Genomic DNA, 72,089 nt, shown 5'->3' on the forward strand with positions numbered 1-72,089 from the left:
ATGCGACCGCCACCTGGTTGTCTGATAGGATCTTGACATGATGACCCTGCAGATATGAGAGGAATTTTTTCACTGAAAGCTCTACTGCCATTAACTCCTTCTGGTTGGAGGAGGCTGATGTTAGGGAAGGGGGCCATAGACCCTGAACCATCATGTCATCCATGTGTGCTCCCCAACCCGAAGGGCTAGCATCTGTTGTTACCACCCGTGTTACCTGTGATACCCAGGGAACTCCCGCCGATAAGTTCTCACTAACTAGCCACCACTTAAGAGATGTGAGTGCTTTTGGACCTAAGGTAATCTGACTCTGCAGGGACCCCTGTAAGATTTTGTCATTAACCAGCACCTCAGATTGTAATGGTCTGGTGTGGAATTGGGCCCAACGGACGGCGGGAATGCAAGAGGTTAAGGAACCCAATAGTGACATAGCCTGTCTAAGGGTCATGGAAGGTTTGACAATTGCCTTAGACACCTGATGCTGGATATGTAAGGATTTGTCAGGTGGAAGACAACACTGTTGGGATTCTGAGTTTAATGACAGTCCTAAGAATCTTTGTATTTTTTGAGGCTGTAAACGAGATTTCTCATAGTTAATGATCCACCCTAGACACTCCAGTCTGGATGTGGCTGTTTCTAGCTGGGACAGACAATGGTCTGCTGAGTTCCCTACTATAAGAAAGTCATCCAGGTAGGGAATGATCAGGATGTCGGACTCTCGCAAGTGTGCCATGACCTCGGCTACTAGTTTAGTGAACACCCTAGGAGCCGCTGATAATCCAAAGGGGAGCGCTCTGAACTGGAAATGGCGAATGTTACCCCCTATTGACACAGCTACTCTCAGGAACCTCTGGAAATCTTCATGTATTGGAACATGATAGTATGCGTCTTTAAGATCTACAACTACCATGAAACAGTGATTAAACAACATCTTTATTGCTGAATTAATAGTTTCCATTTTGAAGGATTCATTAACCAGGAACTCATTAAGACATTTTAGATTAATGATCGTTCTAAAAGATCCATCTGGCTTTTTGATCAGAAAAAGAGGAGAATAAAATCCCCTTCCTCTTTCTGAATCTGGAATTTCCACCAATACTTTCTTGGCGCATAAGTTCATGACTTCAGCCTCTAGAGCAGCTTGCTCCAGGGGGGAGGAACGAAAAGGGGTTAATTTGAATTTATCTCGAGGCCAATGATTGAAGTCCAGCCTTAGGGTACCGTCACACTATACCATTTTGATCGCTACGACGGTACGATTCGTGACGTTCCAGCGATATCGTTACGATATCGCTGTGTCTGACACGCAGCAGCGATCAGGGATCCTGCTGAGAATCGTACGTCGTAGCAGATCGTTTAGAACTTTCTTTCATCGCTGGATCTCCCGCTGTCATCGCTAGATCGGTGTGTGTGACACCGATCTAGCGATGCGATCCAGCGATGCGTTCGCTTGTAACCAGGGTAAACATCGGGTAACTAAGCGCAGGACCGCGCTTATTAACCCGATGTTTACCCTGGTTACAAGCGTAAAACTAAAAAAAACAAACAGCACATACTTACATTCTGGTGTCCGTCAGGTCCCTTGCCGTCTGCTTCCCTCTGCTTCCCGCACTGTGACTGCCAGCCGTAAAGTGAAAGTGAAAGCAGAGCACAGCGGCTGTGCTTTCACTTTCACTTTACGGCCGGCAGTCAGTGAGTGCGGGAAGCAGAGGGAAGCAGACGGCAAGGGACCTGACGGACACCAGAATGTAAGTATGTGCTGTTTGTTTTTTTTTAGTTTTACGCTTGTAACCAGGGTAAACATCGGGTTACTAAGCGCGGTCCTGCGCTTAGTTACCCGATGTTTACCCTGGTTACCCAGGGACCTCGGCATCGTTGGTCGCTGGAGAGCTGTCTGTGTGACAGCTCCCCAGCGACCACACTACGATTTACCTACGATCACGGCCAGGTCATATCGCTGGTCGTGATCGTAGGTAAATCGTATAGTGTGACGGTACCCTTAGACCTTTAGTAACAATGCCTCTGACCCATCTACTGTTCGTTATGTCAAGCCACGCTGAGGAGAAGGCTGACAGTCTACCCCCCACAGTGATTGCTAGTCATTGGTCTGGTTTTTTCTGATCCTTTGAGGAACGGCGAAACATATATCCCGTACCTCTACCGCGCCTGTCTTCCCATCTGAAACTTTCTCTAGTGGGAGAGGATCCACGTTTCTTTCCGCGACCAAATCTTCTACGATTGAAGGGTCGGCGGTAGGATGCTGAGTACAGGCTTGGAAACTTCTTTTTGTCATCGCCTGCCTTTTCCAGCAACTCATCCAGTGTTGGGCCAAAGAGATACTGTCCCTCGCATGGAATGGCGCAGAGCTTAGTTCTGGATTGAATGTCCCCTGACCAGCATTTTAACCATAGGACCCTGCGAGCCGCGTTAGATAGTCCTGCCGCTCTAGCTGCCATTCTGACGGAGTCCACAGAAGCATCCGATAGGAAGGCTGCAGCATTCTGAATTGTTGGTAGCGCTTTCAGAATAGAATCTCTGGATGCTCCATCCTTCAGCTGAGACTCTAATTGATCTAGCCAGACCATTAAAGACCTGGCTGTGCATGTTGCGGCAACCGCTGGTCTGAGGGATCCTGCTGCCATCTCCCAGGTACCTTTTAGAAAGATATCCGCCTTCCTGTCTAAGGGATCTTTGAGGGATCCCATATCCTCAAAGGGTAATGAGGCTTTCTTTGACGCCTTTGCTACTGCCGCGTCTAACTTAGGAGCTTTATCCCATGTATCCACCACCGGATCATCAAAGGGATACCTGCGTTTTAAGGCTGGCGGTAAGGCCCCCTTTTTTTCTGGTTTCTTCCATTCTCGGAGGATCAATTCTTGGATCTTCTCATTTACCGGAAAAGATCTGTGTTTTTTACGATCTAAACCACTAAACATTAACTCCTGTTTTGAGGGCTGTGATTTGGGTTCCTCTATACCCATCGTGCCTCTAACTGATTTGACCACCCTGTCAATCTTATCCAAGGGTAGACAAAATCGTCCAGACTCCTCGTCTGATGAAGAGGAGAAAGGACTAGAGAGATAGGCATTTTCTTCTCCTTCTTCTTCTGACGAATTAGAGTCCAGAGGGGCTCTATGCTTCGAGCCTTCCGCTTGGGATAGGGATCGTAATGACTCCCTTACTTCCAGCCGGATCATATCTTTTATGTTTGCCGTACTCACGGACTCTTCCGCTACCTGGGGGAGGACAATATAGGTGATAACCACTATCTGACCTAAGGTCACTACCACCCAACCACTCCTGTAGACCTCACCGTCTGTTGTAGACAGGGGGCACATAACTTTTTAGTACAAGAGTCGGGCAAGGGGACTCCACAGAGGGCACATTCCTTATGTTTAGATTTGTCCGTACTCTTCTTCCCCTGGAAAGATAAAGTATAAGGGGCCTGCGTCACAGAGTGAACTTCCACGTAGATCACTTACCCGTGCGCCCAAGTCAAGTACCGGAATCCGAGGGGGTTCTTTCCTAGTCGAAGCTCTAGATCCCTGCTCGGATGAGCTTTTTCAACTGGTCTGGTCGCCTCTATCCTTTTTGGGCTTCTGACGCATCTCGTCTGACAGCTGCTGCTGCTGCTCACCACCACTCTCCATGACGAATTGCGACCAAAAGCAGGGTTCTGACATTGTAACCTGCTTATATCCCCCTTGGATCCGGTCAGCAGATGGGCCGGCGCTATCCCTATTGGTTCCGGACACCGCAGGAGGGCAGGAGGGCTGTCGGGAGAACCGGCGTCCAGATGCGATGGGCGCCATCTTGGATCGTCCGCGCATGCGCAGACGTCCGGCGACCCGGAAGCGGCTACCAAACTCCGCCCCCCCACGTCACCGCACCCGGAAACGCTCCAGCACACGCTGAGAGCCGTGCAGGACGCCGGGGACGGATCGGCAGCGCTCCGGAGCTCACTCCACGCACCTGAGCCCGGCACCCGCAGCCATGCCGCGCCGCTGCGCCACCAATGGGAATACTTACCTGCGCCGACGCTGTTGGATGCAGGAAATCCTCCGGACTCCGCTCCCTGCTGCGAACGCCACAGACGTGCAATCCAGCAAGGACCACCGTGGCGTCTCCAGGGATCTCCGCACCGGCCGAGGTAGGAGACCCCCCCGCTACCGTAATCGGCCGGCCTGGGCTTCTGTCTGTAGGCACCCGTCCCCTCAGGAACAGGAAACCAACTGAGGCAAGGGAGAGGTACCGCCCTTTTGTATCTGTAGGTTTCCTGTTCCTAATGGGCGGATCCCCTCTCTCGTCGTGCTGTCATGGGAGTCCGAGTAAATTTACTTTCATCTGAAAACAACACCTTGGATCACTGAGCAACAGTCCTGTTCTTTTTCTCCTTGGTCCAGGTAAGACGCTTCTGGCGTTGTCTATTGGTCATGAGTGGCTTGACACAAGGAATGTGACACTTGTAGCCCATGTTCTGGATATGTCTGTGTGTGGTGGCTCTTGAAGCAATGACTCCAGCAGCAGTCCACTCCTTGTGAACCTCCCCAAATTTTTGAATGGCCTTTTCTTAACAATCCTTTCAAGGCTGCAGTTATCCCGGTTCCTTGTGCACCTTTTTTTTTACGAAATGTAAAACTTTCCCTGCCCTGTCTTTGTGCCCAGCCGTGGATGTTTTTACCAGGGTGGTTACCAAAGACATTGAACTATTGGCCCAAAAACGAGATGGTAAATTCAATTTGTCCAGGGCAGAGAGATTAGCTTTGGAAGAAATGAGATCATGGAAGGATGTTATTTACAAACCGGCAGACAAAGGTGGGAATTTAGTCATATGGCCAGTACATCAATATGTCAAACAGGCCAATAAATTATTAAATGATTCAAGGAGCTATCGTAAACTTAGTTCTAATCCTTTGTCTGCCTTCCATGATCTCTTAGTGGATATCTTGGATAAGGCTTTCATGCAAGGTATCATTTCTAAAAAATTGAGAGACCAAATCCGTACTAGTCATCCCAAACTCCCTACTCTCTACCTGATCCCCAAAATACACAAGAACTCCCTAGATCCACCGGGTCGCCCTATTATATCGGGGAATGAGGGATTGTGCGAAATTGTTGGAGATGTTGTGGATCATTTTCTGAAACCATTGGTCATGGATCTGCCATCATATATCAGAGACACCACGTCGGCACTGCAGAGATTGGACCAACTGTGTTTGGATCATCATATGGTCATTGTCACTGCCGACGTGGAGTCTCTGTATACGTCTATTTGCCATGATGATGGCTTAAAAGCTGCTGAATTCTTTTTGAAAACTAGCGCATTAAGTAAGGAGATGGTGGATCTAATTATGACCCTGTTGGAATTTGTTTTGACCCACAATGTCTTTATTTTCAATAAGCAGATCTTTTTACAGACACAAGGTACAGCCATGGGGGCCTCTTGTGCCCCCTCGTACGCCAACCTTTTCATGGGCGCCTGGGAGAGGGAGGTGTTCCACGATGATCTCATCCAGGAGATGAAGTATGTACATAACTGGATGAGATACATCGATGATGTTTTATTTATATGGGATGGCCCTTTAGACGGATTGGACAGATTGATGCAAAGTCTAAATAACAATGAGAAGAACATCAGGCTTTCTTTCAAATATGGGAGAGAGATCGATTTTCTAGATATAAAATTGACAGTGGGGGTTGACGGGAGACTTAACACCGATGTTTTTAGAAAATCTACATCCACCAATTCCTTTTTATCAGCAGACTCTTGTCACCCAATCTCTACAATTCGAGGTATACCAATGGGACAGTTTCTTCGGGCAAAAAGAATATGTTCAAACGATGCTAATTTTGACAGACAAGCTGAGGATCTCACTAGAAGATTTATTGATAGAGGATACAGCAAAAGGATGATTAAACGTGGTTACTATGGATCTTTTAAGCAATCCCGTAATCAGTTACTATATGGATCTTCCAGTTCTAAAAAGAAGGATAATGACAAAACTCAGGTGCGTTTTATAAGTACGTATAGTAACAAATGGAATGATCTAAAGGATGTTGTACGAAAACATTGGGAAATCCTCTTGGCTGATCCTACATTGAAATACATACTACCTGAACAACCATCTTTCGTGGCGAAAAGATCAAAAAATTTGAGAGATACCTTAGTTCGAAGTCATTTTGAAATTGAAAACAAACCTGATCCTGGGATACCCGGTTTCTTCCCTTGCGGCCTATGTAAAGGCTGTTTAAATCACATTAAATCCACTACTTTTCCGAACCATGATGGATCTCGAATCTTTGATATACGGAAACATCTTAGGTGTAATTCCCAAGGAGTCATCTACCACGCACTTTGCCCTTGTGGTAAAGTGTATGTGGGCCTCACCACCAGGGAGCTGAAGGTAAGGACGAGGGAACACATCCGAGATATCATTAGGGCCAAAAGTGAAGAGGATGTTCTATCTCTTAAACCTATAGCAAGGCACTTCAAGAAATATCATGGTTGTGACTCCAGGGGTTTGGTAATCAGGGCTATAGATCAGGTGAATTTAGGTCCCCGGGGTGGAGATCTTGCTAAGGTTCTTTCACAGGTTGAGAGTAGGTGGATATACCGTCTGGGAACTTTGAGTCCAGATGGATTGAATGAAACATTGGGTTTCTCTTCATTTTTGTAATTCTCTTTTGTCTTGATTTTGCTATGAAGCCATTTATAACTTTTGAGGAGGTATTTTTTAGAGGTTAGGGTGGGCTTGTTTTATGGTTTTTAACTGTATTCAATTGTCTTTATGTGGTTTTAACATTTGTTTTTCTTTCATAGTTTCTTTTATAGTATATTATATTGGGCCTTTTTGAAAATTCATCTTTATGCTAGCTATGGTTGCCTGGCATGTGGTTTGAAGGACCTATTTGGGAGACAGAAAAAAGAAGGAATGTCGGATGAAGAAGAAAAGGATAGGGAGAGAAAGAAAGAAGAGGATGAAGGAAGGGGAAAGAGAAGAGAGAAGGAGAGAAAAAAGAAAAAAAGAAAATAAAGAAAAAAAGAAAAAAAGAATAAGGAACAAATATCACTAATTATTAATTATTTATTATCATATATAGTGTATGTACAATTTATGGTCACTTTTATGTCATTTTTATGGTTTATGACCTTTTTATAATATAATATGTATATATTTTTTGATGGTTTTCATGTATTATTAAGGGTAGGTAATCATACTGGTTATATGATTAATTAACATATATGATACGCACGATGGTCACTTTAATATTCAATATTTAACATTTAGCACTTTGGATCTCAGAGTCATTTTTGGATTTATGTTTATATGCTGAGATTGATTAATTATTAAGAACTATTCATTTTTACGTATATATGCACATCATATTACTTGTTTAGTTTCATTCATGCACATTTATTTATTTATTTTTTGGTTTTTCGTTATTATTCTTTTCACTTGCGGCACTTTATATCTATTAGTGGTATTTTGTATCTTTCCCTGATCCGTTCTTGTGTTTTTCTTTTTCTTTCCCCTTTTATATTTATACTTAATATCTATTATTAATTTTTATTGATCAATCTCGGCACGGTATATTCTTTTGGCACGTCTTCCTTTTGTCCTTTCTGGGGGCGGTACGCATGCGCGTAGTATCCATGTTCCGAGCCTTCCTGACTGTGCCAATAGTGAGACCGGTGTATCTAACACACGCGACTCACACGGCGCATGACAGGAAGGAATTGGTATGTATCCGGAGCATTTGGATTCGGCGCATGCGTCAAGGAGCTCCGCAAAAACGACCGGGCATGTAAGCAAATAATTCCTATCGGCTCTCTCATTGGTCCTTCGTGGACATAAAAAGACCTCCCTAATGTCATCTGGTACGCCCCCGGAAGAAGCTAGTGGGCGAAACGCGCGTCGGGGCACGGAGGGTCACACACCGGCACCGCTCTCTCTACTACGGTACTTTTTGGAGGTAAAGTATGTGGATATATGTTCTTGAACTCATTGTTTCTCTCATTGGATCTGAGACACGTACCCTTCTCCTTATTTAGGAATTGAGCACATATGTTTAGGGCATTTTTTTTTCTCTTGATAGCTATATAGCTATATAGGTTTATTAACTAGTGGGGAGGCTATATAGCACCTGAGATATGTTTAATACTATATAGGAGATATTTGCTCTGGGAAATGCTCTTTATGTTGGGTAGGAAATAATATAAGAGAATAATTAAAATATTTATTTGTTATTTACTTTTTTCCTCCATATAAATAGAGAGTGTGGTTCACCCTCCTTGGGGTCATATGGTGGGATATGTAATATGTGGCTGTTTTAAATTTTCTGTTATATCTTTAATAAAATAATTTGAATTGTTATTTTGATGGTTTTTTGCTTCTTGGGAAGTGACAGTTATTTTACTGTCTCTTGTGTGTGTTGACATTGGTAGGAAGTTATTCATCAATTATGATGGGACATTGATTGGTAATCATGTTCTGGATATGTCTGTGTGTGGTGGCTCTTGAAGCAATGACTCCAGCAGCAGTCCACTCCTTGTGAACCTCCCCAAATTTTTGAATGGCCTTTTCTTAACAATCCTTTCAAGGCTGCAGTTATCCCGGTTCCTTGTGCACCTTTTTCTACCACACTTTTTCCTTCCACTCCACTTTCCATTAATATTCTTGGATACAGCACTCTGAACAGCCAGCTTCTTTAGCAATGGCCTTTTGTGGCTTATCCTCCTTGTGGAGTGTGTCAGTGACTGCCTTCTGGACATCTGCCAAGTCAGAAGTCTTCCCCATGATTGTGGAGCTACTGAAACACACTAAGGGACCTTTATAAATGCTTAGGAAGCCTTTGCATGTGTTTTTTGTTAATTATTCTAATTTTCAGAGATAATGACTTTTGGGTTCTCATTGGTTGTAGGCCATAATCATCAACATTAACAGAAGTAAACATGTGAAATAGATCACTCTGTTTGTAATGACTCTATATAATATATGACATTCACTTTTTGTATTAAAGAACTGAAATAAATTCACTTTTTTTATATATTCTAGTTATGTGAGAAGCACCTGTAAATCTGTGGAGCGTCATAGACTTGAGACTTTTGGCTCACGCACAGGGCATAGAGTGAGCCGGACAGTCTGAAGTGTGGTGATACTACCGATAAGAAAAGATCGGCACTGGATCATGGAGAAAGCGGCGTTAGGTGAGTATATGAATACACTAACACTACATACAGTGGGGAAAATAAGTATCTGATACAAAAAATGGAGAGGTCTGTAATTTTTTTTATCGTAGGTACACTTCACCTGTGAGAGACAGAATCTAAAAATAAACACCAGAAAATAACATTGAATGATTTTTATATAATTAATTTCCATTTTACTACATTAAATAAGTATTTGATACAATAGAAAAACCGAACTTAATATTTGGTACAGAAACCTTTGCTTGCAATTACAGAGGTCAGACGTTTCCCAAAGTTCTTGACCAAGTTTGCAGACACTGCAGCAGGGATGTTGGCCCACTCCTCCATACAGATCTTCTCAACATCTTTCAGGTTTCGGGGCTGACACTGAACTTCCGCTCCCTCCAACGATTTTCTATTGGGTTCAGGTCTGGAGACTGGCTAGGCCACTCCGGGACCTTGAAATGTTTCTTACGGAGCCACTCTTTAGTTGCCCTGGCTGTGCTTCAGGTCATTGTCATGCTGGAAGACCCAGCCATGACCCATCTTCAATGCTCTTACTGAGGGAAAAAGGTTGTTGGCTAAAATCTCATTATACATGACCCCATCCATCCTCCCTTCAATATGGTGCAGACGTCCTGTCCCCTTTGAAAAGCACCCCCAGAGTATGATGTTTCCACCCACCATGCTTCACGGTTGGGATGCTGTTCTTGGGGTTGCACTATTCCTCCTCCTTCCTCTAAACACTGAGTGGAGTTGGTGCCAAAAAGTTATTTGTCTCATCTGACCACATGACCTTCTCCCATGTCTCCGCTGGATCATCCAGATTGGCATTGGCAAACTTCAAACGGGCCTGGACATGTGCTGTCGTGAGCAGGGGGACCTTGTGTGCCCTGCAGGATTTTAATCCATGACGGTGTAGTGTGTTACTAACAGTAATGTTTGAGACTGTGTCCCCAGATCTCTTCAGGGCATTGACCAGGTCCTCCCGTGTAGTTCTAGGCTGATTCCTGACCTTTCTCAGAATCATCCTTAGCCCCACTAAGCAAATTCTTGCTTGGAGCCCTATACTGAGGAAGATTGACAGTCATCTTGTGTTTCTTCCATTTTTTAATAATTGTGCAAACAGTTGTTGCCTTCTCACCAAGTTGTTTGCCTATTGTCCTGTAGTCCATCCAAACCTTGTGCAGGTATACTGTTTTGTCGCTGGAGTCCTTTGACAGCCGTTTGGTCTTGGCCATAGTGGAGAGGTTGAACTGTGATTAAACTCGTTACCTGTATAAATACCTGTACACACAGTCAAACAGGTTCAATTAATACAGGTAATGAGTGCAGAGTAGGCGGCTTCGTAAAGAAAAACTAATAGGTCTGTGAGAGCCAGAATTCTTACTGATTGGTCGATGATCACCTACTTAGTTGTTTCCTGACAAGCTAACATGTCCCAAGTGTAAGGGCTCATTCACTCATCAGTTTTTCTCGCACAAGTCCTATTCATGTTTTTCACATACAAAGCTTGTACCTATGATAGTGTATGGGGATGTGCACAAAAGCACAAAGGCTAGTCTGACATTGATTCAGGGGTTGGATCAAACTCACCATCCATGTTCTGTCCTATTTTTCTGGAAGAAGAATGTGTGATAGGCCTGTACCAACGGCCATTTGATAGGTGAGAATGCTGTACTAGCCTTGAAAATGGTGTTTATCATTAATACTTGTCCAATTTCTTCTTGAATACCCTTATCTTTTATTTGAAAGATCAAATAAAAAATGACAACAAAAAAAAACCCGCCATTACATCTTTCATTCACTGCACTTTTATAGCTGGCAGCCAACGTCCTTCCGGCATTCGGCAAACCCAGACCTCCAGATAGAGAAGCGTGATTTGTCAATTTACAGAACATGATTATACTGCCCCAAAAGGTGGCAGCTTTACACCACTCCATCCAACTCTTGTCATTGTGCTTGGTGATGTAACGCTGCTCAACAATGGAAAGCCATGCCATGATGCTGCCGATGGACAGTTGGTATCCCATTACAGCACCAAGCTTAAATTCAGTGAGCTTTTTAGAACGAGCCATTCTTTTACAAATGTTTGGAAAGGAAAACTGCCTGGCTAAGAAGCTGGATTTTATGCACCAGTGTCAATGGAGCTGAATGACAAACCAGAGTTCAACCTTAACTCTTGAAATTCAATGATAAGAGGTGTGTGATAATACTGCTGGAAAAAAAAATTCTACTATATACACTGCTCAAAAAAATAAAGGGAACACTTAAAGAACAGAGTATAACTCCAAGTAAGTCAAACTTCTGTGAAATCAAACTGTCCACTTAGGAAGCAACACTGATTGACAATCAATTTCACATGCTGCTGTGCAAATGGAATAGACAACAGATGGATATTATTGGTAATTATCAAGACACCCTAAATAAAGGAGTGGTTCTGCAGGTGGGGACCACGGAGCACATCTCAGTACCAATGCTTTCTGGCTGATGTTTTGGTCACTTTTGAATGTTGGTTGTGCTTTCACACTCGTGGTAGCATGAGACGGACTCTACATCCCACACAAGTGGCTCCGGTAGTGCAGCTCATCCAGGATGGCACATCAATGCAAGCTGTGGCAAGACGATTTGCTGTGTCTGTCTGCGTAGTGTCCAGAGGCTGGAGGCAATACCAGGAGACAGGCCAGTACACCAGAAGACGTGGAGGGGGCCGTAGTAGGGCAACAACCCAGCAGCAGGACCGCTACCTCAGCCTTTGTGCAAGGAGGAACAGGAGGAGCACTGCCAGAGCCCTGTAAAATGACCTCCAGCAGGCTACAAATGTGCATGTGTCTCCATAAATGGGTAAGAAACCAACTCCATGAGGATGGTCTGAGTGCCTGACGCCCACAGATGGGGGTTGTACTCACAGCCCAACACCGTGCAGGATGCTTGGCATTTGCCACAGAACACCAGGATTGGCAAACTCGCCACTGGCGCCCTGCGCTCTTCACAGATGAAAGCAGGTTCACACTGAGCACATGTGACAGATGTGACAGAGTGTGGAGACGCCGTGGAGAGCGATTTGCTGCCTGCAACATCCTTCAGCATGACCAGTTTGGCAGTGGGTCAATAATGGTGTGGGGTGGCATTTCTTTGGAGGGCCGTACAGCCCTCCATGTGCTCGCCAGAGGTAGCCTGACTGCCATTAGGTACTGAGATGAGATCCTCAGACCCCTTGTGAGACCAAATGCTGGTGCAGTTTGCCCTGGGTTCCACCTAATGCAGGGCAATGCCAGACCTTATTTGGCTGGAGTGTGTCAGCAGTTCCTGCAAGATGAAGGCATTGAAGATATAGACTGGCCTTCCCGTTCCCCAGACCTGAATCCGCTTGAGCACATCTGGGACATCATGTAACATAGTAACATAGTAACATAGTAACATAGTTAGTAAGGCCGAAAACAGACATTTGTCCATCCAGTTCAGCCTATAGTCCATCATAATAAATCCCCAGATCTACGTCCTTCTACAGAACCTAATAATTGTATGATACAATATTGTTCTGCTCCAGGAAGACATCCAGGCCTCTCTTGAACCCCTCGACTGAGTTCGCCATCACCACCTCCTCAGGCAAGCAATTCCAGATTCTCACTGCCCTAACAGTAAAGAATCCTCTTCTATGTTGGTGGAAAAACCTTCTCTCCTCCAGACGCAAAGAATGCCCCCTTGTGCCCGTCACCTTCCTTGGTATAAACAGATCCTCAGCGAGATATTTGTATTGTCCCCTTATATACTTATACATGGTTATTAGATCGCCCCTCAGTCGTCTTTTTTCTAGACTAAATAATCCTAATTTCGCTAATCTATCTGGGTATTGTACCAGATCATTAATGAATATGTTGAAGAGAACAGGTCCCAATACTGACCACTGCGGTACCCCACTGGTCACAGCGACCCAGTTAGAGACTATACCATTTATAACCACCCTCTGCTTTCTATCACTAAGCCAGTTACTAACCCTTTTACACACATTTCCCCCCAGACCAAGCATTCTCATTTTGTGTACCAACCTCTTGTGCGGCACGGTATCAAACGCTTTGGAAAAATCGAGATATACCACGTCCAATGACTCACCGTGGTCCAGCCTATAGCTTACCTCTTCATAAAAACTGATTAGATTGGTTTGACAGGAGCGATTTCTCATAAACCCATGCTGATATGGAGTTAAACAGTTATTCTCATTGAGATAATCCAGAATAACATCCCTCAGAAACCCTTCAAATATTTTACCAACAATAGAGGTTAGACTTACTGGCCTATAATTTCCAGGTTCACTTTTAGAGCCCTTTTTGAATATTGGCACCACATTTGCTATGCGCCAGTCCTGCGGAACAGACCCTGTCGCTATAGAGTCCCTAAAAATAAGAAATAATGGTTTATCTATTACATTACTTAGCTCTCTTAGTACTCGTGGGTGTATGCCATCCGGACCCGGAGATTTATCTATTTTAATCTTATTTAGCCGGTTTCGCACCTCTTCTTGGGTTAGATTTGTGACCCTTAATATAGGGTTTTCCATCCACCAACGTCACGTTGCACCACAGACTGTTCAGGAGTTGGCGGATGCTTTAGTCCAGGTCTGGGAGGAGATCCCTCAGAAGACTATCCACCACCTCATCAGGAGCATGCCCAGGTGTTATACAGTAGGGAGGTCATACAGGCACGTGGAGGCCACACACACTACTGAGCATCATTTTGACTTGTTTTAAGGACATTAGATTCCACTTTAATTTTGTGTGTGACTCCAAATCCAGGCCTCCATTGGTTAATAAATTTGATTTCTGATTTTTGTGTGATATTTGTTGTTAAAAAAAAACTACAAGAGCATAAACTTAATCATCAGCGCAAAAGACAACCTGCAATCTATATCTTAAAGGTTACAGTGAATCCTAACCCAATGCTGCCATCTGTGGTTTGTGCATGGAGAGCCAGCTAAGGTGGAAATAAATATCTACACAGAAGAGAAAAAAATTGGAAAAGTAACTCAAAAAATACATGTTTTGGGCCACCCAAAAAGAGATTTGGCATATGCCATCTTCATCTGCAGCTTAACTAGAACTTTTTTTCCCAAAGTATCTAACCCAACAATAATTAAAGAAATGTTTTGGTGAATAATAATAAAGCATAAATTAAAGCTTAGAGAGAATCTTTCACCAGTTTGAGCAAGAAAACGTTTTCGTTTTTTGCTCCCCTTCTTCCCAGAGTCATAACTTTTTTATTTTTCGGCCATGTGAGGGCTTGTTTTTTGCGAGACGAGTTGCATTTTTTAAATACACCATTGGTTTTCACATATTGCGTACTTGAAAATGGGAAACAATTTTAAGTGCGGCGAAATTGCAAAAAAAAAGTGCAATTCCACAGTTTTCCTTTCATTTTTTTTTACCATGTTCACTAAATGTAAAAACTGACCTGCCATTATGATTCTCCAGGTCATTACGAGTTCACAGACACCAAACATGTCTAGGTTATTTTTTTATCTAAGTGGTGAAAAAAAATTCCAAAGTTTGCTTTAAAAAAAACAAACAGCATTTTGCTTAAAAAAACCCGGCATTTTCAGAGACAAGGGGTCAAGTAAGGGCTTATTTTTTGCTTGCCGAGCTGATGTTTTTATGGATACCATTTTGGTGCAGATACGTTCTTTTGATCGCCAATTATTGCATTCTATTGCAATGTCGCGGCGACCAAAAAAGAATTGTGAATTTAAAAAAAAAATATCTTGCTACGCCATTTAGCAATTGGGTTTATTTTTATTTTATATTGATAGATCGGGCGATTCTGAACTCAGCAATACCAAATACTTGTATGTTTGATTTTCTTATTGTTTTATTTTGCATGGGGCGAAAGGGGGGTGATTTGAAGTTTTATACACTTTTTTTTTTTTTTTAACTTTTTTTTCTTCTAGTTTTGTATGCTTCAACATTCTCCGTGGGAGACTAGAAGCTGAACTACTTTGATCTTCTCTGCTACACACACGCGATGATCAGATCGCCTGTGTGTAGCAGAAAAGCTCACTTGCTATGAGCATCGACCACTGGGCGGCGCTCATAGCAATCCGGTTATGACAACCATACAGGTCTGCTGGAGAGTCGACCTTTGGTTGTCATGCCAATCCATAGGTGGCCAGTGATGATGTGGCAGGGTCACCGATTGGTGGAATTAGTGACGCGCTTCCCGTAAGTGAGAGTTTAATGCAGCTGTCAGAAATTGACAGTGGCATTTAACTAGTTGACAGCCGGGGTGGATCGCAATTCCACCTGAGGTTGTTGCTGGCACATGTCAGCTGTATAGATCAGCTGTCATGTGCCCGAAAAGGTGCGTACACAGCGCCGGAGTCCGCACCAAACAGAGGGAGTCTGACATCGGTGTACTATTACACCGAAAGTCAGAAAGGGGTTAAACTGGACACCTATTGTAATAGGGAATGAAAGCTGAATAAAATATTTCCATTTTTTTTTCTATTTTTCCTTCCTGTAGCAAAAATATTAGCTTGTAAAGTTTAGGTTATAATTTATTCTAAAACCAAATTGGCATTAAAGATTAATCTCTGGGGCAGTGTACCTCCCCTGCCCCCTAATCATAGCCCAATCATAAGGAGGAGTCAGATATGGAGAAAATTAACCAACCTGAGAAGCTTAAAGCAGGATTTCCCCTGTATCAGAGCCCTGCTCTCCATGGTTACTGTGTAAAATACAAGAGAGCTGAGCGTCATTACAAACACCTCCAGCTTTATCTCATGGCAGTATATGTGAAGGAGAAGGGGAGTAGACCTGAGCATCATTACAAGCACCCCCAGCTTTCATTTCATGGCAGTCCATGTGAGGAGAGGGGGAATAGAGCTGAGCATCATTACAAACACCTCCAGTTTTAATTTCATGGCAGTATATGTGAAGGAAAAAAGGAGTAGACCTGAGCATCATTACAAACACCTCCAGCTTTCATTTCATGGCAGTATATGTGAAGGAGAAGGGGAGTAGACCTGAGCATCATTACAAACACCTCCAGCTTTCATTTCATGGCAGTATATGTGAAGGAGAAAAGGAGTAGACCTGAGCATCATTACAAACACCTCCAGCTTTCATTTCATGGCAGTATATGTGAAGGAGAAGGGGAGTAGAACTGAGCATCATTACAAACACCCCCAGCTTTCATCTCATGGCAGTCCATGTGAAGGAGAGGGGGAATAGACCTGAGCATCATTACAAACACCCCCAGCTTTCATCTCATGGCAGTCCATGTGAGGGAGAGGGGGAATAGAGCTGCACATCATTACAAACACCTCCAGTTTTCATCTCATGGCAGTCCATGTGAAGGACAGGGGGAGTAGAGCTGGGTTGAGTATCATTACACACACCTCTACAGTTCTTCCAGCACTGTAAGCTTTGTTTTACTGGCCCTCCCCCCACACTTACTGCTGTGAGATGAAAGTTAGAGGTGTTTGTATCCATTCTTAATTCTGCTATATTCTATACAGTAGCTGCAGAGATTAGGGCTGTGTTATTACATTTCTTAGGCTAGTTTCACACTAGCGTTCGGCAGGGCTGCGGACGGCAGCCTTCTTCCTCTGTTAAGCCCCACCCACTGCCGCGCCTCATCCTTCAGCTCCGCCTACGTCTGCATGCATCCTGCGTACCCCATCATTAACATTGGGTACGCAGGCCATGTGGATGTATGCGGATGCCTCCGCATACATCTTTTTGAAGTTGCGCCGACCACAACATGTTGCATTCGATGCAGGTCAGCACAGCGTCAAAACGACGCATACAGAGGCATTTGCATACATCCGCATGCCCTGCGTACCCAATGTTAAAGATAGGGTACGCAGGACACATGCAGATGTAGGCGGAGCTGGAGGAAGAGGCGCTGCAGTGGGCGGGGCTTAACGGAGGAAGAAGGCTACCGTCCGCAGCCCTGCCGAACGCAAGTCTGAAACCAGCCTTACATAGGAGAAAGACTGCTCTAAGCATTTCTGCCGTCATGTTTTTCCCCCTGCATGACGTTGCCCAATTGTAAGCAGGAAGCGTCATGCAGGGCAAAAATATAAGGCCCCCTTACTTCTTGGGCCCCAGGTTGCATCAATGGTATGTCCACCCCTAGAAGAGAAAATTGAACCATTTCATTATGAGACCCCGCTTCCAAGCATCAACTCATGCTTTGGTAAATTCCAACACTGCTGACAAATAGCTGGTGGTTTCCATCCAAAAAAAGTTTGTCTTAACTACACCCCTTTAATACCACACTTTTTTTTATGCAATAACCAAAAAATAAAAACTATTTTGAACATTGAAAGACTTTTAAAGTTTGGTATTCTTCAATTGGGGGGGGGGGGTTAAATTAATGAATAAAAGAATGAAAGTATAACCAGACGAGGTGAATGTTTTAAGAGTCTGGGGAAAAAATGTTAAAAACTAGATAATGTAACGGAGGGAGCAATATATACTGATCGTCCACGAGGCATCACGCTGACATTGCTGCATCAATACTGAAGGACCCTGCAGGCAACTGATTGGAGAAAAAAAAAAACAGATCTCTCTTTTGCCACCAAGTCCTCAGGGGAAACAGCAGGAGCGAGCCCTCCTGGTAAGGTGATTATTTCATTAAGTCTTTAGAAGTGGGAGTCGGTCCTGCTTATCAAGGGTCATTAGCATAATGAAAGAACAACAGCTGCTTTCTGAGATTTAATTGCAGCATTAATTGCTCTGTATTGTAGAATCTGCAACAAAGTGCAAACAATGCATGTGAATAGGGTTGTACGAAATCCAACAAAAAATTGTCGCACAATTCTGTATTTTTCAACGGAATTTTTTTTTTTTTTAAGTTTTCCTCACTGTAATATGTGGCCAGTTCTGGTAAAAGTCTAGCTTGTTGCAATACAGCATCAAAATGTTAACTTGCGATATTTGTTTGTCTGCTTGTTTTTAGCCAATCTTTTGATGGAAACCATCAACAAGTTGCTACTTGCTACTAGTGGCTCAGGTAGTGCAGCTCATCCAGGATGGTATATCAATGCGAGCTGTGGAAAGGTTTGCTGTGGCTGAGGCTGTAGGCGCTACAGGGAGACAGGCCACTACACCAGGAGACGTGGAGGGGGCCGTAGGAGAGCAACAACCCAGCAGCAGGACCGCTACCTCCGCCTTTGTGCAAGAAGGAACAGGAGGAACACTGCCAGAACCCTGCAAACTAACCTCCAGCAGGCCACAAATCTGCATGTGTCTGCACAAACGGTTAGAAACCGACTCCATGAGGATGGTCTGAGGGCCCGAGGTCCACAGATGGGGGTTGTGCTCACAGCCCAACACCATGCAGGACGCTTGGCATTTGCCACAGAACACCAGGATATATAAATATTTAAACATACAAAGCCACAATAAAAAAAATTGTTACCTTGCCCAGGTAACCTCCTTAAAATGGAATCTGCCAGCAGGTTTTTGCTATGTAATCTGAGGGCAGCATAACATAGGAGCAGAGACCTCAATTCCAGTGATGTGTCACTTACTAGGCTGTGCGCTGCCGTTTCAATAAAATCAGTGTTTTATTAAAAGGAGATCATCATTTCAGGACTAGGTGTCTTGTGCCTCCTAGTCAAACCACACCCTCACAACTGATTGGTAGCTTTCTGTCAATATACGGGGTAAAGAGAAAGCTGTCAGAGGTGAGGGCGGGGTTATACACAGCTCAGCATTTGAGCTCTGCTAAATCGACAGCAGAGAAAACTGATTGTATCACAACTGCTGAACTCAGTAAACTAAGTGATACATCACTGGAATCAGGGTCTCTGCCCCTACATCATGTCGCTTTCAGATTACATTGCAAAATCTGCTGGCGGATTCCCTTTAAGTAACCCATACACACTAGATTACAGTTGAGTGAACCAAATAATTTCGGCAAACTTGGATGACAATCTCGTGTGTGTGAGGGCTTCTCAATCCTTCACAGAAGATTTTGTGGTTTTGACTAGGTTAATCTGGTAGGAACGTACTTTATTTTCCCTGTATAGGGCAAATATGTATGGGGGGGGATCTATCTAAAGTTGGCGATATGCCCACCCCCGGGGATAAGGGAGCTAACTTCCCCAAACACAGCTATGCCCGGTTTGACCCAGCTTGTCTGCGCTCTGAGTCGCTGCTATGGCCATTATCAACTGGCATCAGCTAATGTCCCAGAGAACAAAAGGACCTGATGGTTGAATTCTAATGATGAGCAAACAGGCTTGGATTAGGCTGCACCAAAAATGCTAAGTAAAAAGTACGGCAAAAATGACTGTTTTTGCTGCTGCATTCTTCCTGCTAAAAGTTAAAATGATGCAGAAATTGCAGCACCAAGACGTGTGCACATACCTTTACTAGTGCGATCTCAAAGAAAAGTCCAAAATCTGAGGACCCCTATGATCAGTTGAGTGTCTTATGATGCTGTAAGGTTAGAGGGTCAGGGTCCCACCTGTATCATGTATTTGTCCCATCCCTATAGTGGCCTCCCTTGTGTCATTATTTACAGTATTTAACTAAAATGATGTTATCTTCCCAAACTTCATTGTCAATCCTGCATGTGGCCTCCATGGGTGGAGAGAAGTAAGCTGCTTATCTCCTGCAAGAACAAAAGGATTGGGGCAAGATGAAATCCAAGATCTCCAGGCAACTGATGAAAGACAGTCAGATCATCCACCTACACATTAGTTAGGTGGCCGCTCTTGGGGAAATTCGCAGCTTTTTTTTTTTTTTTTTTTTATTGGCCAGGTAAATAAAATATTCCTATGACCAGGTAAAAATCCACAACCCCAACAGTTATTTAATACGGTTAATTCCCCGCTCTGTCCCCAGATTCTCTTTCACTTTTCATTCTCTTTCTTGTTCAGCAGAGAATTGTGCGCCATGACCAGCTCTACCGTCGCCTACTGTATCCTCACCCATCCCTCGTAGATTGTGAGCCCTCGCGGGCAGGATCCTCTCTCCTCCTGTACCAGCTATAACCTGTATAGTTTAAGATTATTGTATTTATTTTTAGCATGTATACCCCTCCTCACATGTAAAGCGCCATGAAATAAATGGCGCTATAATAACACGGTAAATAATAATATTTCAAAAACAAGATTGACCACATTAGGGCTCATGTAGACTTCCATGGATCCCAGTCCGATCGCAGACCGTGATGCACGGACTGGCTACAGGTCTCCAAACCGGAACATGACTGCTTCATATTTCTATGACGCTCTGTCATGTTCCGCCAGTCCGTGCATTGCGATCTGTGATCAGATCGAGATCCATGGACTTCTGAATGAGCCTTTCTGGACAGGTTTAATAGGTTTAATAAACAACCTCAATTTATCAGAGTCCAGTGCCCTTCCCACATATCCTCCAACACGCAAGAAAAGAAAGACTCTCCGCCCCGACGACACTCTCCGCCCCGACGACACTCTCCGCCAGCTTTTTTTCTGTAGCTTCTTTCCTGCCAAGAGATTGGGGGGGAAACAAGCTAAAAAAAGCCTAATGTGAACTTACCCTAAATATATATGCAGCTACATTGATAATGACAGCTACAAATGAGGCTGCCCAGTGAGTTCAATGGCCACCACCACTCCTCCGGTGGCCGCTTTCCCTACAGATTCAGCCGACTGCTGGTGTTGCCAGCATTGAGACACACTACAATTAACAGATCCAAGGAGCCATTTTTAATAAGAGATTTTTCCCAAGGTAGATTCCAAAAAAAAAACAGGAGAAATTTTGACCATAGCAGGTGAAAATAAACAGCTATCAAAAAACCACCTTGTGCTGAATGCATTCACATCTACAAACACTCTTCTATCATATGCACTCACCCATCTTACCAAGAGAGGAGACCGTTCCCCGATTCTCAAGGCGATGGATATTGCTTCACATCAGGGAGAAAACTAGTCTAAATACCTTTGTAAACCAACCCCAAAATGCAAGTTTTTTTATTCTGAAGGAACGTAGAACAATGAAATACTGATAATAGCACATACAATGTGACAGAACATTAGCCAGACTCGCCTTTCCAGGATTTTTGGTGTCATTTGGCTCACTTTTCTTCGTATTTGGCTTATTGTATATATCTCAGGGTCACCAGGGTCATTACATGGGCTTCTGTGATCTCAGAGACTCAGTTTAACTTTGTTTATGTCACAACAGATAAGAAAAAGTATCCACAGATACAAAGATCTTCCATCTGAACCAATTCTTGGAGTATTTCTATAGCAATGTTTGCAGCATTGCACATTTGGCGCATGCGCTGTTGCAGCTGCAGAATATACGCCGGGTGCATTCAGCGTCCTCCTGGCGCCCCCAACGTGGTATATGTTCAACCAACCGCTACAAGCATACTATGCGGCATCCTTAAAATTCTATGGGAGCCTGAAATAAATAAATAAATTGTGGAATCAAAGTGTTCCTATATTTAATTTTTTTTTTTTTATTAAATAATTAAGAATTTTGTAATAGAATACATTGGTGCAACCACCTGGAGAAAATATGCAAAAACGTGCAGGTAGGACCATGCCCTGGGACCACTGTCCTGTTTCTGGCAGTTCAATTAAGACAGGGCAATTTTGTAATTAAAAAAATCCCAAATCTATTGGAAAAAAAAAAAAATCTTTTAGGAAATTTGTACCAGATTAAAAACAAAACCAACTAGAGTTTTTCATTTTTACGATTGCCCCAATATACAGTATAAAGAATAACACCGCACATACGCAGAACATAGAAAACGTCTGTGTATATGAATAGCCAAAGGATTGGCATGTGACTGGAGGACGCGAAGAGTCAATGTCAAGAGATAATTAAAAAAGAAAAATAAAACAAAAGCATAAAACATAAAATAAACAAAGTTCTCCTGGTTCATCTCGTGTATGGGTATGATCCCTTGTCACTCAGTCCCATTCAATTGCTTTAGCTAATTGCTCCAGAATCTCTTCCCAAGTTCAAAAGTTCACCTTTTACGACACCCACAAAGCTTTGCACACATTACCAATAAAAAAAAAAACAAAAAAAAAAAACATCTCCTTTACAAACAACCAGGGGAAAGTATCTCAAATGAACAAGGGAAAAAAAAAAGAAAAAGAAAAAAAAAAAAAGGAAAGAAAAAGAAAAATCAGAATAGGATATCCCCTGTGAGAGTCCAGCAGGGCAGAACTGTAAGGTTAGCGGAGGCAGTGACCTCATTATATAAAGGACAGTCCGTTAATACATGCAGCGTTTCCTGTGCAGTGTCGGGAATAAATGAATCACCTCCCGGTCATCCCATTTTATATAATCCGCAGCGAGGATCAAACTTATCCCAACGTCTGGGAAAAGTTATTACTACAAGGAAAAGCAGTATAACACAGAAATACAGGAACAAAAGGTCATCACCACTAAGCTCTACAGAAAAAAAAAAAAAAAAAAAAGATAGAAGTTTGTATTTGGGTTTCTTTTATTTCTTTAGAGAACTAATTATATTTGATGTTTTTAAGCTTTTTTTTTCTACTTTTTTATAGATATGAAATTATCTAGGAGAGAAGAGGATTTTTTTTTTCCCACTACAGAAGAAACAGAATAACTATGTATAAAAAAAAGTCGACTAAAATATGTAACCATGTATAGAAAAAACATCAAATGGTTACATACGACTAGATATTGCGATAAATATGTAGAAAGAAAGAAATATTTATAGGTATAATAAATAAAAATGATGCACAAGGCAGGTTCTAAATGAAAAATGAATGCGTCTTTTCAACCAACTATTAATATAAAATGATTTATTATGTAGGTATGCAACCAAAGCATATAAAAATGCAAGTAAAAAGATATGCATATGTGAAATAGTAATATATATATATATATATATATATATATATATATATATATATATATATATATATATATTAGACACACATATATATACACACACACCCATTTTCAATATATATATATACACACATACATATATATTTTATATATATATATATTATATATGTGTATGTGTATGTGTATATGTATATATATATATATATATATATATATATATATATATATATATATATTTTTTTTTTTTTTTTTTTTTATTAAACACGCACATGTTTCTACAAGGGATTACTTCATCCCTAAAGCTAATCCAAACTTATTTTATTATTTTATTATTAATTCACCAAAATCCTATACAGAGCTACATCCAAATCTAGAATATGTCCCAAAATAATTTTTTTTTTTTTTGCACCTCGACCTACAGAAATCAATGTAGAACAAATGTCAACATTCTAAGCCATCATCTAAAAAAATAAAAACGTAATAAATGCAAGAAATAAAAAAAAAGAATTGCCACTTTTCTAAGAATGTATCAGGTACATCGCGGCACTGATATTAGGCATCTACTGCACCAAAGTCAATATTGTAAAATCAATGGAACCGAAAGATTTTTTTTTTTTTTTTTTTTTTTAATTATGGTAGGACCCAACCCTAAAAAAATCGGATTGCACTTGGCATAGATATCTTTGCTGAACATTATTCCCTTATGATATGCGGAATATACCAGGATGTGAAATAGAAATTAGCACTTTTTTTTTTCACTCCAAAAATATGGTTATTTGAACAGTTTTCATACACCCAGGGCTAGATTTTATTTTATTTTTTTTCAGATTATTTTATATTTAGAAACGTAATGTAAAAATAAAACAAGATTTCTAAGATGAGTCCTGTACATTAAATCAATATTGACAATTAAATGTCCAACACGCAGCATAAAAAAACGCCACAAACTCTACAACTAGAATCATGATCGAGAAAACCTCGTTACATCATTTCAGTACTTTTTTTTTTGACCTTGTAAATATTCTGGGGTTTGTTTTTTTTTTTTTTTTTCTTAAGTTCGGTAAATCCCCTGCAAGCAAGTGGATGCGATTTCATAAAAACTCCTGCGCCTACAGATGCTGGCGTATGGTTCGCTTTTTGGTGCGTATTTTTTCTCTACAGCCTTCTATGGCAAAAAATAAAGAAAAATATTTGGAGTTTTTAAGCTCAGAATCAAAACTTTTATATACTAAAAAATAAAAAAAAAACACATCAAATAACAGCGGAAAAAGCCAAAAAAAAAATAAAAACTTGTGTATTTTGCTGTAGAAAACGCAGCGGAAAAACAACGCAGAATTTACACTGTGTGTGAACACTCCCTTTAAGTACTAGAAATTAACTTTTTTTTTTTTTTTTTAAATTACACAATTCCGTAAAACTGAGCAGGACACGCTCTCAAATATGTATTTTCCCTCCCCATAATAATCCCCAAATAATGGGCGTGGCTAGACTACTCCTTTACATTTAAAGGGATAGTCACATAAAAGGCCTCCAGATTTGCGCGTGTATATTAACAGCTACGGTGCATGGACCCCCCCCCTCCGTTTATAACAATTTGCATTAAGGACAGTGTTAATACGGGATTCCCCCATAATGTGCTAAAGCGTGATTTACCCTTCAAAATAATAAAAGCAAGCAAAATTGGAAATAAATTAAAAATAAAGAAAAAAAAATAAGGAAATGAATAAATAAAATGACAACAAAAAAAAAACAACTACGAAAACATTAGAATAAAATGAAAAAAAAATACAAAAACAATGAAATGAAAAATAAAATGAAAAAAAAAATAAAATCTAAAAAAAAATAAAAAAAATTAAGAAAAATTCCAAAAAAGAGGAAAAATAAAAATAAACTAACATTCTTCAAAAAAAAATTAAACAATTGACCTTTCACCCCTGTTGCCCAAAATTCCCCAGTAGGTGCCAGCACATGGGTGGCTTGCATGATCTCTCAGCATCACCTTGCCACACAAACATAACCCCATGCCCTCTGCTGCCCCACTGCATGCCATGCTCCCCTCTCACCAGGGACAGGCACCAGTCCGGCTCCATTATTGTCCATGCCCAGCGGTTTCTAGGCTCCCGGGGAACCTCGTTCAGCAGCAGCTGCTCAGCTGCTCCATCCTCTGGGTGCAGCCAGGCATCCCTGGCAGATGGGGGCGTGGCTCGGGGTGTGTGCTTGACATCACTACGTCAAGCGTGAGGCACGCAAGGCCTCTCGGGAAATGTAGTTTCGGGTCCCGTTCTGCACTGTGGGCTTGAAACATAATGTAAATAACCGCTATCGTATACAAATAACGCGCAAAGACACGCAAACTTCCTAACAAATAAAGACTCACTTATACCAACACTTGCCAGCGTATTACTGACCAGCAACCAATCACAGTTCACCTTTCGTTTAGCTAACTGCCTCTGGAAAATGAAAGCTGCACCGTGATTGGTTGCTATAGGCAACAAGGCCGGTTTTCAGTTTTTGATAAATGGGTCAATTTTTTTAAAAAAAAAAAGAAATAATGCAAACATAAAGGAAAAAAAGATCATCTCAGAGCTTTTTTTTAGGGTTTCTTTTGCCTGAGGAAGCTTTTTTAGTTATACATTCGTAGCATGTTTTCTTTTCGGGTGGGGGTGTCCTATTGAAAATTATGTGGGAAAAATGGCGCACAGGTAGAAAGACTGAAAAATAAAAAGTAAAAAAAATCAGAAAAAAAAACCTATGCTTTTTCCAAATGCACTAATGGTGGTCCTGCGGTTCACATTGCGTTAAGGTACCTTCACACTAAACGATATCGCTAGCGATCCGTGACGTTGCAGCGTCCTGGCTAGCGATATCGTTCAGTGTGACACACAGCAGCGATCAGAATCCTGCTGTGATGTCGTTGGTCGGGGCTAGAGGGCCAGAACTTTCTTTGGTCGCTGGCTCTCCCGCTGACATCGCTGAATCGGCGTGTGTGACACCGATTCAGCGATGTCTTCGCTGGTAACCAGGGTAAACATCGGGTTACTAAGCGCAGGGCCGCGCTTAGTAACCCGATGTTTACCCTGGTTACCATCCTAAAAGTAAAAAAACAACCACTACATACTTACCTACCGCTGTCTGTCCCCGGCGCTGTGCTTTCCTGCACTCACTGTGAGCACAGCGGCCGGAAAGCAGAGCAGTGACGTCACCGCTCTGCTTTCCGGCTGCCCGGCGCTCACAGCCAGAGCAGAGAAGCAGAGCGCCGGGGACAGACAGCGGAAGGTAAGTATGTAGTGGTTGTTTTTTTTACTTTTAGGATGGTAACCAGGGTAAACATCGGGTTACTAAGCGCGGCCCTGCGCTTAGTAACCCGATGTTTACCCTGGTTACCGGCATCGTTGGTCGCTGGAGAGCGGTCTGTGTGACAGCTCTCCAGCGACCAAACAGCGACGCTGCAGCGATCCGGATCGTTGTCTGGATCGCTGCAGCGTCGTTTAGTGTGAAGGTACCTTTAGTGGGTGTCCGCTGACGGAATCCGTTACACAGCGGCACTAACGCTATGTAACGGTTCCGTTAGCGCACCTATTGGCAGCAATTATGTAGCGCATCGCTAACGCATCCCATTATTGGCATGCGCGTGATGTGCCGTTTTTTTTGTGACGGACCTCGAACACTGCAGCATTTTTGGGTCCGTCAGATAGAGCATCTGCGCTAGCGCAATCACATAACGCGATCCTTTTTCGGCAATTGCGTTAGCGCAGTCCATTAGCGTATGCGCTGAACGGACTGCACTAACGCAATGTGAACCTAGCCTAAAGAGCCACATAAGCAGAAATCCCCTCGTGTACATCTATAAGAAGAGGCTCGGTTTAAAGTGGTTGTATAACGGAGAATAGAGACTTTAGGATAAGGGTCTAGTTACAACAGGCACAAACCTGGAACACGCTCTCTTAACTATCGACCAGTCAAAAATGGCCAAGAATCTTCCAAAAAAAACAAAATGCTCCCTAAAAATCATCATTCTTGGCAGCGCATCGTCCTCTGTGGACAGCTGATGTGCTGCTGAGAATATATTCTGTGCGCACAGAACTATTGTATAAACGATCGTTCTGTGCACCTGGAAGTTTGGTAGGCATGTCTAACTGGGCATTTAACAATCAGCAATCATTTATAGGGGATATCTGGGACAAAAAATGTGTCTAAACACTAGCAGGCAGGCCGTTGTTACCTACCTGCCTGTTGTGCCTGTTCTTCACCGGCACAGAATGGTAACAGACCGCTCTTGCCTGCGATTCAGCTGCTTCTGCTGACATCACGGCTTCTTTTTTGCTCTGCTCTGTTTGACAGGGTGGGACTGGTAATGTCATTCTGATTGACAGATGGATTCCTACTGCCTAACTGGGGGAGTCGGTATGACGTCAGCAGTCATGGCCCACCAATAGAGCAGGGCGGAAAAAAAGCTGTGACGTCAGCAGAGGCAGCGGAATCGCAGGCAAGAGCGGTCCCTTCCCGTTCAGTGTCGGCGAAGAACAGGCACAACAGGCAGGTAGGTAGCAATAAATTGCCTGTAAAGGTACTGTCACACTAAGCGACGCTGCAGCGATACCGACAACGATGTCGATCGCTGCAGCGTCGCTGTTTGGTCGCTGGAGCGCTGTCACACAGACAGCTCTCCAGCGACCAACGATCCCGAGGTCCCCAGTAACCATACTTACCTTCAGCTGTCTGTCCTCCGGCGCTGTGCTTTCCTCTGCACTGTCAGCGCCGGTCAGCCGTAAAGCACAGCGGTGACACAGGATGCAGGAGGAGTGCAGAGAAGCACAGCGCCGGGGACAGACAGCGGAAGGTAAGTATGTAGTGTTTGTTTTTTTAACGTTTACGCTGGTAACCAGGGTAAACATCGGGTTACTAAGCGTGACCCTGCGCTTAGTAACCCGATGTTTACCCTGGTTACCAGTGAAGACATCGCTGGATGGGTGTCACACACGCCGATCCAGCGATGTCAGCGGGAGAGCCAGCGACGAAATAAAGTTCTGGACTTTCCTCAGCTAGCAACGATCTCCCAGCAGGGGCCTGATCGTTGGTCGCTGTCACACATAACGATTTCCTTAACGATATCGTTGCTACGTCACAAAAAGCAACGATATCGTTAACGATATCGTTATGTGTGAAGGTACCTTTAGTGTTCAGACAAATTTTTTGTTGACAGAGTCCCAGATATCCCCTTTAAATGATTGCTGATTGTTAAATGCCCAATTAGACATGCCAACCAAACTTCCAGGTGGACAGAACAATCATTTATACAATAGTTCTGTGCGCACAGAATATATTTATTCTTGGCAGCACATCAGCTGTACACAGAGGACGATGCGTTGCCAAGAATGATGATTTTTAGGGAGCATTTTGCTTGTTTGGAAGATTCTTGGCCATTTTTGATTGGTCGATAATTAAGGAAGGGAGTTCCAGGTTTTTGCCATATCCCCTTTAATGTCCTGTGATTGAGGTCTCTAAATGGAGTCTAACAGACTTCTTGTGGTCCTGTAAGGGTGTGACAGGAGCTGCCACATGCCTCTCCCCCTAAAGATAACATCTGCAGGAATTGTACAGGAATACATGATAGAATATGGTTTCAGGGCCTGGACAAAGGGTAGGCAGGGTAGGCACCTGCCTAGGGCGCCACCTCCTGCCTACCAAAGAGGGCACACTTTGAAAAAAGTGCTGAATGTCTGCGGTCGCTCCACATCTTCCTGCGGCCACAGACATTCAGCACAGTGAAGGCCTCGGCGCAGGCACAGTGGTGAGCGATGTCAGTCACTGACACCGCTCAACCCTCTGTCCGTCTGCGCCCCATCCGTCACTCCCCACCGCACTCTATCAGACGCTAATGGAATTGCTGTGTGCGCCGCCTGGGAAAGGAGCAGAGGAGTTGTCATCTCCCCTTCTCCTCCCGGATCTCAAGCAAGACTCAAGCCACTTCTGGCCTGCACTTTGATGGAGAAGACACGCAGGGAACATTGGATGGTGCTGTGAAGTGACGCCATCTTGCCATCCAGTGCCTACTGCTGCACAGCATAGATAGTGGACAGGATCCAGGATCAGGTGAGTATGAGCTTTTCTGTTATTCTTATATTACTGTGCAAGGGGCATAAAATGAGAGGATGTGCTGTGCTGATGGGGGGAATAAAATTAGGTGAGGACTGTGCTGCTGGGGGAATAAAATGAGGGGAGAGGCTGTGCTGATGGGAATAAGATGAGTTGAGAAGCTGTGCTGCTGGAGGGGAATAAATGAGGGGCTGTGCAGATGGGGGGAAAAAGCTGAGGGGCTGTACTGATGGGGTAATAAGCTGAGTGGCTGGTCAGGGGGGGGGGATGAGGGGCTGTGCAGAGGAGGGATAAAATGAGGGGCTGTACAGATATGGGTGAATAAACAGAGGGGTTTTGCAGATAAGGAGAATAAATTGAATGGCTTTGCAAATAGGGGAATAAGCTGAGGGGCTGTGTAGATGGGGGAATAAAATGCGAGGCTATGCAAATGGGGGGATTAAAGGGAACCTGTCACCCCCAAAATCGAAGGTGAGCTAAGCCCCCCAGCATCGGGGGCTTATATACAGCATTTTGTAATGTTGTAGATAAGCCCCCGATGTATCCTGAAAGATGAGAAAAAGAGGTTAGATTTTACTCACCCAGGGGCGGTCCTGCTGCGGTTCTGGTCCCATGGGCGTCGCGGTCCGGGGCCTCCTATCTTCTTACGATGATGTCCTCTTCTTGTCTTCATGCTGCTGCTCCGGCGCAGGGCAGAGCAAAGTACTGCACTGCGTAGGCACCGGGCCTCTCTGACCTTTCCTGGCGCCTGTGCACTGCAGTACTTTGCTCTGTCCTCAACAGGGCAGGCAAAGTACGCCTGCGCCGGAGCCGCAGCATGAAGACAAGAAGAGAACGTCATCGTAAGAAGATGGGAGGCCCCGGACCGGACCGCAATGCCCATTGGACCAGAACTGCAGCGGGACCGCCCCCGGGTGAGTATAATCTAACCTCTTTTTCTCATCTTTCAGGATACATCGGGGGCTTATCTACAGCATTACAGAATGCTGTAGATAAGCTCCTGATGCCAGTGGGCATAGCTCACCTTCGATTTTGGGGGTGACAGGTTCCCTTTAAGCTGAGTGGCTTTGCAGATGGGGTGAATCAACAGAGGAGCTGTGCAGATGGGGGAATAAACTGACGAGCTGTGCAGATGGGGAAATAAACTGATGGGGCTGTGCAGATGAGGAACAAACTGAGGGGCTGTGCAGATGGGGTAATAAAGTGAGGGGCTGTGCAGATGGGGAATAAATTGAAGGGTTGTGCAGAGGGGGGATAAAATGTGGGGCTCTGCAGATGGGGGAATAAACTGAGGGGCTGTGCAGATGGGGTGATATACTGAGGGGAAGTCCAGGAGGGGCTGTGCAGGGGGCATAAAATGAGGGGCTGTGCAGGGACCATAAAATGAGGATGTGTGCGTTGGGCCATGAAATGAGGGTATGTGAAGGGAGGTCAGCAAAGTATATGAGGAGCTGTGGTTACCATACTGTATATACGGCTGGGAGGTCATTATACTTGGGGCTGTGGTGACCATATTGGATAGGGGGCTGTGATGAATATCACAGTTTGGGTTGCTCTTAATTTTAAGGGCACTTAAGGGCAATTCCTTTATAATTGTATGAGATCCCCAATTTTCAGAATGTCTTCGCCACCAGGCAGTAATTATTGTTTTCATGTTTCTTATTGCAATTTTACTCGTCTATATAAAGTAAATGAAACATGGCATGGATAGCACCATCCAGCAGACCAATATTAAGTTGGAGGGGTTCTGCCAAACTTATCGTGATATGAGTGAATGCATTATGTACGTCACTTCGCTACGATGCAAAAATATATCTGCCATAAATATTGGATCGATGCAAACCCCAAAATTCATCACTGACCACTGGCTCGAAAATGTCTGAAAGTCAAGCTTTGATCACTTCCCTGCCTGTTCATAAATGAATCTCAGTCTTGGTATCTTTTTCCCAGGGCAGAGCTCCAGTTGTCATTACCTGTTCACTGCAGGAAGCCCCCACTTCAACAGAGGTTGAAGTGTTAGTTCTTTCTCCCTTCCCTAGCTATAATTCATTTCTCTCTTCCTCAGCTTTAATTAATCCCATATGTTCAACGTGTTAGTCTTACTTTAATGGAGGTTGAAGTGCTAGTTCTTTCTCTCTTGTCCAGCAATAATTAATCCCATATGTTCAATGTGAGGGTGATAGCCCCTCTCTCTGGAGATGTCTTATGGATTTAATTTTTTCACTATGGCAATGTCGTACTTCCTTAACTGTTTTCAGGTATTCATTTCATCTATTACTGCAGGGTTACCAAATTTGAGGAAGTGCCAGTATACTTCAACTCACTTACTGTATGTTTTATACTTACTAGAAAACACTGCTGACCCCTTTCGTAATGCCAACATGTTTCAAGCAATGCTGCTCTTAGTCATGACTATGTATAACTCATGAAGCTTCTTTATGCTCCTCTATGACTCTCACTGATGTCTTGAGTATTGTACCTTATTGCAAACACTATTCAACCCTACTTGCTAGGTAGCTAGCAAGCATTTATCTGCTGTTGCCGAGCTTCTTCTCTGTGTCCTTGTCTGTATCAACTGCATGTGTCTGATATCAAGGAAATCTAAAGCATGAACTGTATGCTCTGTGGAACACTATCAAGGTGCATGAAAGCACTTATGGCACTGTCCCACTCAGGGCTGCCACTAGAAATTTTGGGGCCCCATACTGGCATATTTTTCAGGGCCCCCTTGAGACCCCGCCCAGGCTCTACCCCAGCCCGGCCTCCACGCTCCACCCCTCGAACTGTCCACAGTCCCACCACTCTCTCTTGGAAAAACTCAACTTCTCACCTATCACACATTAACCATTCCCATCACCAGATCACACATATAGCCGGCAGCTCTTGTTTTGGCCAAAAGATAACACGGTAGACACTTTTGGCTGGGCCCTACTCTGCTGTAACCTATTAAATATTTGTTAAAATATGCAATACAATTTAGGAATATTTTTATTTATTTTTCAATTTTTAAAATGACCAATAATATCACATATTAGGAACAAATACCGCTACACCATGTCAAGATAACATATTACCACCACAGTGATCGAATAACATCACATACAAGAAACAAATGCCACAACACCATGACCAGACACCATATTATTACCACATAGTGACCAAATAGCACATACAAGGGACAAATACCACCGCACCATCACCAGACCACATATTACCACCACAAAGTGACCAAATACTCCAATACTGATCAGTAATAAAAAAAAACACAATACCATCACCATAAGTGCCATTATACACAGGAGATCTGTACTTAGCATGCAGTATCTGGGTACAGGTAATACAGTGATCACTGGTGATATTATACACAGGAGCTCTGTATATAATGTATAGGTAATACAGTTATCACTGGTGACATTATACAGAGGAGCTCTGTATATAGTATACAGTGTGTAGTGTCAGTGTATAGGTAACTAGTGTATAGGTATACTAGTTATACTAGCTATACTAGTGTATAGGTAACAGTGTATAGGTAACTCACCAGTTACATCTCTAGGTGAAGTCCTTCATCTTTCAACTTTCATCCAGCACAGACCGCCGTCACTTCTTCCAGGCAGGACTGCAGGAAAAAACTACGAAAGTACAAGCTGTCTTCGCCCAAAAGAAGGCAAACATGGAAGCTGAATCTGCATGTAAGAAGGCAGACATGGACGCTGAATCTGCACGCAAGAAAGCAGACATGGAAGCTGAATCTGCACGCAAGAAGGCAGACATGGAAGCTGAAGCTGCACGTACGAAGGCGGAAATAGTAGTCTTAGAGAAGAAATGCGAACATGCGACAGCTATGGCAAAGTTAAAGGTCTTTGAACAAGCTCTAAGTGGGAGTCAAGGGGACAGTATCAGCTTGTGTAAGATCGATACAGAAGACCCCCTTAAACCCACAAGACAGTATATACTACTGCAACTCTCTTCTGATCGGTCTCCCTCTTTCCAAACTTTCTCCTCTCCAATCCATCTTAAATGCGGCAGCCAGGGTCATATTTCTGCCCAGCCGCTTCACTGATGCCTCCATCTTGTGCCAGTCATTACACTGGCTACCCGTTTGCTACAGGGTCCAGTATAAACTCATCTCTCTCACCCACAAAGCTCTCCACAGTTCTGCACCGCCTTATATCTCCTCTCTCATCTCCGTCTATCGCCCTACACGTGCCCTCCATTCTACAAATGACCTAAGACTAACATCCCCCGTAATCCGAACCTCACACCTCCGTCTTCAAGACTTCTCTCGTGCTGCGCTAGCTCTCTGGAATGCACTTCCCCAGACGATCAGACTGATACCTAGCCCCGACATATTCAAGCGCGCTTTAAAAACCCATCTCTTCAAACAAGCCTACCACATCAGCTACTCAGTAAACTAACTTTGCCCTGTTCCCTCCTTCCAAATATTACTCTGAATCTGCACCCTACTATTCATCTGTCTCCACACCCTCCATGCACACGATAACTGCACTTGATACTTGACTATTGCACTTAAATACACGGGCTGATGACCGGATCATGCAGCTTTATATGAAAATCCCTATTTATTATAATTGCCAGACCTGAAATAACAAGCACTTTTCACCTATTGTGTCCCCCCATTTCCTTGTAGATTGTAAGCTTGCGAGCAGGGACCTCACCCCTAATGTCACTGTTTAAATTGTCTTAACTTGTACTGAATTTATTGTTTGTACATGTCCCCGCTTAATTGTAAAGTGCTGCGGAATTTGTTGGCGCTATATAAATAAAAATTATTATTATTATTATATACTAAGCGAAAACAACGAACCACCGACCACCACTAACGTTCCTGTCAGTTCCGACACTTTTCCAAGGCACCAAGACACTGATCCGCCTGCAGTTCCCAGCTTTCAAGGTCAGTTCAATGCACAACCAATGCCCAAACCTGAATCTAATTCACGCTCCAACACGCAGCCAAACACTGCACCTCAACAAACTCCATATGCCAACGTCTACATGCAACCTAACATGTCGACAAGTCACTAAACCTTTGACAACCGCACGACTCCAGCCTTGCATACAACAGAGACTGTATACACCAAACCGGTTGCTGGGTTAAACGCTTATGCCGCTCCATAGCTTCCCATGTTTCTGAAACAAAAAACTGCAACAAAAGTGAACAGCACTACTCAGCCAGCAAGTGTGCTCCCAAAGTCAGAAAGAACAGACATGTCCGACTTTGCGAGGTACATGATTTGCCGAGAGCTCACCAACACTGGTCTCACAAGGTCCGACAACCAACCCGAAAACTACAGAGGGTGGAAGTGTGCCTTTAAAACTGCAACTAGTGACCTCTGCATTACTGCTGCTGAAGAACTGGACCTGCTGATCAGGTGGCTGGGACCATGTTCCACAGAGCGAATAAAGAGACTCAGATCTGTTTACATCAGCGATCCAGCGGCTGGTCTCACGACCGCATGGGACAGATTAGAAAAGGTTTCAGCAGTCCTGAAGCTATAGAAGACACACTGCTCAAGCAATTACAGGATTTTCCTAAAATATCCAGCAAGGACGCTTCAAAATTCCAGAAACTCAGAGACCTGCTGTTCAAACTCCAGCTGGTCAAGACAGGCAAAAATCTACCTGGACTCAGCTACCTGGACACCGCATGTGGGGTGAAACCCATAGCCGCCAAGCTGCCATATAACGTGCAAGAAAGGTGGACCACGCTAGGGACAAGTTACGAAAGGAACACAAGGTGTCCTTTCCTACGTTCTCCTACTTCTGCAAGTTAATCAAAAACATTGCAGAGCGTAAGGCCGACCCAAGCTTCACCTGTGGAGAACCCACCAGCACAGCTTCATCCACTCCCAAATATGAGAGCCCTCGTCAAATTGACAGAAAATGTAGAGGCCCAGTGTCAGTGAAAAAGACTGGCGTTCTTCCCACATCAGTATCGGTTCCTGACGAGGATGACAAGGGTGAAAGAGTCGACAAGCCAAACAGTCAGTGTCCCATCCACAAGAAGCCACATCCACTGAAGAAATGTATTGGCTTCAGAAGGAAACCACTCCAAGAATGCAAGTAGCTTCTGAAGAAGTTTAGCGTATGCTTCAGATGTTGTTCTTCTACTGAACATCTTACTAAGGACTGTAAGGTTACAATCAAGTTTATGGAGTGTGACAGTGAGGACCACGTACAAGCGCTCCATCCATCCCAGCTTAACCCTACACCTATGTCTTCTCCCACCACGAGCCATGGCGGGGAGAGTACAGGCCAAGCAGCAAGTCATCCTGCAGTATCTTCGTCATGCACAGAAGTCTGCGGAGAAGGTTCTTTGGGACAAGTCTTGTGTGAAGATTTGCCTGGTAAAGGTATATCCCAAGGGTCACCCAGAGAAGGCCGTGAAGGTGTATAGCATCCTGGATGACAGAGCAACCGATCACTAGCAAGATCAGAACTCTTTCATCTGTTCAACTTAAAGGGAAGCGCTTACCCCTGCACCTTAGGCACCTGCAGCAGCATCTCAGAAGTCTTCGGGAGAAGGGCCAGTTGTAACGTCTCTTGAAAATACCGTAGAAGTACCTCTACCCACACTTGTCGAGTGCAATCAGATACCAACAAGGAATAGATCCCAACGCCGAAAGCCGCTCTTTATCACCCTCATCTGAAGATTATAGCCAGCAAGATTCCAGCTCTCGATCACAACGCAGAAATCCTGATTCTACTTGGAAGAGACATCCTCCAGTTACACAAGGTATGCCAGCAAATCAATGGCCCACACGACACTCCATTTGCTCAACGATTCGACCTAGACTGGGTGGTCATAGGGAACATCTGCGTAGACAAATTGAAGAGACCTAATGCTATCTTCTTCTACAAGATGCACACCTTGCCAAATGGTCACAGCACTCATTTCCAGCCATGCTCACATCATTACTGAGTGAAAGAGAAACTGAGTGACACCAAGTGGCAGCGGCCACCACTTGACAGTGCGAACACGGACTGTCCCAGAGATAACGACCTTGGATCAATGGTGTTCAATTCTACAAGTGAAGACAACAAGTTGGCACCCACAAGAGAAGATAAAGAATTTATAAGGGTTATGGACAAACACCAACAGCCAGGTGGCTCCGTTACCCTTTTGTTCTCCAAGACCAAGGTTGCCAAACAATCTGCAGCAAGCAACAGCAAGGTTCTCTTCTCTAAAGTGCACTTTAAAAAGAAGGCCAGAGATGGAAAGACATTTTATCGATTTCATGCAAAAACATCTTTGACAGAGATCATGCAGAACCTGCACCACCATTGAAAGAAGGAGAAGAATGCTGGTACGTTCCGTCCTTCGGGGTCTACCACCCTCGGAAACCTAACCAGATCAGGGTGGTATTTGAATCCAGTGCTCAGCACGAAGGCATCTCCCTCAACAACTTGCTTCTTACTGGACCCAACATGAACAACAGCCTCATAGGAGTGTTGATTCGCTTCAGGCAGGAACCCATGGCGATAATGGCCGACATCCAGCAGATGCTTCATTGCTTCATCATGAAAGAAGACAGTAGAAACTATCTCAGGTTCCTATGTGTGATGCAGCGGTAGCAACGTATGCAGTGAAATGGCAGTGACCCAAGCAAGTTCAAACAAAACGTTCCTTTAATGTGTTACTTCACGTGGTCCATTAGAAATACACAGTATACGGCTTTAGTTTGCAGTCCCTAAACAGACTTCCCTTTGTCTGGTTTCCCTGGGCGACCACACGCCAGTTCCAAGTTTCTTCACTCACGCCGTGCACCGCATGCTAGATCCTCCGGATTTCAGCCGGGTAAACATAAGACAGCCAGAGACACAGGGTGTCAGTCTTGTTGGTTCCTCTTGCCCCTGTGTTGCTTCACACAAGGAGTGCTCGCAGACAGCTGCTCTGTCTGCTTTCAAGAACAACACTGACACACCTCACCTTCTACTACAGGGCTTTTTAATCAGTCACTGCTTCACTATTCTAATCACAGCCACACCTGTGACTGACATACGCCCTCATGGCCTCACTACACCTCCATGCGCATTCTGGAGAGCACAAACAGTGCCCTCTAGCTGTAACAGTGGTCACTACCTCACATATGGCACAAGGGCAACGACATCCACGATGAGGTCGTGGACTACCAGATGAAGGTACACGTCTTCGGCAACAGCCCTTCATCTGCTGTAGCAAACTATGGACTGAGACGGGCAGCTCAAGAAGGTGAGAGAGAATATGGACGTGATGCTCATCAGTTTGAAGAGAAGAACTTCTATGTGGACGACGGGCTCAAGTCTTTATCCTCGAGTGAAGAGGCTATCGTTCTGCTCTCCAGGACTCAGGAAATGCTCTCTTCATCAAATATCAGGCTCTACAAGATTTTCTCTAATAGTCAAGAGGTAATGGAAGCATTTCCATCCGAAGACTATGCCACAAGCTTAAGAGACCTCGATTTAGGTTCCGATGTCCCTCACATGCAACACAGCCTCGGTCTGCTATGGGATATTAAACAGGACGCATTTACTTTTCAAGTGTCACCCTGCTACAAACCATTCACCAAATGAGGAGTCCTATCTGTCATAAATAGTATCTACGATCCTCTTTGGTTCGTCGCACCCATCACTATTCAAGACAAGATACTGCTAAGACAGCTCACTGCCGAAAATACCGATTGAGATGCAACAAAGAAGGGAGGCCTGGAAGAAGTCACTGAAGATCTTAGAACAACTCTAAGTCCCACATTGTTATTCTGTAAAATCTCCTTCTGTTGCTGCCAGAAGAGAAGTTCACATTTTCTCCGACGCATCTGCAGAATCCATAGCCACAGTAGCTTATCTGAAGACCTTGGAAGTGCACAATGAAGTGCAATGTGGTTTCATTCTGGGCCAAACTAACCCCTAAACCTGCACACTCCGTGCCAAGGCTTGAACTTTGTGCCGCAGTATTGGCGGTAGAAATCACTGAAGTTGTGAGAGATGTAATGGACATTGCAATCAATTCCATTACATTCTACACAGATAGTAGAGTGGTACTCAGATATATATATATATATATATTGTAGCATGGCTAAAGGGTGTGTAGTCGATGGGAGGTATGTGCCACATAAGTGCCTTGTTGCTGTAATGTAGCCCGGAATATTGCGTTGTTTTATATAACCATATGTTTGTGTTTCAGGACCTGTGGTGATGTCAGACCACATGGCTAATCATGTGACAGATTACTGGGTGTGGTTAGTCCTATATAAGACTGGCTAATCCTTTACACAGCAGATATGTGTGGAGGTGAAACCCTCCTGAGTGTGTTCGGCTTCAGGACTGAGCCGGATGAACTGGACACTTGTTTTCCTTTGCCTGAACCAAAGGCTATTTTGCTTTCTGTTGTTTTGCCACATGGTTTATGAAGCAATAAACCCAGTGAACTTTAAAGGAACACGTCTCCTGAGTGTCAGCCGTCGCAGCTGAGTGAGTGAAATCGCTACAATTGGTGGAGACCTGCGAGCAGCGTTCCCAGCGGAGACGTGAGTTTATTTTTGAATGTCCTGGGTCAAGGCTGTTGCAAGCCAGCAAGCATTGCCGGAGAAAATGGAGGACCTGCTGAAACACTTGGTCCAGCAGGAGCAAAGGCAGCAAGAGACCAACAGGCTGTTGATGCAGCAGATACAACAGAGCCAGCAGCAGATACAACAGAGCCAGCAGGAGCAACGGCAGCAGATGCAGCAAAGCCAGCAGGAGCAACGGCAGCAGTTACAACAGAGCCAGCAGGAGCATCAGCAGCAGATGCAGCTTCTGGCAACCGCCATCCAGGGCAAGGCGAGCGCCCCAACCCCAGGTTTGGCTGATGACACCCACGTCCGGAAGACGGTAAGACGTGCATTGCAGAAAATGACTCCCGGGGATGATGTTGAGGCCTTCCTGACGGTGTTTGAGAGGGTCGCTGAGAGGGAAAAACTTCCGCCAGAGCAGTGGGCAGAGGTACTTGCGCCATACCTGACGGGAGAACCCCAGAAGGCGTACTATGATTTGACCTTGCAGGATGCCAAAGAGTATCACAAATTGAAAGCCGAGATTCTCGCACGTCTGGGGGTGACACTGACTGTCAGGGCACAGCGAGTTCACTCCTGGGGCTATCACCGGGACAAACCACCTCGTTCCCAAATGTTTGATCTGTTGCACCTGGTCCAGAAATGGCTGCAGCCAGAGACCTCTGCGCCTGCACAGATGGTAGAACGGGTGATGATGGATCGGTTTGTCCATTCCCTCCCGAGGCCTATACAGTCTTGGGTTGCCCAGGGTGATCCCCAGAATGCCGATGAGCTGATCGGACTGGTTGAGAGATACCAAGGGTTGGAAGGCTCCTTCGGGAGGCAGCCCATGCCGTACTGGGGGTCCCAGAGGGCAGCTGAGTCCCAAAAAGGGGTGGTGCGTCCAAGGTCACAAAGGGCGGGGGAGGTGGTGCCCAAGGTCCCCACGGGTGATGTTATTTGTTGGAGGGCCACTTTTCCTCTTCATCTGCTCCCAGGAAAGAAGGTCGGAGTGCGGTGCATACATGGTGATGCAAAGGACTACCCTATGGCCAGGGTGGACATTGAAACGGCATGTGGCACTGAATCCCACATAGTCGGCGTAGTTCAGGACTTGTTGCACCCTATAATTATTGGCCGGGATTTCTGTTTGTTTTGGGATTTGTGGGGAAAGGGTTCTGAGCTCCCTGGCAGGGAACCAGTGAACCCTGGAACGGTATCGCCACACCCAGAGGCAGACAGCTTTCCTTTTTGTGTTCTGGTTGGGGATGAGGAGGAAGTATCCCCTACATCTGACATTCTGGAGTTAGAGGTTACCGGTGAAAATTTTGGGACTGCCCAACATAGGGACCCCACTCTGAGGGAAGCCTTTAATAATGTCACAGTTATTGACGGGGTGGTACAGGAGCCGGGGGCAGACAAAAGATTTCCCCATTTTCTGTTGAGGGGGGAATTGTTGTACCGGGTCACGAAAATAAGGGAGGAGTTGGTAGAGCAGTTGATAGTGCCGGGTCCGTATAGACGGAAAGTGTTGGACATGGCCCATTCACACATCTTGGGTGGACACCTAGGGGTGGAAAAAACGCAGGAACGGGTTGTGCAGAGGTTCTATTGGCCTGGGTGTCACCGGGAAATAGTGAACTATTGCAGGTCCTGCCCTACATGTCAGCTAACTGCTCCTACTCCTCATTTCCGGAACCCCCTTGTGCCACTGCCCATTATTGAGGTACCGTTCGAGAGAATTGCCATGGACTTGGTCGGTCCCTTAGTTAAATCAGCTCGGGGCCATCAGTATATATTAGTCATCCTGGACTATGCCACACGCTATCCTGAGGCAATTCCCTTGAGGAATTCTTCCTCAAAGAGCATAGCCCGCGAGTTGGTCCATGTCTTTTCCCGGACAGGTCTGCCAAAGGAGATCCTGACTGACCAGGGTACCCCTTTCATGAGCAAGGTGATGAGGGAGTTATGCAAAGCCCTGAAGATCTCCCAGTTGAGGACCTCGGTGTACCATCCCCAGTCAGATGGTCTTGTTGAGAGGTTTAACAAGACTCTAAAGAGCATGCTGAGAAAAGCTATAGAGAAAGACGGTAGAGACTGGGATTGTCTCTTACCCTATCTGATGTTTTCCATTCGTGAAGTTCCACAGGCCTCCACAGGGTTCTCACCGTTTGAGCTTCTATATGGCCGACATCCACGAGGACTCCTGGATATAGCCAAGGAAACCTGGGAAGCCGAAGTCACGCCCCACAGAAGCGTCATTGAGCATGTGGCCCTGATGCAGCAGAGGATTGCAAAGGTGATGCCTATCGTGAAAGAACACCTTCTCCAAGCACAAGAAGCTCAAGCCAGGGTCTACAACCGGTCTGCAAGAGTGAGGCAGTTCAATTCGGGAGACCGAGTTCTGGTGTTAGTTCCAACGATGGAAAGCAAGTTCTTGGCCAAATGGCAAGGGCCATATGAGGTTGTCGAGAAACTTGGTGAGGTAAATTATAAAATTCACCAACCAGGAAGACGGAAACCATTCCGAGTTTACCATGTCAACCTCATCAAGCCATGGCAAGATAGAGAGCCGACAGTTACTCCGTCATTGTTAAGCAACCCAGAAGGTGAGGTTGGAGCGGTTACTATAGCAGAGACGCTATCGAAAACCCAGAAACAGCAGTGCCGGGAGTTACTCCAGAAAAACAGGGACCTGTTTTCAGAATTGCCAGGATACACGAAGGTCATAGAGCACGAGGTCCTAACAGAGCCCCATGTGCGGGTGAATGTGAAACCTTATCGTATTCCTGAGGCTCGTCGAGAAGTTATCTCCAAGGAAGTGGAGCGTATGTTGAGGCTTGGAGTCATTGAGGAATCCAAGAGCGGTTGGTCAAGCCCAATTGTCCTGGTCCCAAAACCTGATGGAGAGTGGAGGTTTTGCAATGACTATCGGAAGTTGAATGAGGTCTCCAAGTTCGACGCTTATCCCATGCCCCGTATTGATGAGCTCATCGAAAGGCTTGGGCACGCCAGATATATATCCACCTTGGATCTGACAAAGGGGTATTGGCAGATCCCCATGGCGCAGGAAGCCAAGGAGAAGACAGCCTTTTCGACACCTGATGGATGCTTCCAGTATGCCCGGATGCCGTTTGGCCTACAGGGAGCTCCGGCGACCTTCCAGAGGGCTATGGATAGAGTTCTTGCACCCCATAAGGCCTACGCTGCTGCGTACCTAGATGATATCGTCATCTTTAGCCTGGACTGGGAGAGTCATCTGGAGAAAGTCCAAACGGTGTTGGATGCTATAAGAGAGGCCGGATTTACTATAAACCCAAAGAAGTGTGCCTTGGGTAAAGAAGAAGCTAAGTACCTTGGATACATAGTGGGTCACGGAGAAATAAAACCCCAAATCAGTAAAGTGGAGGCAATTCAAACGTGGCCAAAACCAGTTTCCAAGAAGCAAGTTAAAGCCTTCCTGGGAATCGTGGGATATTACAGGAGGTTCATCCCAAACTTCGCCACGATGGCTGCGCCTCTGACTGACCTGCTAAAAGGGACAAAACCAGTAATGGTTAAGTGGTCCGAAGAAACAGAGTCAGCCTTCCAAGAAATGAAAAACGCTTTGTGTAAGCAACCCGTTCTGATGGCCCCAAACTTCAAGAAAGAGTTTATTCTTCAGACAGATGCCTCAGATGTTGGGGTGGGAGCAGTCCTTTCCCAAGAACTACATGGGGAGGAGCATCCTGTTCTCTATCTGAGTAGGAAGCTGTCCTCATCTGAAAAGAACTACTCAGTCGTTGAGAAGGAGTGCTTGGCCATAAAATGGGCAGTGGACACATTACGGTACTATCTGCTGGGACGTAAATTTAGACTGATATCCGACCATGCCCCACTTAGGTGGATGAGGGAAACGAAGGGTAGAAATGCTAGGGTCACCCGTTGGTTCTTATCCCTGCAGGACTTCAGTTTCCATGTGGAACATCGGGCCGGAAAGCTGCACGGTAATGCGGATGCCCTATCAAGAATCCCTTGTTTAGTGGGAGAAAGTGCCAAGCCCCACGGCTTTAGGCAGAGGGGGGAGGTATGTAGCATGGCTAAAGGGTGTGTAGTCGATGGGAGGTATGTGCCACATAAGTGCCTTGTTGCTGTAATGTAGCCCGGAATATTGCGTTGTTTTATGTAACCATATGTTTGTGTTTCAGGACCTGTGGTGATGTCAGACCACATGGCTAATCATGTGATAGATTACTGGGTGTGGTTAGTCCTATATAAGACTGGCTAATCCTTTACACAGCAGATATGTGTGGAGGTGAAACCCTCCTGAGTGTGTTCGGCTTCAGGACTGAGCCGGATGAACTGGACACTTGTTTTCCTTTGCCTGAACCAAAGGCTATTTTGCTTTCTGTTGTTTTGCCACATGGTTTATGAAGCAATAAACCCAGTGAACTTTAAAGGAACACGTCTCCTGAGTGTCAGCCGTCGCAGCTGAGTGAGTGAAATCGCTACAATATATATATATATATATATATATATGTCACCAAAAAAAAACAATTCTATGTCTATGAGAGTAATAGAGTAGAGCGTATCAGACGTTTTGCTACTCCTGAGCAGTGGCATCTTATCCCCTCTGATCTCTCTCCAGCTACACTCCTTATACTGGAGCTGCTCCAGTCCCTCCCGGGGATTTTAATCACAAAGATAATTTCAGACGTCAATGGAAGTAGGTACAACATCTGTCTAATGTATTTTGACACCGGTGGAAGACTGAATATCTGCATCTGCTTCAAAACCGTCACAAATGGCAGAAGCCAACTCCTAACCTACAAGAAGAGTTCATCCTTTTAAAAGACAAAGAGGCTCATCGTAACCACTGGCCGATGGGTCTTATCACCAAGATTGTGCCCAGCGATGACAGAAAGACTCCGAAGGTAGGAGTCAAGGTGATAAAAGAGGGTTCAACTCGAATCTTCTTTTGCCCAGTCACCGAAGTTGTGCTACTTTTACTGAAGGAGGACGCCATATGAATGGAACATTGTTGCTGGACTCTGCCACAGCAGGGAGCATACCTCCTCATACCCCAGACGTGTTAGGACATAAAACTCTCTGCGTGCAACCGGACTTGAACACTTCCCAATTGAAATGTTGGGTTGGTGGAAGAGTTGGCTTGTTGCGGCTTCCCCAACCCAAAGATGGGTTTTTCTATCAAACTTATATTCATTTTTTCATTTCTTATTCAAGGACTACACGCCATCCCTCAAGCAGGGACTTGAATTGTGCATAATTGTTGCATATTGTTTTCTCTCTCCTCCTCTTTTCAAGTTCCATGTCGGCATTGGACAGCAACGACTTGTCACGTCATACAGAGTCATTGTGAAATCTGAAGATTTCAGACAGGGAGTGTTGTGTTCCATGACTAGGAACAACTTGTTATGTCTATGTCATTAGTCTATGTTATGCATTGCATTTTGCTGTTGCTATGCAGAAGCCCTGCCCCTTTATAATAATATAATAATAATAATCTTTATTTATATAGCGCCAACATATTCCGCAACACTTTACAGCCCCTTGAAGTTTGTCCCTTTTTCTCTTCTGTAGTTGATGATGTTATCCTTTCCTCCTCCCTCTTTTCTCATTATCAGTTTTCTGTAGCCATTTTTGGATGTACATGTGTATTTCTCTGTTTGGATTACTCTTTCCACCTGCTGCATTGTGCTTAAATACAAGATTTCAGAGAAAATCAAATCTGTTTCTCCTGGACTCTTATTAAAAGTCAGTGAGTTGGAACTATCTGAGGCCGCATTGCTTGTGAGTACAACAATCATACAGTTGTCAAAGGGATTGATGGCTAAGGATTTAGAGACTAATACTGCATTGAAGAGTCACAATAGACACCATTGACGTGCATCATTCATGTGTGTAGTTACACCTCTTCCTTTTTTCATGTCAACCCACCAATACAGTGGAATTCAACCCTGAATGTGAGATTGTGACTCAGCCTACTACTTCTTCCCTCAACTGTCTAATGCATGATGAAGAGTATAGCACCTGAAACGTTTCTGTATAGTGATGAGCGAGTGTACTTGTTGCTCAGGTTTTTCCGAGCACGCTCGGATGACCTCTGAGTATTTATAACTGCTCAGAGATTTAGCTTTCATCGTGGCAGCTGAATGATTTACAGCTACTAGCCTACTTGATTACATGTGGGGATTTCCTAGCAAAAAGGCAACCCCTACATGTACTCAGCCTGGCTAGTAGCTGTAAATCATTCCGCTGCCGTGATGAAAGCTAAATCTCTGAGCAGTCATAAATACTCGGAGGTCACCTGAGCGTGCTTGGGAAAACCGGAGCAACGAGTACACTCGCTCATCACTATTTCTGTTCTCTACGTTTCATCATCTACATGTGGTGTGAAGCTTGAATTTTAATGAATCATTCCCAAATAAAATTGTTCTGAAGCATATTTAGTGCTAATTATTATTATTATAGTGCCATTTACTCCATGGCACTCTACATATGAAATGGCTATACATAATAAAGAAAAAGTACAATAATCTTGGACAAAACAAGTCACCGACTACTACTGGAGGAAAGAGGACCCTGCCTGCAAGGGCTCACCATCTACAAGGGATGGGTGAGGATACAGTAAGTGAGGGTAGATCTGGCTGTGCAGCTGTTTGGTGGAACTGTGGCACCCCTGTGGGTTCAGTCGCCACAGAGGTACTGCACCTCAGCCAGAGGTGTGGTACTCCGCTCTCAGGTAAGGAGGGAGGCACTACCCAGAACCCAAACACTTGCATCCAACACCAGACCTCTCAGGCGCAGGGAGAGACTAGGTAGAGGGTGTGGGTGGAGAGGGGTTGTCATGGAAAAAGTAGGAGGAGTCAGGAAAGGTCTAGAAAGTCAGTCAGTCTGTGGGGAGAAGTGAAGCAGAGCAGACGTGAGAGACAGTTGGAGCTGGGGAGTTGAGCAGAGAGGAGCTCGTCCCAGCACCAGAGGACAGAGAGAGAGAACAAGGAGTATAGAGAGAAGCTCCTGACAGAAAGAAGAGAGAGAAGGGGTCCTAGGGGCACGGGTAGTGAGCAATCCACCTGTGGGGCCCGTATCCACGCTGACTGTAGTTGGGTGGAGGGGCCAGGTCACAGTGGGGGAACTGACCCCCAGATTAGTGGAGAATTACAAGGCTCAGCTAGCCAGTCGGAGGCTGTGGTATCTGTATGTGCCACAGCCACATCCACACACATTCGCTGAAAAGGCAGCCATATAGGATAAAGGGGACCAAGATCTGAGGCTACTGGCTTGGACCACTGTGTGTGAAGGTGCAGGGCAGGAGAGGAGAGAGCCAGCGCAGAGAGACGGCCAGGGAAGGAACATAACAATGGGGTCTGCTATGCTGGGGTAGAGAGCTCCAGAGTAGGGTGATACACAGGAAAAATCCTGTATGCGATTGTGGGAAGAGGAGATACGAGGGGAGTAGAGAAGGAGATCTTGCGAGGATTGGAGGATGCAGGTAAGTACTGGGAGACTAGGTCACAGAGGTATGGAGGATACAGGTTGTGGATGACTTTGTATGCTAAAGTTGGAGTCTCTGAGCAATGGGGAGTCAGTGAAGGGATTGACAGAGAGGAGAGGCCAGGAAAAAGTGGGGGGACAGATGGATTGGTTTTGCGGCAGAGGTTAAGATAGATTCGAGGGGTACACAGGTGTTTCAGGAGAGGCCAAAAAGCAAGAGGTTGCAGTATTCGAGGCGGGAGATGATGAGGGCATGCACTAGTGTTTTTGCAGATTCTTGGTTGAGGAATGTGCAAAACTGGAAGATATTTCTGAGTTGGAGTCGGCAGGAAGTGAAAGGGGCTTGGATATGTTGTTTGGAGGAGAAATCAGAGTCAAGGGTTATCCCGAGGCAGCGAGCTTGTGGGACTGGGGAGAGTGGGCAGCCATTGACTTTGATGGATAGGTCCATTGGGGGAGGTTGAGTGAGACGATGGAAAGATGATGAATTCTGTATTATCTGTGTTAAGTTTTAGAAATCTAGCAGAGAAGAAAGCTGAAATAGCAGACAGACATTGTGGGATTCTGGTTAGTAAGGAGGTGATATTGTGTCTAGAGGGGTAGACTTGTGTGTCATCAGCATAGAGGTGATCCTGAAAGCTGTTGGGATCTATAAGCTGTCCAAGGCCGAAAGTGCAAATGGAGAAGAGCAGGGGTGCTAGAACTGAACCTTGGTAGACAAAGACAGAGAGGAGCGAGGTGGGGAGGTGGTGAGTGAGTGGAAGACTGTCACGACACAGCTGTCGAGTGACCAGGGACCAGGGGCTCCTTTCCTGGCCCTAAGACTAGGTGGTGCCCTAGCTCGCCCTGTTCCCTGGGATACTTCAGATGGTGAAGACACCGATGCCTCCACCCTGTCACGGTCAGCTGCAGCCGCTCATGCAGCCCATAGACGCCCCCACGCCGACCGACCACGACGGCGTGGGGCGTGCATTCCCCGGGGATGCAAAATGGACTCATTATACCGCAGAGGGGGACCAAGGCCTACCCAAACTAGGGGAGGGCAGAGACCGAGATTCTGTGGTAGATGAGCATGTGGACAAGGAAAGAGACACGTAGGACTTGATTACACCGCACAACTTCAGGTATAGAGAAAGTAAAGTTTACCAAAGTAAAGTCACACAGTACATAAACAAAACATAATGATGTCAGGCACCCGATTCCACACCTCCCAGAAGCGTACCACCCAGTGGACCCCAAGGCACCGAGGCACACATAGGCGGGACATCAGGACACAGGCAGAACATCAGGGTACACAAGGTCAGCAGGACGCATGCAAGACATCAGGGTACAGACAGGACATCAGGACATCTGGACACAGGAAGGACATCAGGACACAGGCAGGGAATACCAGATAGACATCTGGGACACTGACGTGGCAGCCCAGGTCGTCGGCTGGGACACTGGCGTGACAGCCCAGGGCATCAGTTACATCAGGGCATCAGACACAGGAAGGACATCAGGACACAGGCAGGGCATCAGGACATCAGGAATACCGGATAGACATCTGGGACACTGGCGTGGCAGCCCAGGTCATCAGCTGGGACACTGGCGTGGCAGCCCAGGGCATAAGTTACATCAGGAGATCGGACACAGGAAGGACATCAGGACATCAGGGAACATGAGTTCATCAGGACACAGGCAGGACATCAGGATGCAAACAGAACATCAGGACAACTGGACCCAGGGTCACCGGCAGACATCTGACAGGAGTCGTTCGGTTCCGTACATCCGACACGACCTACAGGCACCACCACAGTCATCAGACTCCAAGCTCCAGACTGCGGTCATAAGGCTCTGGGCATCGGACCTAGGAAGGAACTCAAGCGGGATGGTGCTAGATCTGCAGGATTGCTGGGCCTGCCAGGAGCTAGCACCACATGGTATCCAGAGCACAGAGTAGTAGATGCTCAGCAGAAATGCTAGTTACAAGAGACTCAAAGTCACTGGGTGCGAGACCCCAGACGCAGAGGGATTCCAGGAACATAACACAGCAGACACAGTTCAGACAGGGTCAGGTACAGGACAGGTACAGGATGAAGGATTCGGGCCTGGATATACCGCTTCCAGGACAGGCACCAAAACAGGAATCAAGGCAAGGACTTTGGTATCAAAACATAGACAGGAGAGGTGCAGGAACACAAACACACATAGCAAAGTTCAAGAGCTTTGAGAGTAGCTCAGGCCCCGCCCATAGGGCAGGGGAACTTTATACAGGAGCTGCCCCTCAGCAATTGGCTGGGGACAGCATTTCAAATACACACACTAACCCTGATAAAAGCAGGGGAGGTGTGACCGCGCATGCCCTTAGCACAAACAGAAACCATTACAGCACAATCAGTGCAGGAACTGAGGCTCAGGGCACCTGGCTCTGACTGCACACCCTGACACATGTGGAATGTCATGCACCAGCTGCAAAAGACCTCGCAACCAGCGGACAGCTTCCACAGCAGCAACCAGGGACCGCACAAGCGGATGGTCATGCAGCAGAGCAAAGACCTAACCACCCATGTACAGCTACGCAGCAAAGCAGGGAACTGAGAAAGCTCCATACAGGTAACAGCCAACAGTATCCCAGCTCAATTAGGGGGAAAGGAGCAAAGGGTTAAAGCAAAGACATGCATTGTCACGCCGAAAACCAGATACAGACAGAACGGTGTGACACACCCTTGCCCTATCTCCTAAGTTAGCCCTTCATCTTTCCCCTTCCCCCACCCCGTTAAGAGGGGGCGCTACTGTACACACAGTACACGAACACCAACCCGACAAACAGGGCGACAAAGACAAAGGAAAACTGAAAACTCCACCCACACAAAATATTAACACAGGAATCCACCAGGGTATGCAGGAAGGGGAAGAAAGCAAAACAGGAAAGGATAATGGATTATCAAGCGTACAAACCAAACAGTCACTTATAACTCCTCCAGCACTGATACCAACTTCTCTCCCTCCTTTTGTCATGCAGCAAGTGCTATCTCTGACAAGGACTTGGTAATGGAGCCCAGATTTTATAGGGCTAAGGAGTGGCTAACCGAGCACAGCTAAACACAAGGATTTCCAACCTGGCTGATTAACTCAGAAGAAATAAACACGCTTAATACACTGGAAAAGTGCTTCTTCTCAACGTCGGAGTAAGAGCAATAACATGCTGCGATCTTCTGGCTCCACTCCGTTTCGATAACCCCATGACACAGATGCTGAATGTCCGGTATGTTAGGTATCAGGAGATCCAAGATAGGGCCAAGTTTGTGATGACAAGAAATGAGAGAATCTGTAGCAAGAGGGAATGGTCCACTGTGTTGAAGGCAGATGACAGTGCCAGGAGGAGGACAGAGTAGTGTCCCTTAGATTTGGCAGCTAGTAGGTTGTTGGTGACGTTAGTCAAATCAGTTTTATTGAAATGGTGTGGTCGTAAGCCAGATTGTCAGTGGTCAAAGATGAAGTGGGAGGAGAGGTGGGAGGACAGTTAAAAAATTGTTCCAGTAGTTTTGAGGCATAGGGTAGAAGTGATATGGGTCGATAGCTAGATAGAGAGAATTGGTCAAGGGAGGTTTTTTTGAGAATGGGTGCGATTAAGGCGTCTTTGAAGTATGAGGGGAAGACACCAGTTATTAGTGATAGGTTGAAGAGATGGGTTAGGGTTGGGATGAAGACTGTGGTGAAGTTTGGGATGAAGTGATACAGGATCGGGTCAAATTCCTAAGTAGTGAGGTGTGATTTGGAGAGCAATGAGGAAAGTTAATCTTTTGTCATGGCGGAGAAGCTGGTTTTGGAGTAGGTGGGTTGAGAAGTTATCAGGAGGGTCTGTGGGGCTGTAAGCCAAAGCTTTCTCTGATGTTATCGATTTTCTGCTTGAAGAATGAGGCAAAGTCTTCAGCTTCGATGAGAAGAGAGGAAGGACTTGCTGGGAACGGAGGAGAGAATTGAAAGTATTGAATATTGTGTTTATGGTTCTGAGACAAGGAGGATATGAGAGATGAGAAGTATGTTTATGTTGCTGCAGTGAATGTGGACTTGAAAGTAGTGATGGACTGTTTGAATGCGATGAAGAGCTAATTGTAGTGGGATCTTTTACATCTCTGTTCAACAACCCTGGATGCTCGCCTCAGTTCTTTAGTCAGGCTGGTGTGCAGGGTTTCCTGTTGAGTGTCCGAGCTTTGGTATGTGTGAGGGGGGTGACAGATTAGAGAGCTGCAGCTGTTGTGGTGTTACAGTGCCTTGCGAAAGTATTCGGCCCCCTTGAACTTTTCAACCTTTTCCCAAATATGCTTCAAACAAAAAGATACCAAATGTAAATTTTTGGTGAAGAATCAACAACAAGTGGAAGAGAATTGGGAAGTTGAAAGAAATGTATTGCTTATTTTTAATTTTTGTGGAAATTCAAAAACTGAAAAGTGGAGCGAGCAATATTATTCGGCTCCTTTACATTCAGTGCAGCAAACTCACTCCAGAAGTTCATTGTGGATGTAACAACTCTGCTGGCATCACGGCATGGCCTCACATCTCTCACACAATCTTACCCACTGCTCCAGGCCATGATGTGGTTTCTGTTTCATGCCAGCTCCATGTTCGGTGTCTCTGCTCTGTGCATGCTTCATGGCTATGTGTATAGGGGGCCGGCTGTTATGATCTGGTGGTTTAGGAACAACATGAGACAAGCTCTGAAGGAGGTGGTATCTTGTTATGGACCTGGTGGTTAGGAGCACCCGAAATGACCTGATGGTTAAACCAATACAGGACAAGCTCTGGGAAGTGGGAACTCTGCTGACCGCAATCCCTAATCCTATCACACAACTAGAAATAGCCGTGGAGCGTACCTGACATGGCCTAGACGCCTCGACACAGCCTAAGAACTAGCTAACCCTAGAGATAGAAAATAAAGCCTACCTTGCCTCAGAGAAATTTCCCCAAAGGAAAAGGCAGCCCCCCACAAATATTAACTGTGAGTTAAGATGAAAGTCACAAACACAGAAATGAAACAGGTTTTAGCAAAGGGAGGCCAGACTAACTAAACAGACAGAGGATAGGAAAGGTATCTTTGCGGTCAGCACAAAAAACTACAAAAGACCACGCAGAGTGTGCAAAAAGACCCCCCGCACCGACTCACGGTGCAGAGGTGTCACTCTGCATCCCAGAGCTTCCAGCTAGCAAAGCAAAATCATGAAAGCAAGCTGGACAAGAGAACAATGAACAGAAAATAACAATCGGGGACTTAGCTTCTTGCAGGAAGAGACAGGTCACCAGAAAGATCCAAGAGCGAACTGAACCAGTACAGGAACATTGACAGCTGGCATGGAGTAACGATCTGAGTGGAGTTAGATAGAGAAGCCAGCCTAAGAATAACCTAGATCACCTGTGGAAGGAACCTCAGAACCAGCAACTCCACTCACAGCCACCAGAGGGAGTCCATGGACAGAACTCGCCGAAGTACCATTCATGACCACAGGAGGGAGTTCGATAACAGAATTCACAACAGTACCCCCCCCCCCTTGAGGAGGGGTCACCGAACCCTCACCAGAACCCCCAGGCCGATCAGGACGAGCCAAATGAAAGGCACGAACCAGATCGGCAGCATGAACATCAGAGGCAACAACCCAGGAATTATCTTCCTGACCATAACCCTTCCACTTGACCAGGTACTGGAGTTTCCGTCTCGAAATACGAGAATCCAAAATCTTCTCCACCACATACTCCAACTCCCCCTCGACCAACACCGGGGCAGGGGGGTCGAAGGAGGGAACCATAGGCGCCACATATCTCCGCAACAACGACCTATGGAACACATAATGGATGGCAAAAGAAGCTGGAAGGGCCAAACGAAATGACACAGGATTGAGAACCTCAGAAATCTTATAAGGGCCAATGAAACGAGGCTTAAATTTAGGAGAGGAAACCTTCATAGGAACATAACGAGACGACAACCAAACCAAATCCCCAACACGAAGTCGGGGACCAACACAGCGACGGCGGATAGCGAAACGTTGAGCTCTCTCCTGGGACAATGTCAAATTGTCCACTACGTGAGTCCAAATTTGCTGCAACCTGTCCACCACAGAATCTACACCAGGACAGTCCGAAGGCTCAACCTGCCCTGAAGAAAAACGAGGATGTAAAACCAGAATTACAGAAAAAAGGCAAAACCAAAGTAGCCGAGCTGGCCCGATTATTAAGGGCGAACTCAGCCAAAGGCAAGAAGGACACCCAATCATCCTGATCAGCAGAAACAAAACATCTCAGATACGTTTCCAAAGTCTGATTGGTTCGTTCGGTTTGGCCATTTGTCTGAGGATGGAAAGCCGAAGAAAAAGACAAATCAATGCCCATCTTAGCACAAAAGGACCGCCAAAACCTCGAAACAAACTGGGAACCTCTGTCCGAGACGATGTTCTCCGGAATGCCATGCAAACGAACCACATGCTGGAAAAACAATGGCACCAAATCAGAGGAGGAAGGCAATTTAGACAAGGGTACCAAATGGACCATCTTAGAGAAGCGATCACAAACCACCCAGATGACCGACATCCTTTGAGAGACAGGGAGATCTGAAATAAAATCCATGGAAATATGCATCCAGGGCCTCTTCGGGACCGGCAAGGGCAAAAGCAACCCACTGGCACGAGAACAGCAGGGCTTAGCCCGAGCACAAATCCCACAGGACTGCACAAAAGAACGCACATCCCGTGACAAGGAAGGCCACTAAAAGGATCTAGCCACCAAATCTCTAGTACCAAAGATTCCAGGATGACCAGCCAACACCAAACAATGAACCTCAGAGATAACTCTACTAGTCCATCTATAAGGGACAAACAGTTTCTCCGCTGGACAACGGTCAGGTCTATCAGCCTGAAACTTCTGCAGCACCCGCCGCAACTCAGGGGAGATGGCAGTCAAAATTACCCCCTCTTTGAAAATACCAGCCGGCTCAGGAACATCCGGAGAGTCAGGCACAAAGCTCCTTGAAAGGGCATCAACCTTCACATTCTTAGAGCCCGGAAGGTATGAAACCACAAAATTGAAACGGGAGAAAAACAGCGACCATCGAGCCTGTCTAGGATTCAACCGTTTGGCAGACTCGAGATAAGTCAAATTCTTGTGATCCGTCAAGACCACCACGCGATGCTTGGCTCCTTCAAGCCAATGTCGCCACTCCTCGAATGCCCACTTCATAGCCAACAACTCTCGATTGCCAACATCATAATTGCGCTCAGCAGGCGAGAACTTTCTAGAAAAAAAAGCACATGGTTTCATCACCGAGTCATCCGAACTTCTTTGAGACAAAACAGCCCCTGCTCCAATCTCAGAAGCATCAACCTCGACCTGAAACAGGAGCAAAACATCTGGCTGACACAACACAGGGGCAGTAGAAAAACGACGCTTCAACTCCTGAAAAGCCTCTACAGCCGCAGAGGACCAATTGACCACATCAGCACCTTTCTTGGTCAAATCAGTCAACGGTTTAACAACACTAGAAAAATTAGCGATGAAGCAACGGTAAAAATTAGCAAAGCCCAGGAACTTCTGCAGGCTCTTCACAGATGTCGGCTGAGTCCAATCATAAATGGCCTGAACTTTAACAGGGTCCATCTCGATAGTAGAAGGGGAAAAAATGAAACCCAAAAATTAAACCTTCTGAACCCCAAAGAGACATTTAGACCCATTCACAAACAAGGAATTCGCACGAAGGACCTGGAACACCATTCTTACCTGCTTCACATGAGACTCCCAATCATCCGAAAAGACCAAAATATCATCCAAATATACAATCATGAATCTATCCAGGTACTCTCTGAAGACGTCATGCATAAAGGACTGAAACACAGATGGAGCATTAGAAAGCCCGAATGGCATCACCAGGTACTCAAAATGGCCCTCGGGCGTATTAAATGCTGTTTTCCATTCATCGCCCTGTTTAATACGCAGAAGATTATACGCCCCTCGGAGATCTATCTTGGTGAACCAACTAGCCCCCTTAATCCGAGCAAACAAATCAGACAGTAGCGGCAAAGGGTACTGAAATTTGACCGTGATCTTATTAAGAAGGCGGTAATCAATACAAGGTCTCAAAGAACCATCCTTCTTGGCCACAAAAAAGAACCCTGCTCCCAACGGTGATGACGACGGGCGAATATGCCCTTTCTCCAAGGACTCCTTTATATAACTCCGCATAGCGGCGTGTTCTGGCACAGATAAATTGAACAGTCGACCCTTAGGAAACTTACTACCAGGAATCAAATTAATAGCACAATCACAATCCCTATGAGGAGGTAGGGCACCGGATTTGGGCTCATCAAATACATCCCGGTAATCCGACAAAAACTCAGGGACTTCAGAAGGAGTGGAAGGGGAAATTGACAGCAATGGAACATCACCATGTACCCCCTGACAACCCCAGCCGGACACAGACATAGATTTCCAATCCAATACTGGATTATGGACCTGTAGCCATGGCAACCCCAAAACGACCACATCATGCAGATTATGCAACACCAAAAAGCGAATATCCTCCTGATGTGCAGGAGCCATGCACATGGTCAAATGAGTCCAGTACTGAGGCTTATTCTTGGCCAAAGGCGTAGGATCAATTCCTCTCAATGGAATAGGATACTGCAAGGGCTCCAAGAAAAAACCACAGCGCCTGGCAAACTCCAAGTCCATCAAATTCAGGGCAGCGCCTGAATCCACAAATGCCATAACAGAATAGGACGACAAAGAGCAAATCAGAGTAACGGACAAAAGAAATTTAGACTGTACCGTACCAATGGTGGCAGACCTAGCGAACCGCTTAGTGCGCTTAGGACAATCGGAGATAGCATGAGTGGAATCACCACAGTAAAAACACAGCCCATTCCGACGTCTGTGTTCTTGCCGTTCAGCTCTGGTCAAAGTCCTATCGCATTGCATGGGCTCAGGCCTGTACTCAGAGAGTACCGCCAAATGGTGCACAGCTTTGCGCTCACGCAAACGCCGATCGATCTGAATGGCCAAGGACATAGACTCATTCAGACCAGCAGGCGTGGGAAATCCCACCATAGTATCCTTAAGGGTTTCCGAAAGACCCTTTCTGAAAATTGCCGCCAGGGCACACTCATTCCACTGAGTAAGCACAGACCACTTTCTAAACTTCTGACAATATACCTCCACTTCATCCTGACCCTGACACAAAGCCAGCAAGATTTTCTCTGCCTGATCCACTGAATTTGGTTCATCATAAAGCAATCCAAGCGCCAGAAAAAATGCATCAACATCACGCAATGCAGGATCTCCTGGCGCAAGGGAAAATGCCCAGTCTTGAGGGTCGCCATGCAAGAAAGAAATAATGATTTTCACTTGTTGAACGGGGTCACCAGAGGAGCGGGGTTTCAAAGCAAGAAACAGTTTACAATTATTTTTGAAATTCAAAAACTTAGATCTATCCCCAGAAAACAAATCAGGAATTGGAATTCTAGGTTCTAACATCGGATTCTGAACTACAAAATCTTGAATGCTTTGTACCCTTGCAGTGAGATGATCCACACAAGAGGACAGACCTTGAATGTCCATATCTACACCTGTGTCCTGAACCACCCAATGGTAAAAGGGAAAAGAGAGACAAAACACACTGCAAAGAAAAAAAAATGGTCTCAGAACTTCTCTTATCCCTCTATTGAGATGCATTAACACTTTTGTGGCCAGCTGTACTGTTATGGACCTGGTGGTTAGGAGCACCCGAAATGACCTGATGGTTAAACCGATACAAGACAAGCTCTGGGAAGTGGGAACTCTGCTGACCGCAATCCCTAATCCTATCACACAACTAGAAATAGCCGTGGAGCGTACCTGACATGGCCTAGATGCCTCGACACAGCCTAAGAACTAGCTAGCCCTAGAGATAGAAAATAAAGCCTACCTTGCCTCAGAGAAATTTCCCCAAAGGAAAAGGCAGCCCCCCACAAATATTAACTGTGAGTTAAGATGAAAGTCACAAACACAGAAATGAAACAGGTTTTAGCAAAGGGAGGCCAGACTAACTAAACAGACAGAGGATAGGAAAGGTATCTTTGCGGTCAGCACAAAAAACTACAAAAGACCACGCAGAGTGTGCAAAAAGACCCCCCGCACCGACTCACGGTGCAGAGGTGCCACTCTGCATCCCAGAGCTTCCAGCTAGCAAAGCAAAATCATGAAAGCAAGCTGGACAAGAGAACAATGAACAGATAATAACAATCGGGGACTTAGCTTCTTGCAGGAAGAGACAGGTCACCAGAAAGATCCAAGAGCGAACTGAACCAGTACAGGAACATTGACAGCAGGCATGGAGTAACGATCTGAGTGGAGTTAAATAGAGAAGCCAGCCGAAGAATAACCTAGATCACCTGTGGAAGGAACCTCAGAACCAGCAACTCCACTCACAGCCACCAGAGGGAGTCCATGGACAGAACTCGCCGAAGTACCATTCATGACCACAGGAGGGAGTTCGATAACAGAATTCACAACAGTATCTGTACTGACCGCAGACCCTGAACCTAGCAGCGCAACTAGAAATAGCCGTGGGGGGTACCTGACGCTCCCTAGACCCCTCGGCACAGCCTAAGATCTAACTTCCCCTAAAGATGGAAACAGGAAACCTATCTTGCCTCAGAGAAAATCCCCAAAGGAAAGATAGCCCCCCACAAATATTGATGGTGAGAGGAGGGGAAAATAACATACGCAGAGATGAAATCAGATTTTAGCATAGGAGGCCAGTCTAGCTTGATAGATAGGACAGGAAAGGATACTGTGCGGTCAGTATAAAAACTACAAAACAATCCACACAGAGTTTACAAAATCTCCACACCTGACTAAAGGTGTGGAGGGTAAATCTGCTTCCCAGAGCTTCCAGCTAACAGAAAAAATCCATAATGACAAGCTGGACAAAAATAGAATGCACAGAACAATAAGTCCACAACATGTGGACTGAAATGAGCAAAGCCAGAACTTATCTTTGCAGAACTGATCAGGAAACCAGGAGAATCCAAGCAGAGATGTGAATCCAGCCAGAGAACATTGACAAGTGGCATAGGCTGAAGACTAGAGCCAGGTTAAATAGCAGAGCCAGGAGAGACGATTAGTGAAAGCAGCTGCAAAGCTAAACCCAAGGAGCAGCAGTTCCACTCAAAACCACCAGAGGGAGCCCAAGGGCAGAATTCACAAAAGTGCCATTTACAACCACCGGAGGGAGCCCAAGAACGGAATTCACAACAGCCGGCGCCTGAACTCTCTGGTTCTTATAGGAATCAGGTGCATCTGTCTAATCAGTTCCTGACCAATTACCTCCTGTATATAGTGCAGCTCCACCCTGTGGTCTGGGCCTGTGTAACTTACTCCCTCAGTCAGTTCTTAGCTGCTGAGGTGCCAGGTCCTGTCTCGGTTACTCTCTCTTGTCTGCCACCCAGGGGGGCATTGTACCCTGGTCTGTGTCCTGTATAGCCACCCAGTGGGGCTTAGTACCCTGGTCTCTGTCTTTTGTAGCCACCCAGCGGGGCTTCGTACCCTGGCCTATGTCTGCCACCCAGAGGGGCATCATACCCTGGCTTGTGTCTATGTCTCTGTGTCTTGTCTCGTTCCTGACTCTGTCTTAGTCTAGTCCTATTCCACTGTCTGTTTATATCTGTCTTGGTTTGCCTTTTCTGCTCTGTTCGCCACTGTCTGTGGCTCTGCTTCTCTTTGCTCAGTTCTTCCACAACCTGTGCTTCTGTGTCTCTCAGCTTTTCCCTCAGCTCTGCTCTCAGTAACTTTGCTCTGCACTCTGACCTTGCTTTACACTCTGTGGCTTTGCTCTCAGCTCTGCACTCAGACCTTGCTCCGCACTCTGTGGCTTTGCTCTGTGGCTCCGCTCCTTGCGGTTCTATCTGGCTCCGCTCTTTGCGGTTCTACCTGGCTCCGCCTCCAGCATCTCGGCTCTTGGCTCCGCCTCCAGCGTCTTGGCTCTTGGCTCCACCTCCAGCATCTCCGCTCTTGGCTCCGCCTCCAGCGTCTCCGCTCTTGGCTTCGCCTCCAGCATCTCCGCTCTTGGCTCCGCCTCCAGCGTCTCTGCTCTTGGCTCCGCCTCCAGCGTCTCTGCTCCTGGCTCCGCCTCTTGCGGCTCCGTCCTTGGCTCTGCCTTCTCCTTCTCTTCTCTTAGTTCCACCTTCTACTCGTACTCAGCCTCCTGCATTTCTGTTCTTGGTTCTAGCTCTTGTGCTTTCGCTCTGCATCCGCTCTTGCGGTCTTTCTCTACTTGTTACTTAGTCTCCTGTCTGAACAGGTTCCTACCTGTTTCACATACCTGCCTGCTGACCGGTCCCTACCGGTTCTTCCTATGTTCCAGCCGTACCCGCCTGCCTACCAGAGAGCCAGTCGTGTCCGCCTGCCCGCCAGTGTCTGTTGTACCCGTCTGCCTGCCTGTGTCCCAGCCGTGCCCGCCTGTCAGCCAGTGTGCCAGCCGTGCCCGCTCCGTTCTTTAGTGGGATCAGCAGCCACAGCCAGACATTACCCTGGAGTGGCACCTGGTAGCTTCCTATTGCACAAGTCTGACCTCACCATCAGAGGCTCCAGCGAACACCTAGGAAGCTACTTAGTTACGCCCCTTCCAGGGAAGTTTGGTCTGTGGTCCAGTGGGGCCACCCCCCCGTATGCTCGCGCCAACCAGTCTGGGTGCGTGCGTGACAGTTTGCACAGGCCATGGTCCCCGCTGAGTCCCATGTGCCTTCGCTCTTGGAGCAAGATGAACTCTCTTCTTGCCAGTATTGGCCTCCGAGGAAAATGTTTACCCAGTCTGAAAGCCAGTCCTTCACTGCTCCATCCCCTATTGTCATCTCTAATGAGCTGTTTGATCGACTTCAAGCCTGTGCTCCTAATGACGAATCCAAGCCAGCAGATCCTCCATGCTACTATGGGGACCCAAAGCAATGTCGTGTGTTCCTGGAGCGGTGCTTGCGTTATTTCAAGTGGCATGCTACCCAATTCCCCACTGACTGGTTGAAAGTAGGTTTCTTAATGGCCTACCTTAGAGGAGATGCTTTGATGTGGTGCGACCCCCTTTGGGAAGCAGGGGACCCCATCATCTCGAATCTGCCGGCCTTCTTGGTGGCCTTCTGTAAAGTCTTTGATGAGCCAAGTACTGCATCTCCTGAAAAGTCTTCCCCTTCACGCTCACAGAGACGGTCCAGACTAAAGAAACCTGTAGGTAAACCGTCACTTCCATCCATGACCGTCCAAGACTCATCTGTTCCACAATCCGCCAAAACGGCCACCCGAGCAAGATCCAAGAGGTCTAATAAGAGGGGTCTGGCAAATCTGCAGCCTGAATCTGGTGCTGTGATTGAAATACGGTATCCCTGTGGTTGTAAAGAACATTCAGATGGTCTTTGCCCTGTGAGGCCTGTACTCCAAAACCCTGGGCCAGTAGGAGTCAAAGTTAATGACTGTTTCTCTGCCTTCTGGGAGCTTTGGTGTGTTTGAGCCGCCTATCATTCGGAGTCAGTGTATGGTCTCCGTTCTACAGCTCCAGAACCCGGTGTGGGCATTGCCTGATAATGGCCGAGCCCTGCTAAAGAGCAGTCTAGTCCTGCTAGGACAACTACAGCTCCAAGTTGGAGCCTTATACACGAAGAAGTTTGTTTTCCGTATGCTGTCTGTTATGCCCATGGGCAGGGCCGTATTTAGCGTTTCTGCTGCCCTAGGCACTTTTTTTAGCGCTGCCTCCCCCTTTGGTGAGTATGACACTATCGGCAGTGACTTTGGCAAAAATCGCTGATGTGAAAGTCGCCTTTTGCAGCAGATCCGACAGTTTTTCCGCATCTGCCGCGTAATGGATCACTTACGGCAACACTGCGTTCGGCCTCATTCATTCCCTATGGGACTTACAGACATGTGAGGCACTTGCGGTTTTGCCGCCATCCGGCAAATGCGGTACTTGCAGCAATGAGAAAAAACACTGCTAGCAGTGTTTTATGTATCATCGTAAGTGCAAAACCGCAATTGCCGCACATGTTCGCAAGTAGCCATCACTACCTGTCCCTGCACCTTGCTAGCTCATCCCTATCCAACTCTCCCTGACCTATAACTACACTATAAAGCTTCAGAAAAGCAATTTATTAACTGACATATTCCTATGATAATGAGGGCTCTAGGCTACGGCGTAGACTGGGACGGGCAGTCTCCGGATCTCCATCCTCTCTGTGCACACCCTCAGTCCCTGCCTCACTGCCTGTGCACAGACCTCCCTCCACCGGACCCGGTAATCGCCGCTCGCAGTAGCATACCGGCAGAGGTGTATCTAGGGTTTCTGGCACCCGGGGAAAGAATTCATTTTGGTGCCCCCCCTCCACCAAGGACATATGTGATTTGCACACTCAGTCATGTACCAACGAGCTCCTCTCCCTAATGCTCTCAATGTTCAGTGAAAAACTAAGGGTACCGTCACACAGTGGCATTTTGATCGCTACGACGGCACGATCCGTGACGCTCCAGCATCGTAACAATATCGCTCCAGCGTCGTAGATTGCTGTCACACTTTGCAATGTACGACGCTGGAGCGATAGTTTCATGACGTATGTGCGATGTAGAAGCCGTTGGTTACTATGCACACATCGTATACAATATCGTGCACACCTTTGTTACACCATGCGATCATGCCGCCACAGCGGGACACTAGACGACGAAAGAAAGTTTCAAACGATCTGCTACGACGTACGATTCTCAGCGGGGTCCCTGATCGCAGGAGCGTGTCAGACACAGCGAGATCGCTGGAACGTCACGGATATATCGCTGGAACGTCACAAATCGTGCCGTCGTTGCGATCAAAATGCCACTGTGTGACAGTACCCTAAGAGAAGCAGAAGAGAAGCTCGTTGTCGCAGGACCATAAGAGTATGTGTCCACGTTCAGGATTGCATCAGGATTTGGTCAGGATTTTTCATCAGTATTTGTAAGCCAAAACCAGGAGTGGAACAGTTAGAGGAAAAGTATAATAGAAACATATGCTCCACTTCTGCATTTATCACCCACTCCTGGTTTTGGCTTACAAATACTGATGAAAAATCCTGACCAAATCCTGATGCAATCCTGAACGTGGACACATACTCTAAGTCTGAAAATCGCATATGAGTGACGTGTCCATGTGACGACTACTGGAACTTGCAGAGCTGAATCCTGACATTGCAGCTTCTGAATTCTCACAACGCATGCACTGCACTTTTAGGATTCTCCCTTGCCGGTGGACGTTCATGTCAGCACAAGTATGTGATTTGTATATTTCTGACCACATTCCGACTAGATGTGCCCGGCCTCGCTCAGTTCATTTTCATTGACAGAGGTCACGCATGTCTAGTCAGCACGTGATCGCATTAATGTAAATCCCCAGCATGAGAGAATCCTGACAGCGTGCAGTGTGCACTGTGAGAATTCAGAAGTCTGCAGTCACAAAGAATGACTGCAGACTCATCACAAGCCTGGACATCCCCTTTAAAGGGACTCTGTCACCTGAATTTGGAGGGAACAATTTTCAGCCATAGGGGCGGGGTTTTCGGGTGTTTGATTCACCCTTTCCTTACCCGCTGGCTGCATGCTGGCTGCAATATTGGATTGAAGCTCATTCTCTGTCCTCCATAGTACACGCCTGCGCAAGGCAAGATTGCCTTGTGCAGGTATGTACTACGGAGGACAGAGAATGAGCTTCAATCCAATATTGCAGCCAGCATGCAGCCAGCGGGTAAGGAAAGGGTGAATCAAACACCCAAAAACCCCGCCTCCATGGCTGAAAATTGTTCCCTCCAAATTCAGGTGACAGTGTCCCTTTAAATCTCCTAACATATATAAAAACATGAGAGTTAGCATCACAAATAACATTTAGATCCAGGTACCTGATAGATGACGTTGCCTCTGGAGCCGTTCTCCTTTTCTTCATCTTGTCCAGATCCCATGATGAGTTTTTTCTCATCCACAGCCGTCTCTGCAGACTTCCATCTTCGCTGCTCTTTTGCAGAAAGTCTCCACATGACGCCCTTAAAGATACAAGTGTCATTATAAAGCTCCCAAATAAAAAATTGCCCCTCACTATATTGTCTGCACAAAATATGACCCCCACACTGTCCCTCTTATGGTACATACTCTTCACACTGACCTCTCCTTTCTATACCGGTCCCCTCTTCACACTGTCCTCTCACACTGTGTCCCCCTTATAGGGCCCAGTATTTATACTCCATATTTATACTCCATCCTCCCACATTGCGTCCATGCCTCCCCCATCCTCCCACCCTGCGTTCATGGCTCCCCCATCCTTCTCCCCTGCGTGCATGGCTCCCCCATCCTTCTTCCCTGCGTGCATGGCTCCCCCATCCTCCCACCCTGCGTTCATGGCTCCCCCATCCTTCTCCCCTGCGTTCATGGCTCCCCCATCTTTCTCCCCTGCGTGCATGGCTCCCCCATCCTCCCACTCTGCGTTCATGGCTCCCCCATCCTTCTCCCCTGCGTGCATGGCTCCCCCATCCTTCTCCCCTGCGTGCATGGCTCCCCCATCCTGCCACCCTGCGTTCATGGCTCCCCCATCCTTCTCCCCTGCGTTCATGGCTCCCCCATCCTTCTCCCCTGCGTGCATGGCTCCCCATCCTTCTCCCCTGCGTGCATGGCTCCCCCATCCTTCTCCCCTGCGTGCATGGCTCCCCATCCTTCTCCCCTGCGTGCATGGCTCCCCCATCCTTCTCCCCTGTGTGCATGGCTCCCCATCCTTCTCCCCTGTGTGCATGGCTTCCCATCCTTCTCCCCTGTGTGCATGGCTCCCCATCCTTCTCCCCTGTGTGCATGGCACCCCATCCTTCTCCCCTGTGTGCATGGCTCCCCATCTTTCTCCCTTGTGTGCATGGCTCCCCATCCTTCTCCCCTGTGTGCATGGCTCCCCATCCTTCTCCCTTGTGTGCACGGCTCCCCATCCTTCTCCCCTGTGTGCATGGCTCCCCATCCTTCTGCCTTGTGTGCATGGTTCCCCATCCTTCTGCCTTGTGTGCACGGCTCCCCATCCTTCTCCCCTGTGTGCACGGCTCCCCATCCTTCTGCCTTGTGTGCATGGTTCCCCATCCTTCTCCCTTGTGTGCACGGCTCCCCATCCTTCTGCCTTGTGTGCATGGCTCCCCATCCTTCTCCCTTGTGTGCACGGCTCCCCATCCTTCTCCCTTGTGTGCATGGTTCCCCATCCTTCTCCCTTGTGTGCACGGCTCCCCATCCTTCTGCCTTGTGTGCACGGCTCCCCATCCTTCTGCCTTGTGTGCACGGTTCCCCATCCTTCTCCCTTGTGTGCACGGCTCCCCATCCTTCTCCCTTGTGTGCACGGCTCCCCATCCTTCTCCCTTGTGTGCACGGTTCCCCATCCTTCTCCCTTGTGTGCACGGTTCCCCATCCTTCTGCCTTGTGTGCAAGGTTCCCCATCCTTCTCCCTTGTGTGCACGGCTCCCCATCCTTCTCCCCTGTGTGCACGGCTCCCCATCCTTCTGCCTTGTGTGCATGGCTCCCCATCCTTCTCCCTTGTGTGCACGGCTCCCCATCCTTCTGCCTTGTGTGCATGGCTCCCCATCCTTCTCCCTTGTGTGCACGGCTCCCCATCCTTCTCCCTTGTATGCATGGTTCCCCATCCTTCTCCCTTGTGTGCACGGCTCCCCATCCTTCTGCCTTGTGTGCACGGCTCCCCATCCTTCTGCCTTGTGTGCACGGTTCCCCATCCTTCTCCCTTGTGTGCACGGTTCCCCATCCTTCTCCCTTGTGTGCACGGTTCCCCATCCTTCTGCCTTGTGTGCAAGGTTCCCCATCCTTCTCCCTTGTGTGCACGGCTCCCCATCCTTCTCCCCTGTGTGCACGGCTCCCCACTTTTTTTCCCTGTCATACTTACCTCTCACCGCGCAGCACAGAACTTCCTGGCATCTCTGCAGCGTCTTCCTTCCTGTCTTCAGCGGTCACATGGTAGCGCTAATTAAGGTGAGATGAATATGCGCATATTCATCACCCTTAATGATCGGTACCATGTGACCGCTGAAGACAGGACGGCGCTGAGACGCAGTTGCAGCCACCGCTGGAGGAAGGTGAGTATTACGTCTTCAGGGAGGGAGGGAGGGAGGGGGGGCGGGAAGGAGAGAGGGGGGCGGGAGGGAGGGTTTTGGGAGGGGGGCGGGAAGGAGGGAGGGAGGAGGGGGGGCGGAAACTTGACCCCGGAGTTTTATAAAAAAAAAATATATAAGAAAAAACCTAGCTCAAGGGCGCCCCCCCGCATCCCGACGCCCTCGGCACATGCCCTCAAGTGCCTAGTGGCAAATACGGCCCTGCCCATGGGTCATTCTGAGCCAAGGACTCTACCACCCTCTCTGGTCAAGAGTTCCAGTAAAGTGCTTCGTTTGAACTTACCCAGTCTTGAGAAGTGTCTGGTTCCCATGCATCAAAGACTCTCAGCAGTGTCACCTTCTTCAGCTGGTCTGCTAGTCGTCGAGTCAAGATGTGCTGACGTCACCGAAGATGGGGAAACGGTGACGATGTCTCCACACATCTCCAGCGACTATACCAGTAAACAGTTAGTCGTCGAGTCAAGGTGTGCTAATGTCACTGAAGATGGGGAAGCGGTGACTATCTCTCCACACATCTCCCACGACTATTCCTGTAATCCTTTCCTAGGAACATCCCCGCCGTTTGGACGATTTCTTCTGGATAACGGGCAGAAGATGGTTCCTATGTGGATACCTTCAGCGTCCTTGTGGCCGGCTGGTGAAGATTTCAAAACAGAAGTTTGTTCACCTCAATTTTTCTCTGACCCGGTGGAGCTGTTATTCTCCACTCTCATCTCTAATGACTTTTCTTGTGTTCCGTACTTAAGAACATCTCTGCTACCTGTCGGGCAAAAGTTGAATCCTATGAGAAGGCTTCCAGTTTCCATGTGTCCGGCTGGTGAAGATGATAAGACAGCAGCATTCAATTCCCTGTTACCTGTCTACCTGAAGGAGGTGGTCCTGCTCATTGTGGAAGCTAACCCTGTTGAGCACCAAGAGACTTTGTTTTATGAGATTCCTGCTGACCCGCCTGCCTTATTCTACCCTGAAGATGTCATGTTGGCCTGGACTATGTGCACTCCTATCCTTCTTCTACAAGTTATTCTGGCGGGCTTGAAGCAGAGGGGCCGTAAAGGGGGGGGGGGTGTACTGTAACAACTCTGCTGGCATCACTGCATGGCCTCACATCTCTCACACAATCTTACCCACTGCTCCAGGCCATGATGTGGTTTCTGTTTCATGCCAGCTCCATGTTCTGTGTCTCTGCTCTCTGCATGCCTCATGGCTATGTGTATAGGGGGCCGGCGCCTGAACTCTCTGGTTCTTATGGGAATCAGGTGCATCTGTCTAATCAGTTCCTGACCAATTACCAAGAGGCCTCCTGTATATAGTGCAGCTCCACCCTGTGCTCTGGGCCTATGCAACTTACTCCCTCAGTCAGTTCTTAGCTGCTGAGGTGCCAGGTCCTGTCTCGGTTACTCTTTCTTGTCTGCCACCCAGGGGGGCGTTGTACCCTGGTCTTGTCCTGTGTAGCCACCCAGTGGGGCTTTGTACCCTGGTCTCTGTCTTGTGTAGCCACCCAGAGGGGCATCATACCCTGGCTTGTGTCTATGTCTCTGTGTCTTGTCTCATTCCTGACTCTGTCTTAGTCTAGTCCTATTCCTCTGTCTGTTTATATCTGTCTTGGTTTGCCTTACTGCTCTGTTCGTCACTGTCTGTGGCTCTGCTTCTCTTTGCTCTGCACTCTGACCTTGCTTTACACTCTGTGGCTCTGCTTCTCTTTGCTCTGCACTCTGACCTTGCTTTACACTCTGTGGCTTTGCTCTCAGCTCTGCACTCAGACCTTGCTCCACACTCTGTGGCTTTGCTCTGTGGCTCCGCTCTTTGCGGTTCTCCCTGGCTCCGCTCTTTGCGGTTCTACCTGGCTCCGCTCTTTGCGGTTCTACCTGGCTCCGTTCTTTGCGGTTCTACCTGGCTCCGCTCTTTGCGGTTCTACCTGGCTCCGCCTCCTGCGTTTCTGCACTTGGCTCCATCTCCGCTCTTGGCTCCGCCTCCAGCATCTCCGCTCTTGGCTCCGCCTCCAGCGTCTCCGCTCTTGGCTCCGCCTCCAGCGTCTCCGCTCTTGGCTACGCCCCTTCCAGGGAAGTTTGGTCTGTGGTCCAGTGGGGCCACACCCCCAGTCTGGGCGCGTGCGTGACAATTATGTTACTTCAAATCTGTTTGCAAGATGAGAATTTCTCCCCAGACGGGGGCCACTTTCCTTACATATACCGTAGTTGCCATCTGGCTGTTTTTACTGCTTGTGCATTACATGAACACTTACCTAGTACTACGCTGATTCCGTCAATGTGCCATTGGAATATTCCCCTGAAATATTATGTATGCCTATGTCCTTAATCTGCGCTTTGTATTTTTTTTCTTCCCCTTTCCATTTCCGTAGCAGCGGTGTGGGGTTTTGAGATGTTTTGATGATGGACTCGTAAAATTGTCCAGCTGACTACAGAGAAGTATGTTCTGCTGCAGTTAATGGCAGATTTCATTGGGAAAGCAGCACATGGGTTATAAAGTTCATCAGCAGGACCTCATCAGAAAGACTGCAGGGGGTGGAAAAGCCAGGTCTGGTTTACATTTATGCAGCCAATCTACTGCTCGCTACATATTGTGCTGTCACTGGTGTGAAGTGAATGAGTTATTGTAATGGACAAAAGGTGAAATCTGCGGATGTTGGAACCCCCCCAAAAAAGGCTTTTAATAAAGCCTTTCTAATTGTGATTAGTTTATCAAAATTATATCTGGAAGGTCTGGTGATTAGTTGAAATCCTGGAGACAGAAATTAGTATTATTGATCAGATGCAGACGTCTTTTGACTGGATAAAAACAGGCTTCTTAATAATTAGGGGCCATAGTCTTGTAGGGGATTTAGCCCATATAAAGGTGCCACCTTTAGTGCTGCCTCTGTTCTACAGAAACTGAAGTTTAATAATAAAATATAGAAGGGACAAATACCGGCATGCCATGACAAGAGCACATATTACAACCACACATTGACCAAATAATCCCACATCATAGGGACAAATACCACCACACCATGGCCGAACTACATATTACCACCACATAGTGACCGAATAATATCACATACAAGGGACAAATACCAACACACCATGACCAGACCACATATTACCACCGTACAGGGACCAAATAATGCCACATACAAGAGACAAATACCACCACATCATGGCCGAACTACATATTACCACAACATAGTGGCCAAATAATATCACATACAAGGGACAAATACCACTACACCATGACCACACCACATATTACCACCACATAGTGACCAAATAATACCACATACAAAGGACAAATGCCATAACACCACAGATTGCCACGACATAGTGACCAAATAATACCACATAGAAGGGACAAATACCATCACACCATGACCAGACTAAACATGCTAATTCGGCTGCTTGGTGTACCCTTTGTGTGGCCAAGAGGCACAGTGCATGGTTCCGTTTGCTGATTTTGCATGTCCTCACCTATCTCACTTAGGGAATGATGGGGTAAGCAGTAGTCAATCCCCACTACCACTAAAGACAGCTGGGATAGACAAACAAGGGGAACACTTTTCTTGATAAGACTCAGGGATGTAACACAGACGTCCTCCAGTAACACCAAATAGGAAGATAGCTGACTGCTATAGCTCCAAGGCTCAACAGAGGGGAATGGAAATATCATCGGCAACTCCCAGCAGCAAGATTTGAGTCCAGTAATTGTGATGAGTGAACGTGCTCGCCACTATTCATTACTCGCCCAAGTATCGCTATGCTCGGCGTACTCAGCGAGCAGCGAGCATTTCCGGGATTATTCGGCGGTAACTGCAGTTTCCACCCAGCAGTTTTGGCGGACTTTAGAGACCCAACCAAGGTGCAGGGATTGCCTGCCAGGCCATGAAACACCGCAGCCATCTTTGCTGTAGTCGTGCAGTGATTGGCTGGGCCGTACAGCATCATCCCAAGTATAAGAGACCAGGCGCCGCCCTGCTCACCGCATTCTGTTCCTATTTCAGCGAGAGTAGGGAGAGCTGCTGCCTAGATAGGGTCAGAATCGTGGTTTTAGAGTTAGTGTAGGTCTGCAACTCTTACATCCACAACTTTTTAGGGCTAATTCTTGGGTCCCAATATTGCAGCGCTAGGCAGGCAGGGCACAGCATATCCACATCAGTGCAAGGCCTGCAGGCACTGTATGTGCGTCCATTGCTCCCACTGCATTCTTCCCAAAGCTCCATAACTGCCTGCTGCTGCAGCTTATTTACTGTCTATATACCATTTTTTTTCTCCCCAAAAATTCCCCCCCCCCAAAAAAAAAATATACAGTCTGTTCTGTCAGACTGAGGCCTGTTGAAAAGTGATAGTTTGTCAGGCATACGTAGCATAGTTGTGTTTGCTACCCTTGTGCCCCTTTTTTTGGTGTTTTAAATTCACCGAAAAAGGCCTCATATATCTCTGTGCTCCAAGTTTAGTCATTGGAGGCCAGTGTACTTATTTTTTGGCTGTGTGATACTCAAATTCTATACAGCGCTATTTAGCCTCCCAAAAAATTGAAAGGCCACAGATTTGCCAGTGTGGTATTTCTGTTACAGCCATCATATATCTCTGTGCTCCAAGTTAGGTCATTGGAGGGCGGTGTACTTATTTTGTGGCTGTGTGATACTCAAATTCTATACAGCGCTATTTAGCATAAATTAACTTTAAAAAAAGAATTTAAAAAAATTGAATACAGTCTGTTAGGTCTGGCTGAGGTCTGCCTGGTGTTTGGGTTTGAAAAATCATAGATTTGCAGGCATACTGATCACATATTATTTTGCTAGTAATAAAGACATTTGTACTGAGCATTTGAAATAGTGCAGTAGTCCATTTAAAATGGTTAAGGCAAGGGGTAAGGGACGGGGAAGTGGATGTGATGCTGATGGTGCATCCAGAGGACGAGGCCGTGGGCAAGGTGAAAGATCCAACAACAAAGACCCACATCTTCTCGCTCGACCTTCCTGTCCCAGTTTCTAGGGGACCGCAGCACACCACTATTGAAGCCAGAGCAGTGTGAAACAGTTGTTGGATGGATAGCGGTTAATGCCGCCACCACCACCACCTTGTCTTCCACATGGTCAAGTCTGAGTAGCCGTGAGTGTGGCCAGGATATTCCTCACCCTGATCCTCCTTCCTCCCACCATGCCGAGTGCCCTGAGACATCTGATCCCACACTTGGACACTCTGAAGAGCTGTTCAGTTTTCCATTTCAAGATTCAGAAATCTCTGCTGGTCAACTTGAAGTGGGGAAAGATGAGATCGCATGCAGAGCTGCCCAAAGCTTTGACCAGTCCCGGTCACACGAAGGCGATGGTGGGAAAGTGTCACAAGAGGTGGACGATGATGAGACACAATTGCCAGAAAGTCAGGAGGAGGAGCAGGGTGCGGATGTGGAAGACGAAGTGGTGGATGACATAGTGACTGACCCAACCTGGCAGGAGGACATGCATAGCGAGGACAGAAGCACAAATGGGGAAGGAGGAATATCCCCCCAACAGGCAGGAAGAAGCAGTGTGGTGGCCACAGACAGAAAGCGTGCATGCATTCCCCGTAACACCAACATGAGTGAAGTTGCCATTCCAACTGTGATATATTCCTGAGTCTGGCTATTTTTTAAAGACTCTGCCGATAACCTCAAACAGGCCATTTGCAGCACCTGCCATGCCCGCATCAGCAAGGGTAGCAAAACAACTAGCCTGACCACCACCAGCATGATTAGGCACATGCAAGCAAAGCACCCGACTTTGTGGGCCGAACCCCAGACTCCAGGACCACTGCCTGCTGGTCACACCACTGCTTCTTCCACTGTTTTGCGTAGAAGCCAATCCCCAGTACATAATGCATGTGAAGATGCCTCTAGCCCTGCACCTGTTGTGACCCACAGTCAAGCAGCACCATCAGCAAGCGCGTCCACATCCTTGTCCCAGCACAGCGTTCAGTTGTCTATAACCCAGTCTTTGGAACGCAAGCGGAAATACCCAGCCAATGCCCCACAGGTCACAGTCCTCAATTGTAATATTTCTCTTCTGCTTTCGCTTAAAATGCTGCCTTTTAGGCTTGTTGAGATGGACGCTTTCCGCAACCTGATGGCAGCGGCTGTCCCAAGGTACTCAGTCCCCAGTCGCCACTATTTCTCCCGGTGTGCCGTACCGGCATTACACCAGCATGTATCCCACAACATTACTCGTGCCCTCAACAATGCTGTTACCGGGAAAGTCTACCTAACCACGGACACGTGGACAGTGCTTGTGGGCAGGGACAGTACATTTAATTGATGGCACACTTGGTTAACATAGTGGAAGCCGGGACCCAGTCGGACCTTGGAATGAAACACATCCTCCCCACGCCGAGGATTGCTGGCCCTACATCAATCAGGGTTACCCCCACAGTTTACAGCTTCTGCACCTCCTCCTCTTCATCCTCCATGTCTGAAATCAACATATGAGTCAGAAGCTGGAAGCACCCTAGCACTGCCTCAGCCAAGCGGCAACAGGCTGTGCTGAAGCTAATCTGCAGAGGTGACAAACCGCACAATGCAGAACAGTTGTGGACAGCACTGAATGAGCAGTCAGATGTTTGGATGACCCCGCTGAACCTACAGCCAGGCATGGTCGTGTGTGACAATGGCCATAACCTGGTGGCGGCTCTGAGGCAAGGTGAGCTCATACACGTACCTTGCTTGGCCCATGTGCTTAACCTCATGGTTAAACGTTCTCTGAAAAGCTACCCGGAGCTGCCGGATCTGCTAGTGAAAGTACACCGTCTGTCTGCCCATTTCAGAAAGTCAGCTACAGCTTCAGCTGCCCTTGACGTGCTTCAGCAGCGGTTTCAGCTTCCAGCTCACCGACTGTTGTGTGATGTCCCCACGCACTGGAACTCTACACTGCATATGTTGGAAAGGATTTGAGAGCAGAAGAGGGCCGTTGATGACTACCAACATCAACAAGGCCGTCGAATTTCAAGTGAGACTCCACACATAAGACCTCAGGAGTGGACATGGATGTCAGACATATGCAACATCTTCCAAAACTTTGAGGACTGCACCAAGATGATGAGCGGCAATAATGCCATAATTAGCATCACCATCCCGCTTCTCAGCATTCTGAAAAACTCTCTGCTCACAATCAAAGAGGATGCATTGCAGGCAGAGCACGAGGACATGGAGCAAGGAAACATACAGGGGGATTACACTCAGTCCAGCCTCATGCCTTCTCAACGTGGATTGGTAGGCAATGAGGAGGAGGAGGAGGAAGAACAGGAGCTACTTTCATGCGCTATAGACGGTACTACAAACACATCTGTATTAGCTTCTGTTCATTGGGGATGGCCTGAGGACAGGGAGGAAGAGGATGAGGAGGAGGAGGACAGCATGGTCAGTCGTCCTGTTGGTGAGGACACGGAAGTCTTGCCTGTTAGCAGTCTGGCACGCATGGCTGACTTTATGTTGCGCTGCATTTCACGTGACCATTGGATTATTAAAATTTTGGGTGACACTCATTACTAGTTGGTGACACTTCTAGACCCATGGTACAAGGCGAACTTTCAATCTCTTCTGCCTGAGGTAGAGAGGTGTGCTAAAATGTTGCAGTACCACAGGGCCCTTGTAGCGGAATTACTTAGAAAATTCCCATGTGAGAACGCTGGCAGCAGACGTCAGAGTTTGCTGCACAACCAAGGACTCCAAGCGAGAGAGACAGAAGTACAATCCAGCTCAGGCAGGGGATGAATGGCCAAGTTCTGGGACAGTTTTCTCAGACCCTCCCATCGTGGGGGCACAGAGGCAAGGGGTGCTGTCACAAGAAGTG

Source organism: Ranitomeya imitator, chromosome 2 (genome assembly GCF_032444005.1).
Source record: "Ranitomeya imitator isolate aRanImi1 chromosome 2, aRanImi1.pri, whole genome shotgun sequence".
In the NCBI taxonomy this organism is placed as follows: domain Eukaryota; kingdom Metazoa; phylum Chordata; class Amphibia; order Anura; family Dendrobatidae; genus Ranitomeya; species Ranitomeya imitator.